General features: G+C 38.0%; 1 protein-coding gene across 4 annotated transcripts; it reads left to right on the top strand.

The window, feature by feature from the left end:
• Window positions 1–3,370: 3,370 nt before the first annotated feature.
• On the top strand, window positions 3,371–51,895 carry OPA1 (OPA1 mitochondrial dynamin like GTPase). 4 transcript variants are annotated; one of them, XM_059855459.1, is made up of 31 exons: window positions 3,371–3,520; window positions 6,197–6,515; window positions 6,822–6,918; window positions 8,180–8,287; window positions 9,484–9,537; window positions 10,399–10,466; window positions 15,116–15,214; window positions 19,248–19,301; window positions 19,677–19,781; window positions 20,705–20,791; window positions 21,656–21,769; window positions 22,088–22,168; window positions 22,572–22,646; window positions 22,982–23,053; window positions 23,193–23,292; window positions 23,819–23,949; window positions 24,478–24,550; window positions 24,642–24,714; window positions 25,466–25,581; window positions 26,196–26,260; window positions 26,853–26,929; window positions 27,162–27,327; window positions 27,849–28,001; window positions 28,596–28,704; window positions 29,329–29,408; window positions 30,544–30,684; window positions 32,012–32,128; window positions 33,392–33,485; window positions 33,804–33,914; window positions 49,403–49,480; window positions 49,997–51,895. In XM_059855459.1, exons 1-30 carry the CDS (start codon window positions 3,492–3,494, stop codon window positions 49,465–49,467), a joined length of 3,033 nt encoding a protein of 1,010 aa, XP_059711442.1. In that variant the 5' UTR covers window positions 3,371–3,491; the 3' UTR covers window positions 49,468–49,480; window positions 49,997–51,895. The 4 variants fall into 4 exon arrangements, with proteins under 4 accessions (XP_059711442.1, XP_059711443.1, XP_059711444.1 ...); XM_059855460.1 differs by lacking the exon at window positions 9,484–9,537; XM_059855461.1 differs by lacking the exon at window positions 15,116–15,214.
• The last annotated feature ends 10,624 nt before the right edge of the window (window positions 51,896–62,519 follow it).

Here is a 62,519-nt window from a genome sequence, read left to right as displayed (position 1 = left end):
GAGTATTTTTCTTCAAGAGATTATGGAATCACTGGAGACCAGGAGTGTGTCCAAATAAGAAACAAAATAGCCATTGCTGTTGTTAACACTCTTAGCAACCAGTCTGAGCTAAGTGTCCAGCAGCGATCTCCACATAAACCATAGAAAATAAATCAAGCTCTGGCACTGTAAAAAGGGGCACCAGTTTGTGCAGGTGGATTTGTACACTGACTGTGTGTCAGGATTCAGCCAGGTAGGATCTCTAACCAGGAGCTTTATTCAATATTGAGAATATCCTCATTGAATATCTTCTGAACTTGCCATATAGCTTTGGGAGACACCACTGAGGTTATTTACTCACACATGGGGAAAACTGGAGTTTCCCACTGATGTCAGTAAGCTGGATAAGATGTCTCTGACCTTTAAATCAGAGCCAAAAGGAAGCTGGCAGGAAAACAACACTGAGAGTTTTGCCACCTCTTTTTTTTTTTTTTTTTTTTTTTTTTTTTTTTTTTTTTTTTTTTGGGCTGCATTTGCTGATTAGTCTTGTGATTCATTCCCATTCCACTACTATTTCCTTGCACTTTGCTACTTTTTAAGAAGTTACACAAATATTTTAGGAGTGAGGTCAGGAAAGACAAACCTGTTCTTCCAGTAAGTATGTTAAGAAAACTAAAACATTACTTATAGGGCGACTGAAACAGATCAAGAGGTATCAAGTTAGTTCCTATTCCTCAGCATTTTGCTGCCATGACTTGTACATGGACTTGTACAAGTCCATATCTCAAGCAACAGGAAAGAGCACTGTCTATCCTCCAGTGGGCAGGCTCAGAGGATCTGAAATGGAGAAATGCAGGAAACAAAAAGAAAATGAATGAATTAGGTCAGTTAATACAAACAGATGTGCACCCCTGCCCAGCACAGGGACAGATGTGTTTGTAATTGCTGGTGATAGGCACTGGAGGCAAGTTGCTCTGCCTTGAAACCTACCACACTTCCAAAAGGAGCCCAGGCCAGAGGCTGGACTGACAAAGATATATCTGTACTAAGCTGTGTAAAGGTGATTTATTGCACAAGATCAAGTGGGAAGAAGGTTCTCTCCAGACCCAACTTCAGTGTTACTCTCTCTTTCCTCCCACTGCAACTTGCTCTGAGCCTCTCAACTTGCCATTTTATTCTTCTGAGACCAAGCAAAGGGAACTCCAGTTGTCACAGTATAAACTAAAAAAGAACATATTAAATTCCATTTCTGACAAACCTGATTACATGGGGAAAATGAGCCTCGCTATCTAGAAGCTGTAACAGACAGGGAACAACTGCAAAGGTACCTTTTCTAAGGCAGGCTGATGATTTTGGGAAATGACTCATTATTTTGGGAGGTGCCAGGTGTGGAAAACAGGATGGTCACCCACGCTTTTTCTGCCTGGTCAGCTTTTGCTGCTTTCCCAAACATCACCCTTGCTCTTTCTAGTGCCTGTAGCAGATTAGGGTGCAGCAGGGGTCCTTGGTTGCTCTGGCACAGAGATGAGAGATGCAAAGTTCCCACCAAAGCATGGTCTCCAGGGAAGAATAAAGGCTCATACAATCTCTTCACTATTCATAGTTTTATTCCAGCTCCAAGGTGTCCTGCACTCCTAGAGAACACCCTAGTAGGAGTATTTATACCTTCACAACTGAAAATGAAGAAAAAACAGGTCAAAGGTGCAAAACATTCATAATTTCCAAAGTCTGACAATCTGTTATAATAATTCATCAAATTGTTAATCTAGAACCAAAGAAAATGGTGACATTTGTTCATTTTCTTAAGCATGGTCACATTGCCTGGAGAGAAAGCAGCCTGAATTGGAACCTTTAGTAATATGATGCTCTCTACTGTTTGGAGTAAGAATTACATAGTATTTATTAATAAAAAGTTATTTGTTAGCATGTCCTATGGAGTATCATCATTCATATTTTTAAACTGAAATATGTCTTAAAAAAGCATACATAAACCTCAAAAACAACTGGCCAAGCTAAAATATAAAAGCAGTCTTTAAAATATAGTCCCTTAAACTTATAAATAGCCACAAAGTAGGCAAGCAAGAGAAAAAAACACATGCCTCACCTCAACCCAACTTTTATCCCAGTCCTGAAAATACATGTATGTATGTCATCCTTCTGCAATTTATTTTGCTCTGAAAAATCTCACAGTATAAACAGAAGCCTGACCTCTAAAGCACCCCAAATCTCATTTTCTGTTTCTCAGCATGGGACACCCAGTTCTGGCCGCATTACAGAAAGGAAGCTGTGAACCAGCTGGTGACATTCCACAGAAGAGCACCGAAAAGAATGACAAAGGAGTCATAAAATATGGAAGAGGTACTTAGTGTTGGTCTATCTAAGGAAAAGGAGACTGAGAAGAGTCATGGCAACAATCTTCAAACAGGTAACTGGAGAATGTAACATTATCCCTGTCCACTGTGGACATGTTAGAAGAAAGATTCAGATCAGGCACAAGGGAATACTTCCTATTAAAGTCAGCAAGCACTGGCATTGCCAGGTGAACATTCCAATGTCTGTGGTCTTTAGGGACAGGTGTGGCATGCACTGCTCAGAAATGACCTAACCAGAGGTGGTGCTGTGTGAGGGCAGACAGACAGAGCTGATGAACTCTTCTGATGTTGCCTTTGCCTCCTGCTTCATTGCGGCCAGAAAAAAAATCCCAAAGCCCGCAGAAGCCCACGGGGAAACACCTTGCGTTTTCCAGCTTTCAAGGCAGCGCTGCCACACGTCATGCACTCCCCAGCCACAGCAACAGCTGGGGACTCATCAGAACCTTGTCTGTAACAGCGTGAGAGCCCCTGGTACCACCATCCGGGCTGGGATGCCCCTCAGCACCCTCTCCAGGCCTGACCTGCCGGACCGGGCCGCGCTGGGGTGCCCGAGAGCAGCCAGGGGCACAGGGACGAGGCCCCGATCATGGGGGTGGTGGGGGGGATCCAGAACCCCAGTGTGAGGGATCCATGACCCCGATGTGAGGGAACCATGATCCCAGTGCGGGGATCCACGACCCAAGTGTGACTAATCCAGGTCCGCGGTGCGAGGGGTCCATGATCCCGGAGCGGGGATTTGTGATCCGAGTGTGAAGGACCCCTGATCCCGGTGCGGGGATCCCTGATCCAAGTGTGAGAGCTCCATGATCCCGGTCCGGGGACCCGTGATCCATGTGTGAGGGATCCCGGATCCCGGTGCGAGGATCCCTGATCCAAGCATTACAGATCCAGCACTCCCCGACTCCCCGCTCCCGGCCGACCAGCCCCCGCGGTGCTCCCTCTAAACCTTCCCTCCTTCTCCGCAGCCGAGCTCGGAACCTTCGCGCGCTGAGGCGAGGTTTCCGGCGGGGCGGGCCGTGCGGACCGCGGTGCCCGGAAGCGGCTGCCGCTGCCCTTGCCCTCAGCGCGGCCGCGCTCCTGCGGCTCCCGGGCCGCTCCCGCTCCCTCCCGGGCCGCTCCCGCTCCCTCCCGGCCCTTACGATGTGGCGGACGCGGGCGGCGGCGGCTTGGTAAGCGGGACGGGCCCCGGCGTGCTGCAGGCGGCGCAGCATAGCGGGTTGGGGTGCGAAGTGCGGGTGTGAGTGGCGCAGGGCTGGGCCTGAGGCTGCTGCGGGCGACAGCCTGGTAGCCCCGGGCTGGGCTCTTTCCCACCCTCCGGCTCCCCTGGGACCTGGGGGAGGCGGTGCATGTAGGAGGGGGCTGCTTGTCCCGCATTCTCGGCCGAGGGAGCTCGGGCCGCTTTCGTGTCCAGGCGTTGTCCCTGCCAGCAGCTGCCTTGCGTCCCGCTTGTTTCCCACCGTTCTTCTGCAGCGTTCCCGGCTGGAGCAGTGACAGTGACTGGTGGATGAGACCACGATGTTCCTTGGCAAATTTTATAGAGTCATGGAATAGTTTGGGTTGGAAGGGGAACGTGAAGATCGTCTAGTTCCAGCCCCTTTTTGGGAGAAGCAGTAGGAAAATAAGCGTTGTCTTGTGCTGAGGGAGAAAGAAAACGCCACTGGGTGTTTTTTGGGTTACGTTTGCTTTGTTGTCACAGGCATAGCCGGCCACTTACTTTGTGTTTTATAAGACATTTATAATCTCAGTGCAGTGTTGCAGGTTGCAGGCGTGTAATCGGGCAGAACCACTCTGGAAGGATAGTTTTTGTTACTGTTAAAACCAATGTAGCTGAGGCTTGAAATTTGGAACGCATTAAGTGGTCATTTAATAGCATTGTTCTGCCATGCTTTTCAATCTGGCTGTACTTTTCATTGGAGATCTCAGGGTGATTTTTTTGTTCAGTATTCATCAGGAGACTTAGTAGCAGGAGGAAGAAGGAAATAGAATATGGATGTTTTTGTGTAATGGAGAAGTAGTGGGGGTTTTAATGAATTATAAGATTTCAGATGTGGAAGTAAAGCAGCCGAATTTGAAATATGCAATAACACTCAAAAGGAAGTTGTGGATTGAGGTTTTGCCAGATAACTTTAATGGAATTCAATTTTCCTTTCAGTTTAAGCACACAGACAATGCTATACAACACAATGTGTTCTAAAAGAAAAATGACAGAGAAAAAAGTTACATAATATTACACAAAATGCCTTTAGCCCAGGTGAAGATTAATAACGAGGAGTGACTGCTGTAGTATGTGCTACCACATGGTCTCTGCTGAAAATAATAAATATCTGTGAAAAATTCATGACTGCAAAACAAAATAATGAACAGCCCAGTCACTGGCATGCTTCATACAGGATTAGGACAGCCTGATTTAAAAACCTGGCTTCAAAACTGGGAAATTAAACATTTCATGTGTGGAGGCACTTTTTAGTTGGTTCTCTTTGTAGTTAATTTCTGAGCCTTTTGTAATTGCATGTCCAACAGGAGAAATGCTTTACTGGTTTCGGAATTGTTCTGTTCCTGCTTATTAATCTCTTTCTCGGTTCTAAGTTTCATATTGCTAAAGCCCAGCCTTGCAGAGATGGTTTAGCATAGCAGCAAAGGGAGTCCTTCTCAGCCATAATGACTTAGGAGCAAGGACTGGCAGAGCAGACCCTGGAGTTCCTTTACTGAGCTTTCCACTGCACTAAAGGAAATTTCTAAACTTAGATCATTGGCAGAATTGGTCTTCAAGAGAGAAAATTGTCTGAATTCTGATTTTTAATTTATTTTCCAAAAGCTCAATTTCTGCATTAAAAGTCTTTTTTATGACAAAGTGTTTCACTTCTTTGGACATTAAAAATGAGCCTGTCGTCTCTAGTACATTGAAAATCTTGATGCAAAGAACTGTATAGATCATAAAGCATGTTATTAGAAAGTGCTGTAATATTTTCCACTAAGTATGATTCACTTGTTCTTGTTAAAATCTGGTAATTTTAAATGTTTTAGGATTAGGGGATTAGTAATTTGCCATTTCAATTATATGAAGCACTTCTTTTTTTTATTTGTCCCATTTGGGAGTAAATGCACTTGATAATATTGAAAACCCTGAAAAAAGCATCAAAGAACAAGATTGCATTTCAACTTTCAAAATTTCAAGCCTGTAATTTCACACATAGTACACAATTTTTATTCCAGACCATATGTTTGCATAACATAGGCAGGATTGATTAGGCTCCTGTGTTTTCACATGTGCTTTTCATGTCTGAGCTCTGCTTTCAGAGTCAAATCTTCCAGACTTTTCCCTCTTAAATCTGAATTCCTACATAATGCCATTAAGAACTTGCTTGGCCTAAATAGTGCAAATGTATTCTACAAAGAATTTTTTTCTGTGTATTGGGTTTTTTTAAGGTTTGGAAATCCTGTGCTAACTTAATGTTCTCTAAAAGTTCATTTAGAGAATAAGACAGGCCAAACTGTTTTCTTGTATATTGGAAGTGTTTTGTGGACTCTTTAGCCCAAACAATGCTTTACCACATGTTAATTGCCCTATTGCAGTGTGAAAGTTAAATGTAATCCATAACAGACTTCAGAATTTGTAGTTAAGGTTTTGTGTCTGTAGCCACTAGAAATACTATACCCATTAACAATGTTTGCAGCTTTTTATTTTCCTCATAAGCATAGCAGTAGTAGCTAGAAATTGTGGATTCAAGGTGATGTAATAAGATTATCTGTAACCAGCTGGAATATAATGTGGATTGCTTCTAAAGAGGTCTTTGAATTAATGGTGTGTTGAAGAAATCAGTTGAAGTTTTTATTTCTTTTTTTAGTGTCATCTGTCGGAGTCTAGCAAACAGCAGCTATGGAATAAAGAGAAAATCACCGCTTCAAAACCTGCATCTTGTTTCCCGAAGTATACATCATCCCTACTATCCAAGTGCAAAGTTCCAGAGACCTCCCTTAAGGATATCCATTCAGCAGTTCTCTTCTCTGAATCGTCTTCCCCTTCACAAAACAAAACTTTTAAATGTAAAACATGGATACCAGTCCCACAGGAACTTTTGGCTGGCCAGATTAGCCTCTAGGCTTCTCAGAGTTCGCTATCTCATCTTAGGATCTGCGGTAGGAGGTGGCTACACAGCTAAGAAGGTATTTATCTCTGGAAGCTACTTCATGCATTTTGTCTTTGCTATTACATACTTCAGAACAGAAGTTCTTGTTATAGCCACAAGAATACGGGATGCCATTGCTTGGTTAACTGATGATAATAAAGATGAGTGAATATGGAAAACATTGTTTAGGAAACTGCTATAGATCTTAAAAGATCAAAGTGCTACTCATAGCTAAAGATGGTGGGTTAGTATGTTTTATGTGTAGGTAGTAGTTGCTCATACACTTCTCTATGTACGTTTCTCTTTCTATTTCTACCATGATTTTTTTTCCTTTCTCTGTTAGACATATGAGCAGTGGAAGGACATGATACCAGATCTCGAGGATTATAAGTGGATTGTTCCTGACTTCATCTGGGAGCTTGATGAACTTGTTGACATTGGTATCACAAAGCCATGATGTTACTCTGTCTAAGGACTGGCATGTGTAAAACTTAACATAGGAGTGTAGGTCCTCAGGGCCTCACTCCAGGAGTAGCTTTTCAGATGTAATTTGAGTGGACTTTTATTTTTGGAGTTTGATGTGTGTTTCACCAAAGAATTTGTATCACTGTGTTTGTAAGAAGAAATTAAGCTCTGTTTAGCATGGATATTCCCTAATACATCCTTTCATTTGAGAATGTTCTTGGTCCTTTCATAAAGCCATATAGTCCCATTAGTCTCCCAGAAAGGAGAGCTGCAGCGTGATCTAAGAGACTCACACAGGTTTTGGTAGTATTATGCAGAAAGTTTTTTCTTTCTATATGATTGACTTAAAAGTGAAGATATTAATAGGTAGTAAACAATATGTGTGAGTAAAAGATCAGTTGAAAATGCAGAATAGTGAACCTGCCTATCCACAAAATTATCTTGAAGATACAGAAGAAAAGAAAGCAAAAAATATAGACTTGCTTTCCTGAGCCTTCAGGTTGCAGTAGAGTCTTTTGTGTATTTTTAGATGAAAGACAGAAATTTGAAAATCAAGTGCTGACTTATATTTTGTATGCAGGGTAGAAATGTGATGATATTTAAAAAAAAAAAAAAAGATTTTACTGCATAGAATGGTAGAATGCTTTGGATTGGGAGGGACCTTATAGATGTTTACTTCCAGCCTTGATGCCATGTGTGAGAATTGAATAGGTAAATGCAGAGATTGAAAACTGATACAAGTTTTTCTTGTTCTTACTGCAAATAAACACTGCTTTTTTATAGTGCTTTAAAGCTAATGATTTTTACTCTTAAGGATCACAAAATTGGCTTGTTTATGAAATTGAAAACTAAGCTTTTCTTAAAAAGATTAAAGACATGAGCATAGTTACAGTTTCATGTAATTTTAAAACATCCTCTACAAAGTATGTGAAAGGATAATGTATGAAATGTGGTAAAATGCAGCAATAAGTTTTCGGCAATTATAGAGTACCTGAGGCAGCCAACTTATCAGGAAGTTCAAAGTCTAAAAAAGCAAGTGGTTTTTCAGACCTGATAGTCTTTCCCAACAGTAGTGGGGGGAGGTGCAGGTAGAAAGAAACTTCTTGATACTTGTTTAAAAAAATTTTTAAAAGCCATATCCTGAAGCAGTTACTAGGTTTTATAGCCTAAGCCTTTTTTTCCCCCAGAAATAATAGAAAAAAGCCCCACTCACTAACTGTTGTACTGTTTTCCTAGAAAAACTTCTCAAAGCCCTCCCTGATGCAGATGACCTTGCCAAACTTATGCCTGACTTTGACAAGATTGGAGAGAGCCTCGCTTCACTGAAAGGATTTCTTTCTCCTGGTGAGAGCAAATTTTCAGCTTAGTTTTAATTTCAAAAGCTGAACCTATTTGATGATGAGGGTGTAGGTATGTCCTTAGACGCTAGAACAGAGCAGATCCTGAAAATGTTTGTGTTTGCATTGACTATCTCTTCTGAAAGAGTTGTGGACACAGGTAAGTGTAATGTATTTTTAAAAGCGAGAATTCTAGTAGCAAGTGCAGAGCACTGTAATGTGAAATTGAATAGAAGACTTCTATTCAGCTTCAGCTTCTTCTTCAGCTTGAAAGCTCAATTCTTCAGTGAGTCAGAGAAGCTGGATGTGTCCAGCTAGAACTTGGTGAGAGCGTCACTGGACAGCAGCAATATCACAGCTGTTAGAGGAGAAAAGAGTTGGATCATTAACAGCAAAGGTTCTTAATGTTGCAAGTGTGTGAAATAGGGGATTTGTAACAAAGGTATTCTGGGTTGAATGATGTTTTCCATCTGGTCATGGACTCAGGGAAACTTTCTTGGAGATTTAGGTTAGGTGGAGCAGTGTTTCAAAGGAGCGGTTAAGAGTTCTAAATCCTTCAGAAAAGACACTGGAATGGTTTGTCTATTCAGTGTATCCAGGCAGTAGGAGGCTAAATGGTTTTTAGGTTTTAGCAGACTTCAATGAGACATTTCTATCACTGGGCTTTTTAAAACTGAGAACAATTAGATTTGATCATTGTATCTGACTTGTTATTGAGCACAACTCAAAACTTATTCTTTCTTATAATAAGCTGAAGATTATTCGTATTATATACCCTAGTAATTAAGCCTGCACTCATGAAAGATTCTATCTGTGAGGGGTTATATCATTGTTCTAAGTGTGTTTGAAAATATTTTCATATCAGTGTGTGTAAGAAGTGTGGTTTTGTTTCTTTGAAATACTGTCAATGGCAGAAGTAATTTACTAGTCTTACAAATGCAGCGAGAATCTAAGTAGAGGCCAAGGTCAGCAGAGTGACAAGTAGATTACAATCTCCTATGTATTCTGGCTGTTTAAAATTTTAACAGTTTAAAATTGTGTTGTTATTGACCAATAGTGAGATGTCACCTATTACTCACACTGGCATTGTGGCCATTTATGATTATGTGGACCTCCAAATGAAACAAATATCCCTCATCTTTATCTTGCATTTTGTTTTGTGTTTATAATTTCTATTTCCCCTCTTCTGCTGATTTTTCACAGGTTACAATTTGGTTAGTGAAGTCATAGGAGCTTCTGATCTACTTCTGTTGTTAGGTGTGTAAAAGCCCTTTTTCCTGCCCTTAACCTGCCTTTTTACAGCAAACTGTTAAAGCACTACTATACTAAGAGGAGTGAATATCACTATAAATACAACTATTTACAGCAACTCAATATGGATTTATAAATATTTTCCAGCTATGTTTTTAAAATACTTCATAGAATCACAGAATCACTGAATGTGCTGAGTTGGAAGGGCCCCATCTGGATCATTGAGTCCAACTCCTGGCCCTTTTCAGAGATATCTTAAAAATCCCACCATGTGCCTGAGAGATATCCAAAAGCTTCTTGAGCTCTGCCAGGGTTCGTGCTTTGACCACTTCCCTGGGGAGCCTGTTCTAGTGCCCTGGCACCCACTGGGGGCAGAACCTTTTCCTCACTTAGGTCCTCCTCTGTGAGAATGAATAGGTGAATGATTGATGTATCTCTGCCACAGTCCTTAGCAGATGCTTTTATTTCAGGCTTGCTCCAGAAGCTTCTTTTGAAAACCTGTCATTACAATAGGAAAGGTTTTTTTTTTTTTCTCATTACAGTAACATCAGTGGATTTTGTATTATCCTTCTGTCTTTCGCAAAAACTAATTCTACAATATTTTTAGAACTTTTAATAGTCTAACTGAAGCACCCTGCTCTCTTGTGATATGATTAATCTGAGTCGTAAACTAGATATAAAATTTTAAGATGTGTTTTAAACTGATTTTATTCTTCAGTTTCTTAAGATGAATTTTTTTTATAGGAACTTCAAAGATTATTGAATTACTAACTCATAGGGTTGAAGCTTTAATTTTCTTGTAACCATAGTTTGAGAATTTTTAAGTGCCTTTCCATCTTATTATTAGTTTCTGTAATTGTGTCTTAGGTTCTCCAGGAGAAACAGCATTCCGGGCTACTGACCAGGGATACGACAACGACAAACAGTTCAAGAAGGTAATTAATTGCAAACCTGAAAATGTCTCTATAAACGGATATTTGTTGTTTAAAAGTGCATCAGTAGCCATTGCAGAAGTTGATTTGAAGCAGCTTGAAAAGAATTTATTGTTGAATATTAGTTCAGTATGCATTACTGCTTGTTGTATATAAAGGTATTGCAGGGATAATAAACATTTAGGTGTAAGGAAATACAAGGCAGACATGAAAACCTTTAGTAATTGCATTATTAAGAAAATTGGTCTGCAATAAGAATGTGATTTTAAGTATTGTATGTGCATTTGTAGTTTTTCAGGGCATTGTCTCCATGGCACTTGAGTTTATAACTTATTAATGGAGTTGGTTTAGGTGTTTATTTTTTAGCATTTCTGCTTCAAACTCATTTCTGTTGACATTTTCACAGTTTTCATTCTTACTTAAGAATTTCTGACTTAAAGAATTTCCATTTCTTAAAGTAGTCTGTTTCTTAATTTTTTTATCTAGATAAAGCATACATCATATTTTTGTTACTATTTTCTGGAAAATAATGTTACTGTATTTTGATAACCTAAAGTTTTAGCACTTTTTTCCTTGAAGTCAAGAAGGTGAAATTTATTTTTTTGTTTTCATGAACATTTCTGTTAAATTCCTAAATTGTCATATTGCTCATCCTTTAAAGGCTTTTTATTTTTCTTGTGTGTGTGTTTTTAAAAATTGTTTTACAAAAATGGTAGGAAAACAATATATATCAGGGAATTTGTAAATTATCATATAATTATTTTTGAACTGAAATTTTCTCAACTATTACTGGGGCTTTTCCATAAACAACTTTTCTGTATATGCAGGCATGTATACATTTATTCTGCATTAATTCTGCATGGTAACATAGTGAAACATGTACAAAGCTCAGATCTTACAACCATTTTTCCCCCTGTAGACTCTCATGGATTTTTACACAAGAATTAACCTAGCTTCTTATTTCCCCTTTGTCTGTAAACTGTCTGTATTTTTCTCCAGGATGATTGCTTTGCACAGGTTTCACTGTATAAAACATAAAGAGCACTTTAATATTGATATGTGAAGAAGTGGCCATCTTAGTTTATTGTCTCTGAAGATTGAAATAACTGATACTTTTATTGAATACTAGTAATACCATTAAAACTTGTTATGATCCTGTGGTTGTTTCGGGTGCAGTGATATCTGCATTTTAACGTTGACTGTGGTGTGGAAAATATCACCAGATTAAATTAATATGATTAAGAAAATTTTGTCTGGTCTAATGATTATATCTGATAAGAAACTGTTAATTTGCTAATTAATATGATCAGTTTGGACAGAATATTTCAAGCTAGGAATATATGAACCCCTGGCATAATTATCAAGTTTGTTGGCAGGCAAAATTATTACTTTCTCAAGACAATGAGTAAGATGGCCTTTTTGCATTTAATGCTTACCACTGCCGACCAATGCTAGTTTAAGAACTGTGATTGTATGGGTTCATAAAGTGATTGTATGGGTGCTGTAGTATGATACTCAATGTGCCTGATGAGGGATGGTTTTCTTTGTTTCGTTGTGGAGAGATTAGGAACTGATAAATCTAGAAATTATTTGTTTGGAGGAATTTTCTGGAGAATTGTTACAGGATGTGATCCTCAGACAGGTCTCTAAAAGCTTCCAGTAGACTGAGTGAGAAACCAGTTGTTTTGCAAAGTAACTTTAAGAGAGTGAAAAATGTCCTAAACACCAAATCAGGCTGTACTGCTTCTTGTCAGCTAATGTGTTTTTCTCATAATCTCTCCTTTAATCCAAAAAGTACAATATTTTTAAAAGAGAATTAAACTAAAATTACTGGAGTGTTCAAATAAGTAGTTTAAATATGTGGCATCTAAATCTCTTTTTACCTGGATTAAATAAGAAATTTTGTTCTGGGAGAAAGAAGAGGGAAGTTATAAAAACTATAGTGAAGTACAAGTACTGTATTGTAAGTGAGGAACTAGTTGAGTCTTCTACTTCTAACAGCTCTGTTACCTTCTTAGGTTATCATGCACTATTGTCTGTCTCCACAAAAATTTTCTTAAAGAAATAGTTTCCTCTTAAAGCAGACAAATTCCAAAGCGTAGCCTTTACTATTAAAGAAAACATATAGTGATTATAGCTGTGATGGAGTTGGATTGAAAACTGTGGCTCAGGTCTTGGTGTGGGGCTTAGAGTCCTTTCTCTGCTCTGGTTCTTTGGTACCATGTCATGCTGTGGAGACCCTGCTGCTCCCAGGAGCAGTTGCAGTGTGTGATTGTCTCACTCAGCCTGCACAGGGTCACCTTCAGTTGGTGTAAGAAGCTGCACAGTATCCCACAGCCCTTGACTACAGCTGCTGCTGGAGAATGAGAGAGACTTGAGTAAGGACTGTCACTGACTTGAATTTGTTTTTAAACATTTGTTTTTTTGTTTTGTTCTTCCTTGCAACTTGTGCAATAAAGTTTCCATCATTTTCTCTGTTTTATTAAGAGTGCTATTATATTCCCAACTTAATTTCCAGTTTCATGTTATAGATGTTCTGGATAAAATTGTTACATTTATTCAAATTCTTAAAAATTGATCCCTTTACCTGTCTTGTAATTTTCACTCCTTTGTATTCTTTTTAAAATAAAGAGAGTCATACTCAGCTATAGTGCAGTATATTAACTTTTAATACAAGGTAAGAGGGGATGGGAGAAGTTTAAAGAATGCCCGGTAACAATGTCAGGGTTTGTCCCAATATGTCAACTACTGTAGTCTTTTAACTTCTGTTATTCCCTACCCTTTACATTGTTTCTTTGACAATGAAAAGAATAATGTAATGGTTGTAAAGAACTTGATTTTCGAAATCGCATTAATTGATTTGTGTTGATTTTTCTAGGAAAAATTCTTTAAAGGACAGTTTGATTTTGGTGGAGGGGACATGCAGTGATAATGTCCAATGACAGATATCAATATTTTTGTTTGTGTCTTGGTTTATGCCAGCTGGGGTACTTTGTGTATAGTTCTGTGCTATTTAAGGTTCTTAATTTTTTAATATTATTTTATTTTTTAATCTAAAACTGTAAATTAAGATCTAAAATATAAATGAAATAATAATGGGATTATTGATTGTAACATTATCTTCTTTGTATCTATCAGAGAAGTTTTTTAAATGACATAATTTTTTTATTTGAAATTTAATAAAATGGTGTGACTGTAGTTGCAAATTATTCTTGTCATACTTTATTTTGGAATAGGAGTCACATGTACCAGATGTCTTTGAAAGGAATTGCTGATTAAATAATTTGATTTGGTGACTTCAAACTTCTGTTACTTCCTGTTTAAATGCTGAAAGGCCTTCATGGCAGATTTTGTTCAGTGTTTTTTCTTGTGTTTTTGGACCCATAGCATAATGTTTAAAGGGAATGTGTTGGGTCATACTGAGAGTTTCCTTGTCTGCAAAATATAATTATTGTTCTTCTAATACTAAATGTAGCCATGAGGCTTCCTCTCCTTGCTGCTGCATAGGAATGAAATCTTTTGCCTGAGTTCCTGGCTCAGTTTTAGTGCATTTGCTAGTCTGGCATTAGAGGCATTTATTAAATCTGAAAGTGGTTCAGTAAAATGCAAGAAGATTTTTTTGTGCTTCAGATTGTACAAATCACTGTTTAACAAATGTTTATATTTGGTCATTTGATTGTGTCTCTCCTTTTATCCATTCTCTTGTGTTGTTTATCCTTATGTGTACATGCCTGTGTATTTCATGCAACAAATGTATACCTTGATGATGGATGTCTTGAATTCTTACACCAAACTTCTGTTTCAGAGCTTGTTTTGATTCCTGAAGTACATTTTTGAAACATTTCATTTCACTGAATGTTTTCTTAGAAGATGTAATATTTTTAAAAGCGATTTATTGAAATATTTCATTAATATTCTTCTCTGAATTCTCTGAAATAAACAGTTCATGAGCTTCTGGTAGAGGCTGGCATGGTATTTCTCAGCCTATTTTGAAAGACAGCTCACCATTATAGGATTGTTTGATGTGGAGGGAGAAGAGAACTAAGCTTTGTGGAAATGCTGAATGAGTAAAAGAATAATCATGAAGTTTTAGGGATTTTTGGAATGATCAGGAAGAGTTATGACAGCTTGAATTTAAATTGCAGTGTGTTACGGAAGTGGAGAGGGAGCTTTTTCTTTTTTTTATGCTCAAGAAACTATTTTTCTTCTGCTAGCTTTAGAAAGTTAAGTACCAGCCAAAAATCATCTTTTTATAAACTGTCTGTATTTTGCTAGGAATAAAAACAAAGCAAAAATACCCTAAAGAACTTTTAGTGACAAAACTGAGCTGAACAATTTGATAATATTTTAAAGCTGAGATAGTTATAGGCGGAGTTTTTAAAATATTTAGATGCTTAGTTAAAGTTGAATATAACTGTAAAATGTAGCTAAATGTTGGTTGCTTTGTTCTGCCTGGATTTGCAAAATGCATGGTTTTGCTGACTCTATCCACTCCAGCTAGCAAGAGATCTTGCCAATGAAATTCCACTTGCATTTGAATTGACCCGTTCATACCTGTTTTTCATCTGTCTTTGTGTCATGCCTTTTGGTTTAACTTTGTTCTCCTTACACCCCAAATTTTTCCTCTCCTCTTTATTATAAACTCACGGCAGGGCCTGCTTGGGGAGCTCATTCTGTTACAACAGCAAATCCAGCAGCACGAAGAGGAAGCTCGCAGAGCCGCTGGCTTCTCTTCCCAGCAGAAGCGCAAGGTGATGCCTTAAGGGACGATATGTTCTGCATTCACTCTAATCCAATACTTCAGCTCTGTTCATTTGAGCTAGAAAAATCTAACTAATTAAATCATGGATGCAAGTAATTAGCCAACTTCACTACAGATGGGTAGTCCTGTTTCAGTTTAACCAACTTGCATTTAAACATGATGTTAAAAGCAAACCAGGTACTTTGTGTTGCTTTGAAATGTTATTATTTCTGCCTCTATAAAAAGTGTTATTTAAAGTTCAAACATTAAAAATGCATTTAAGGAAAGTACATGAATCAATGTCAAACCTGTTTACTGTTGCTTGTTTCTGGTAGCTCTGTCTTGTAAGAGTGTAGCTGTTTACAGGGACTGTATCTCTGGGAGTTTTTCTCCTCTGCTTTATTGCCAATCTGAAAATGACAGCAGCTCCTTAGTAATGATTTTGCACAGACAATTGAATGCTGCTGATAATAACAGTATCTACTGTATATTCATCAGTGGTAGTCCCTTGTCTGTTCTCCATCCTAAAGCAGAAATTTTACTGATTTGTTGCGCTTGTTGAACATCTGTACTGCTCTTATTTAATTTAAGCTCTGATCATTTTGTTAATTATTATATGGCTGATTGGAAATCCCTCTTAAATTGGGATGTTTTAGTTGTCTGATCTGTTGCAGTCTGTAATTCTTGACCACGTTGCTTTGTTGGCTGCTTTTGTGTCTCCTTAAAAACTTTCTGATTAGTCATACTTTTCAGCAGCTTTGGAATTGAGCACTGAATATAGAACTTGATCATCTGTTCATCTGAAGATAAATCCCACAGAAAGAGAAATGCACTAAATATGAATTAAACTTTTAGACATATTTGCATAGCTGTAATTGTCTTGCTTTTGCATACATCAGCTTTCTCAGAAAGTATAGTAGTACTTCAGTGTTTTACTTTCTTGCCATATTATTTTATATGGTTTAGAGTTACAAGCTCCCTTGTCAGATTGTATACAGTTTATTGAGAGAGCTAGAGTATGGAATAATAGATTGAAGTAATAATAAAATGTATGAACTTGTAAAATTGCTGGAAATCCCACACAATATTTGATATATAAAAATTTGTCAGCCTAATAAATATATTCAGGGAAGAAAATGAGCTTGATACTATATTTGTTTATGATTGAGATTCTACTTTTTAGTACTTTGTTGCAACTAATTCTACAATTCCTAAGCTATGAAGAAACTGCAAGGGCTGTCTTTGTAAATGTTATCTTCCCTTCCATGGCAAGTATTGTGTTTTCATAGGATTGAAGGTCTTCCTTCCTTTGCATATGGAAAATTTTCACTTAGCATTCAATGTGCTGTTTGGCATACATGCCTTAAGACAATGAGTCTTGTTTGTTACACTAACTTTTATGTTTGAATCAATTTGAAAGAGATGGTAAACTATTTTCTTTAATACCTTTATATGAAGATATGGGTCAAAGAATCCAATTATTGATGCACAGTCTCTTTTGGAAGAACAAATTGTGACTGTCAATGAAATAAGTCATTGCAGGCCCTTCTGACTGGGCATAAACTAACCCTTTTTATTTTTTAACTGAGTTGTCTTGCTTGCATGTCTATAATAAAACATGGTATTTTTATTTCAGTTCTTGAAAGTTTTGTTGCCCAATTTACTTGTATATTTTTCCATTTTAATTTATTTACTCGGTATTGAATCTACTGCAGTTGTAAATTAAGTAACCGTACAAACCATCTCACAATCAGGAGAAGATACTAAAACCAAAAATTTAATCTTCTCTTGTTGATTTTTTTTTTTTTTGGGGCAGCCTGTTAAATATTTAGCAGTAAAATTGTTTACAGCTGCACTGTGCATGGCTGCTTGAATGCATTTTGTCTGGGCCTTAATATTTTCATTTAAATTACTGGAAATTGTTGTAGTTCTGCACATAATCAGCTTAAAATTATTTGCAGTGAACAGATATCTGTGTGCAAGGGCCCTTGATTAAAAATAAGTCTCCAGCATTTTTTTCTCATAATTCTTTATGGTGGCAATGGGGAAAGAGGGAGTAATCTTGAGTTACAAACCATATTGAAATGGATTAAACAAATACTCATGTACCTATATAAACATACTTTAATAGCTGATTTTTTTGGGGGGGAGGATAGAAATCAGAAATCAGTCTTACGTGACTGTTAGTACTTCAAATTGATACTTTAGCTTTTATGGCAACTTTAAAATTTCTAGCAATATTATAGACCACATGTTCAAAATACTATGTGTACTAACATTGAAATCACACCTGCACCAAGCACTGAGGCAAAGGCATCATTCTAGAGCTGCTTGTTGGTTTTGACATAACTTACCTAAAGTCCTTGTGCTAGATGATTCTTTGCTTCAGATCTCTAGCGCTAGATCATCTAGTGCTAGATGATTCTTTGCTTCAGATCTCGCAGCGCAAGGCTGTGTAGTATTTTGGCTTTCTGCATTGGACAGAAGCATCAGCCCACACAGGCAGTGCCCATGGTTGGAGGGGTCTGTAGGGAAGCACTTCAGAGGTGCATCATGGCCCCACAAGTCCTCTGAGAGCAGCAGAGAGCAGGAAAATGTTACCTCCTTTGAAAGTCTGCAGCGCATGTAAACACTTTGTTTTCCTTTTCTTTCTTAAATTTTCTTGCTTCTTTTGGCTCGGCACATCACTCTTTGCCTCCTGTTTTTATTTTCCCCTTATATCTCTGAGGTGTTGAAGGTGTGTGTATATGTAAATGTTTATTTACATATAGCAGCTTGTAGTCCTCTGTTCAACTAACCCTGTTTCTGATGTACTTTTGCTACCACTGAACTAATTAACAGCAGTGAAAAGTTAATTTACCTCATTTTGTCTTTGCTCTTTGTGAAAGAAAATAATGGCAATAAGATGGAAGTGTCAGCTTGGATTTCTGTCTATAAAGTGCAGACACAATTCTTCAGGGTTAACAGCTAAATGATACTGAGCACTATGAATACTTGTGGATTATAATTCTTGTTTAGACTGTAACAACTCTTGTAAAGTTTTAGTAATGGAATTAATTTATGTCTAAATAACAGCTGTCCTCTGCATATTTGATAATATGCTCTTTCTCATTTGAAGCCAACTTGTAAATGTCACATGGGCTTTATCACATGAGCTTTATTTAAATATTGACACACTCAATAATTATTTAGGTTACCATTTTTTCTAAATTGAATATTTCATCAGTCAACCATTAGATTTTGTTGTTTGTAAATATTTATGTCATAAGAATTTGTATTCCATCATTAATGCTTTTTGCCTTTGTGTTACTAAAAGGAGATTGTTTAAAACAACTGTTCACTGCATCTTGATGAACACATTTTAGGAACATTTGGCTTAGAATGTTTCTTAGTGCTTGATCTTACTACATTAATTCCTTGAATCTCAAGATGTTTTGTAGTGTAATATCCCAATTTTTCTAGTTTAAATGTAATTTAAATAATTTTAAAATAACCCTTCAAGACTGTCCTGTCTATCTAAAATGTATGAAGTTGTGTAGCATGTTTAGAATTCTGACAAACAAATATGAAATAAGAATGCTTATAAATATTCATAAATGGTAAATACTCATCTGAAAGTATTTTCTGTAGCAAGCAGGTGTTCAGTGATTTTATCACATTAAGATGGTACTAATTCAGAAAATGGATATACAAGGTCCTGATTGTTTGACCACTAAAACTACATTTAGTTCAGTGGCCAGAAATCTCAGCACCCTATGAAGCTGCTTTTCCTTAAGCGCACTTTCCCAGTATTAAGTCTTGAAGGGTTAATTTTTACATTTGCATGTACTGAAATTCAGACAATTCTTTGATTTAAAGCTCTTGTTGCAGATGGGGCTTTTCATCAGCTTTAAAATTCAATGCTAATTGTAGAACTTTACTTGCTGTGAAATGCATGTCAAGTCACTTTTCTTATGTGCAATGAAACTTTCAGTTCGTAATTTGGTTACTTATAGTGCTTAAACTAAACAAGTGATGGTAGCCATGATTATTTTTCTTTGTAGGTTTCTGACAAAGAGAAGATTGATCAACTTCAAGAAGAACTACTACGCACTCAGGTGAGTTTTCTGAGTTATTGATGCCTTTAGTAGTGATTTGTGTGCAGCAGATTTACTAGACAGAAGCACACCCAAAGTATATTTGGTAAAAATGCAGTGCTTTTTTCCATCTCTGAATGTATGAATGCAGAGTCCCCTGTGTTCGCACAGAGCAAAGGTCAGAACAAAAAGTCTGTTCTTCTCTGACAATGACTTACAGAAAGCAAGACCTTATTCCAAGTTTTAATCTCGCCTTGATTAGCAAGACAGAACTAGTTATTTATAGGCTAGATTTCTTCAGGAATGATGCACATATGTTTTTCATAGCTAAAACTTTGCTCATGTGAATCTCTTATGTCCATAATTACACAAATATGTTTGTACTGCTTTTTATAGCTCAAATACCAAAGAATGCTTGAGCGATTAGAGAAGGAGAACAAAGAATTGAGAAAATTGGTACTGCAAAGAGATGACAAGGGAATTCATCAGAGGAAGTTAAAGGTAAGTGTTGCAAAACCACATGGAAATATAATTACACCATATTTTCCATTATGCTATTCTTAATTGCATTTGTTAATTCATATATAAACTTCTAACATTTGTTTTAGGATACCTCTGTTAATTTTTTGAGTCATCAGGATTTTCATACATCCTTTATTTTTTAACTATATAACTTTTGGAAGCGGCTTCAATTGAAAACCACAGAGGGGTTACCGTGTCTAATTAAGTAACTTACCTAACAGATTGGGAAGTGTGGCTTGGTTTTTCATGTAGCTTCACTGTATTTTCAGATAATCTTGCTTCCAACTCTTTTTGCACACACAGTCTGATACCTTTGTGCTTTGTCATGGGTCTCATTGAGTTTGGTAGGAGTAAGTTATGGAATCAGGGAACATCATTTAATGACTGTATAAATCCAGTGAGACCGGCTTTTGTTTTTGTCTGCCAGCATCCTGAACATTTTAAAAATAGATGTTTTCTTCTTCTCTGTGTGATTTGTTAACCAGTATGTATTTTGTTCTTTCCTTTGGGAAAGAACAAGAACAAGAAAGATGAATCTTACTTGTGCATAATAAGTTTGATAACTCTGTATCCTTGTTAATGTTTATTGTTCATCAAACTAAATAATTCTAGATGTTTAATGGAAGAAACTCAATTTAGCTTAACCTAAAAGCTGTTAAATTTGCACTCTGTTGTTCTCTTATGCTGTACGTAGGAGCTTTCATTTTCCACCTTCATCCACAGGAGTCAAGGAGTGTCTTGGTATTGTATTTCATAGAACAAAGGCAGCTGCAGTATAGACAGCTGTGGTTTCAAACCATCAGGAGAAAGTAAAAACATTTTTGCACAAATTTACAGAAGTAGTAGTCTGAAACTTCTTTTCTCTTATTTGGCTGTGTTTTCTCTGTGTACTTTTTTTGTAGAAGTCCTTGATTGATATGTATTCTGAAGTACTTGACATCCTGTCTGATTATGATGCCAGTTATAACACTCAAGATCACCTACCTCGAGTAAGTAGATAACAAGTTCAATGATTTCTACTGAAACACCAGTTTTGCAGTTAAATAGAGCATTTCATTGTATTCCAGAATAATCCAGAGTTAGTGCTAGGCTATTTTCTTGTAACTCCACCTTTTTGCTTAAGACATGTCTTTCATTTTAAAAGCAATAAGATAATTTTGAAAATAACAAATTTAACCATGCTAAGCCTGTTTTGGCTCTTAGATAAACCCTGTCTAGATTCAGTTACTGCTGCTGTGGTCAGCTTTCCATTTCAAATGGTTTCAGTCCATGCACCCCATCCTTGTCAGCTTTGTAAAATGTCTGTTGTCTCCCATTGTGTGTGAGTGCTGCTGAGTGAGTAAGGTGCCCTGTCCATCTCCCCACAGCATGCTGCTGTTTGGGAGGAGATTAGCCTGACTGCTGGTGTAGGAGAGAGCCAGGAATGCTTCCAGCTTGCGCAACCACCTGTAGCATTGGTAGCTTCTATGGGAAGCCACTAAGATGGAGAAACTCAGGATTCAGCTCTTTGCAGGCAGAAGCAGCACCTACCAGATGAGTAGCATTTTGCTTGCAGAAAGGATTTTGTAGAAGAAGAGGAGAGCTGCCTGCCATGAGAGAAACAAGCCCTCCCTTTTTTCAGTAGATGCCCTGGCAGGGTGCTTTGTGGACTGTGCTGTCTTAAGCACAAGTCAATTTTTTTACTTGACTACAAGTTAGTATTTCTTCAAAGATTCCATCTTTAAACCCATGCATTTATTATCAAGCAGAATACAGCTGATGTTGATAAAGATGCATGTCTTCCTAGTCAGCTTTTGTCTAAACTTCCAAAATATCCTTCCAAAAGCCAATGGCTGTTTAAACTTTCACTTAAGGTGGTGGTGGTTGGAGACCAAAGTGCAGGAAAAACCAGCGTGTTGGAAATGATCGCCCAGGCCCGCATATTCCCTCGAGGGTCTGGGGAGATGATGACACGTTCCCCCGTCAAGGTAAGAAACATCCTCAGCTCTGAATCAGCATTTGCTGTATTGTTCTCCCTCTGATTATGACATTGATTGAAGCATACCTGTACGTAGGTTTATAAAATGGCCTGTAAGCAAGGGAGTTGTTTCAGCCAATGACAAAAGCTCTGCAGGTCTGTATTGATCCGTGTCTGACTAGTAGCAGTACCATTTAGTAACTTTGTGCTAAATGATCATTACATATAACTGTGTTTCTACAGAGGGAAGTGTACATATGTCAAGTACTTCTCATGTTTCTCTCTGTTAGATTTGCTATACTTTCTCATTAAAGCTTTTAACATTTAGGTGACCCTTAGTGAAGGTCCCCACCATGTGGCTTTATTCAAAGACAGCTCTCGGGAGTTTGATCTGACCAAAGAGGAGGATGTAAGTATAATAAAGTGACTGGAAGTTAATGAGACTTCTGTTGTTTCTCTGAATAATTTTGTATCTCTGTGATCTCTAAGCCCCTGTTTAATTAGAGTGAAAGATGTTTAGTGGGGCAAGGCATTGTATTAGCTATTAAATTATCTCTTTGGCTGGCACTGAAGTGGATAAAAAGTTGAGTTCTCCTTGTGCCAAGACACTTGCTGAAGCATGAAGGGATCTGCAGGTAATGTGTCATTTAGTGCCCTCCCCATTTATCAGACTTACTAAAGATGCATTTGAAATAATACTTACAAACTGAGATCTTCATCCCTAACTAAAAGTGTTTTTCTGTGTAGGTAATTTTTCTTTTATCACAGGTATAAATAGTTTTCTGTTTGATATTTTGCTTTTCTTGTAACAGCTTGCAGCTTTGAGAAATGAAATAGAAATCAGAATGAGAAATAGTGTGAAAGAAGGGTGCACTGTTAGCACTGAGGTAAGACTTTTCAAATATGTCATGGTAAATATATGTATGTAAATATGTTTTGGAAGTATTCTTCAGCTGGGGGACTGTGATGAATCCAGTCTGCATATACTTTGTATTTTGCAGTATACAAGGTGTATTTGGACTGTTAAAATCAGTTTCATACAACAATGCTGCATTTATACTTGCATTAAAAGTTGTACTTCCTATTTAAAACAATGAGTTGTTGCTGAATAAAACATATGCGTGTAAATATGTGTTCATACAGTTTTATATATGTGTTTATTTATGTAACTATATTCAAAGTAGATGGTGTATAAACTTTTAATTTCAATTTTATTTCACAGACCATCTCCTTAAGTGTGAAAGGTCCTGGTTTGCAGAGAATGGTATTGGTTGATTTACCTGGAGTCATTAGTGTGAGTATGCAATAATTTAAAAAATGAAGACATGTAAATAAAGTAGTGTTATTGATGAGAACATTAGCTGTTGGGGATTTTTAACATGTTTTTTTTCTTTGTTTTTCTTTAAATAATTGTATCCATATGCATATTAAAGACTGTGACATCAGGTATGGCTCCAGATACAAAAGAAACTATCTTTAGCATCAGCAAAGCCTACATGCAGAATCCTAATGCCATCATCCTCTGTATTCAAGGTACTAAGAGTCTAAATAATTATCCACTTGTATTTTTAATCATGGTTCATATGTTACTCTGTAGTCTGTTCTAATGGTATTCTTCCTTTTGTGATAATTTGTGTAGTGTACAAAACAGCACGCTGTGGAATGTCTGTTTATAAATTTAGGCAATCTCTGCAAAATTTGTGGCAAAAGCAACTTTTTGCTAAGAGTTTTTGTAGCATTAAAGAAAAATGGTGATAATAAAATTCAAATTTTTCACAGAATTGTTTTTGGAAGTAGCATGCAATAATATTGAATATAATATAATGTTGACTATTTTGACTAAGATGGTACTTGTTGAAAAGTTACAGAACTGCAACAAACTGCTTTGTTTTGATTCTGGGAACAAAGCAATTTTTCCACTATGTGTATCCAAAAATAGAACATAAGTCTACTTTTACTGGATTAAATTTGTAACATGAAACTTACTTGATGATGGCTACTGTGTTTTCTGTACTGTTAGATTACATAGTCCCTAAAATAAACTTTGTATTTATTTCAGATGGGTCAGTGGATGCAGAACGCAGTATTGTCACAGACTTAGTCAGCCAAATGGATCCCCAAGGAAAGAGGACAATATTTGTGTTGACTAAGGTTGATCTTGCAGAGAAAAATGTGGCTAGTCCAAACAGGGTGAGTCCAAACAGGTGAAACTCTTTTTCTCATATTGTGCTGGCTGAAGTCACAAATGGTAAAATACTTGTGATGCTGGCAGAGATATTGGACCTCACCTGCCTGTTCTAGATGGTTTTGAGTGCTTATTTCTGTATTCAGTATGATGATTTTTTGGTAGTTGTTGTTTTAATCTCTCTCAGGCCTTGCTTTTAGTGATCAGCTATGGAACTTCAGTCTCAGCTTGCTATAATACTGATTCCTTTCATGAAGGTGACCTGAGCAAGTTTCATTTCCCAAAAAGGCTAAGGATATTCTGATATAGGCATTTTTGTTGTGTTTTGTGTTCTGCTGTGTTATGCCTTATTAGATTTATGCCTTTATTTTTTTTATTTTGTTTTGTTTCCAGTCTCAGTAGAGCTCATAGTCCCATGACAAACTGCTTCCTGCTGTAGTCTATGCGTAGCCATGACTAGATCTGGCCTTAAAACTGTGGAATGTCTCTGTGCAAAGTTAATGATAGGTTATTTTAATCCTTCCATTTCATAGATCCAGCAAATCATTGAAGGCAAACTCTTCCCAATGAAAGCTTTGGGTTATTTTGCAGTTGTTACTGGAAAAGGTAAAGAGAGCTCTAGCTCTGCTTATTTTGTCCTTGGAAGCCCAGAAAGCTGTCTGAATGGAACTGTTGCCGCACTCTTTTCTTTTTTCAGGAAACAGCAGTGAAAGCATTGAATCCATTAAAGAATATGAAGAGGAATTTTTTCAAAATTCAAAGCTTTTAAAGTATGTTGCTATTTTATCCTTTCTGTTAAAATGAGCCTGTCTTGATAAATGCTAGCATCAGTTTTTCTTGTGGAATTTAAAAGGATTGCAATGTGGGAAGACTAATTGAGATCTAATATGCTTAAATCAAGTATCATGTTGAGGTGACCAATTTATCCTGGTTTCCTAATGCTTGCTGTAAGTCAGTGGATACACACAGGCATCTTCAGGCAGCTGCTGATTTCACTGCAGTTCTGGGCCACTCTCCCAAGGTTTGTGTGTCTCTCCATCAGCTCTACAAGAAATAAGTTTCAGCCTGTCTAAGCACTTAGAGCTGAGAGGAGTGAATCCAGCCCAAAAGTGAGTTTTAGTGCCTCTCAACATCAGTTGTCTTGGTGTGACCATGTTGTATTCAAAGGGTTGGTTTGTGTGTTCTGAGGGAGGCTCACTGTGTGGAGTTTTGATTTCACAGGCTGGGTATTCCTCAGGAAAGTACAGTACGTGGTCTTTGGGACTGTAGTACCTGCGCTACAACCTCTAGAATAAAAACTTAGGGTGGGGCTTTTTGCTCCTATGTTTTGGGGCTTTCCCCCCTTGCCTTGGTGATGATCTGCACTGAGTATTTTAGAGGAAGAGACTGGAATTTGGGTTAGGTACACAGTAACATGTTATTTTCTGCTCTGAGAAGCAAAGCTTTATTCTAGAGAGCAGAAACTGGGGGCCTGAAATCATGGGTATGCAGAGAACTTCCTCTGGCTGTCTTTCTTTACAGGACAAGTATGCTGAAAGCACATCAGGTAACAACCAAGAACTTAAGTCTTGCTGTGTCAGACTGCTTTTGGAAAATGGTGAGAGAGTCTGTGGAGCAGCAAGCAGATGCTTTTAAAGGTAAACATGTTTGGAAAACAAAGGGAAATAGCAACTTGCTATTAAACAATTATTTCTTCCATATGCATATAATGTTTTGCCAACATACTTGGGAATTGTTTCATATGTTTTATATGATCAGCATTTCCCATTGATAATTGATAATTGCCCTAGGTAATGTCTAGAAAAAAACTAAAAAAATAATTTATGTTGCAAAGTACCACTTACTCTAAAAACCAAAGGAGTAAAAAACTATGAAGAACAAAAATCAAGTCGGGTTTTTTTTTCCACTGGATTAAGATGTTTAAAATGTTCTTCCACTGGATTAAGATGTTTAAAATGGCTTCCTATATAAAGGTAGCATCTGGTCAGCCAGGGCAGGGCTGATGTGTGCAGAGCTGGAAGCTGAATGACTCCACTGTGCTTTTCTAATGCATGAATTCTGCAATTTGTAGACAGAGTATCTTGGCATAGACAGAAAAAAATTCTGCTCATTTGCAGACACACTTCAAGTTCTTGGAGAGTTTTCCATAAGCAACATTTATGGCAGTTTTAAGACCTGCTGAACTTCTAAGGTAGTCATGAAGTGCCTATGGACAATTAAAAAAACAAGGCCCTGTTTCTGATTTTTGCAGCCACACGTTTCAATCTTGAGACAGAATGGAAGAACAATTACCCCCGGCTGCGAGAGCTTGACAGGGTAAATTACACTACTGCTATTACTGTGTGCTACAAAGGGTTGAAGACTATGAATCTAAATTTATGCCTTTTAATTTCACTTGTAAAGGTTTCTTAAAGTTAACATAAAGTACTGACATTTCAAAATGTTAGGACAGGGTGAATTATTGTAGGGGAAGGAAATACTGTTCTTCAAAATTGTGGTGCTTCAGCACTTAAGGCCTTCACTCTTCTAGTATACAGTTACCTGACTTAACTTGCCCCCAGGGATAGGTCAGTGTTTTTTGTGATCATGACAGAACTGGAAAGAGAAGTTATATTCCCTGGTCTTTCAGACAGACTGAGTAAGAAAACAATTGGAATCTCATTTTGTAATTCTTTTATAGAGATCCTGAATATTGAAATGCCATGCCTGGACAAAGGCATGCAAGAGATGGGGGGGCAAATGTATGGCAAACCAGGTAGCTGATGATATGGACACACATTGTTCAGAACATGACCAGGAGGCATCATTTGGTACTTAAAGACCTTAAGGAAAAGGTTTTGAATTTTTTTACCTTTTGTATGGAGACATGATCAAACTACACTTAATCTTATTATTTCCTTTTGCACAGAATGAACTGTTTGAGAAAGCAAAGAATGAGATTCTTGATGAAGTCATAAGTTTGACTCAGGTCACCCCAAAGCACTGGTACAGTAATTTTTTCCTTTTATTTTTTTTCTCCATAATTTACTAGGAGAAGTTTGCCTTTAACATAGAGTTCTAGAAAACAGCATTATCAATTATAAGTAAGAGACTGTTTTTCTTGGACAATGTGTTGTGTTCCTGTGATCTGTAATCTTGTTTTCTGTGTTCCTAACAAGTTGAATGCACACCTATTAGTCACTTGTGTACTGGAAACCATCAATAATTCTTATTTTAGGGAGGAGATGCTTGAGAAAACTTTATGGGAAAGGGTATCTACTCATGTGATTGAGAATATATACCTGCCAGCAGCACAGACTGCAAACTCAGGGACATTTAACACCACTGTGGACATCAAACTGAAGCAGTGGACTGACAAGCAACTGCCTAATAAAGCAGTAGAGGTGAGAATTTAGTTATTTAAATTTTTAAAAATTAAAATTTAATTAAATTGTAAAATGAAAGCATAACTCCAGAGAAGTAAGATTATGTTTGAATGGCTGAACTGCAGTTCTTTTAACTAGCTTGCATGTCAGAAAAGGCTGGGAAGAACTTGATATCCCAGAACCATTCAGAGCAAAAACATTGTATTTTGCTCTTCTGGTGAATTTTGTCTATTAAAGAAAAAACGCCAAACCTATTTTTGCAAGGTTAACAAACCCCTCAAGTAGGTGTACTCACATTTAATAGATTTATGCAAGTTTAACAGAACTCTGCTTGCTAAAATTACAGTGAAGCAAAGTTTAATGTTGCTTTTATTAGCAGTGGATAAAGCAGCAAAAGAAAGTCAGTGATGTATGTTTATGTGGTTTTTTTGGAAAGTCTCCAGATTTTCATACTTGAAAGAATTATAGTAAATGTCCTTTATCAGCTGGTGTGTGGTGTAATGGTCCATTTCAGGAGAAATTGTTTGCTAACTTTCCAGGTGGCATGGGAGACTTTGCAAGAAGAATTTTCCCGTTTCATGACAGAAAAAAAAGGAAAAGAGCACGATGATATCTTTGATAAACTGAAGCAAGCTGTCAAAGAAGAAACTATTAAGCGACATAAATGGAATGAGAGAGCAGAGGATAGCCTGGTATAATGTAGTGGGATTTTTTGCCTTGAAATGTTTTTATTAGAGTTGAATAATCAGTATTTTTGCATTATTTCGCTGTAATCATACAATGATTATTGTTGTTTCCATCTCACCTTTTCTATATAATGTTTTAATTCAATGTTTCTCATTTCATTATAATCTTTTAGTAGTTATTGCCCTAAATAGTATCTAATAAAACTGTTTTGGTTGGTTCATGAATGTCCTCCATAACCCACTGGCTGCACATGGGCAGCCTGGTGAAAATTGTTTGGCATCAGCTTATTTGTTCTATTCAGTGCAGCCCTATAAAATAACATAATTTCATTTCCATCTTTATAGATTCTGTAATCCAGAGCGATTTCATATATTTTGCTTTATTTTTTCCATTATTTATGCAGGCTGTAGAAAATAATTAGAGGAACACAAAAATAATTTGGGCAGTGCTTTGAAAGGTGCCTCTTGAATCTCTTGTGCGTGCCCAATAGAATCTGTTTTAGCAGACATTAAAAAATGAAAAGAATACTAGAAATGGGTTATTTACTAAATCCTGAATAAATGATTTGCTGTGTGCTAAAGTGACATTGTGCATTGCAGCGGGTGATCCAGCACAATGCTTTAGAAGATCGGTCAATATCTGACAAGCAGCAGTGGGATGCAGCCATTCATTTCATGGAAGAGACGCTCCAAAGTCGGCTCAAAGACAGTGAGTGGTGTCATGTATTCCACTCTCCTTCCCTTTTTAATCTGAGCCAGTCTTGAGCTAGCTCACTTCACTGAAAGGCAGCCTTCGTATCAGCCCAGCTGACACAGTGGAGACTGCTTGCTGTGGTACTGATACTGATAGAAATATTTAGCAAAATACAGCCTCAAAAGCTCTCATGCTCTTGCTCTTAAAATGAGGCAACTGAATAAGAAGCAGTAGAGATCTATAGAGTCAAAAAGTTATCTAAATGCACATGTAGGAGAACAGGGTAAATTCAGGGAAAATAGTTGGTCTCTTCATGGTTTCTAACATAATCAGTTTTGATGCAAGTTGCAGCCAAGGTAAGATTTGAGGGTTTTTTAATGCATGATTTGGAACCAGGAGGGTGATCTCAGTAGAGCTATATACTTCTTGAAGTATCTACTGGTTGGAAGTAATTAAATTTTAGTAAAATACATCAACCATTGCTTGAAGTAAAATACACCTGACTTAACTCAGTGTGGTGTATTTTATGTTCTTCAACATTAAATGTTCATTCTTGTTCACGTACCTAATTTTGAAAGTTTAAATTTGGCTGGTTACATGTATTTTGTTTGATAGTTAATATCATACCTCCTTTTTCAGCTGAATCTGTTATTGAAGATATGGTGGGTCCAGACTGGAAAAAAAGATGGTGGCACTGGGTAGGCCGCACCAAAGAACAGGTAAAAGGAAAAAAATTAGAAAGAATTTGCAGTTCACGACTTCTAGAAAACCTTGATTATTACTCAATAAATTTTCAAAACTACCAATTCTCTTCACACTATTTAGATGACTACAAAAAAAACCTCACTTGTCATTGTTTTAAATAGCGTGGAGAATTTAGTATACTTTTCCGTGCTCCATCTACAAAGTGACTTGTAAACTGTTTTCCATTTTTCAGCTGAATTACATCTTTGCTATTATGCCATTGACCTGTGTATTGAAGTTGTTGCAGTAGAAAGAAATCAATGTAAGCAGGTGGAAACTGGGCTGTTCTCTTCTATACTTTTCATGCCTGCCTTCTAAACAGAAGTCAGATAGTTTCCTGTCACACTCTGTTTGGATTTAATTAGTATGTGATAGCATTATCATTTGTATTGTAATCATAGTTGTATCTTCTGATTGGCCCTATTCATCATAACATCTCCTCTCATTTGCTCATAGCTTTTGGAAATTTCCTTTGAATTTTAATTGCACCTTTTGTTCAATGCCCAGAGATGATAGGCTTTTTATATTACTTTTCCTAGATGTTTCTCAAACTGATTCATACTTTAAAGAAGTAAGCAGAATTTAAAAGGATAGAGTAGGAAGTAATTGTTTTGGAGAAAGGAGTTTTACAGTCAGCTATATGCAGCCAGCTATTGGAGCATGGTAGTGACTTCAGCCTATATTAGTTGACTTTTATGAACAGCAGCTTAAAGGTATGAACCCATGGAGAGTTCCTGCTAGCTAATAGTCAAAAATTACAATTTTAATCAGTGTCACAAGTCGTAGATGAATGTGAAACCTGCTAGCAGATATTCATCCAGGGGAAAGTGGGCTAACACCAATGATTTTTTCCCACCCTTCTATTCTTGTTCTGCATTTCTGTGTATAATGAAAAGGGAAAAAAATTAAATTGACAGTGAATTATCCATTAAAAATGCTAGATTTGATGTGTCTTTGCGCAAATTCTTTTTGAAGTAACTTAAAACTAAGTTAATAGTGTCAGAGGTTTTTTCTGCCCTTGCTTATTAAGCAAATAGAGTGTTTATTGAGGAGGTGCTGATGATCTCTGTGTCACTAATAATAAATTCCAACTAATCATTCCTATCCTAGAATATTCGTAATGAAACAAAAAATGAACTTGAGAAATTAATCAAGTGCAATGAAGATCATCCAGCTTATCTAGCAAATGATGAAGTAACGACTGTCAGAAAGAATCTGGAAGCAAGAGGAGTAGCAGTGGATCCGTGTCTGGTGAGATGCAGAATTGTAACAAGACACATGGAAGCCCCCTGTGAACATCTGAATGTTTTCTAGATGCCAAAGAAAAGACTCCATGTGAATACTGAGTTTGTAATGCAGATGTTTCCAGACAAATCACTAAGTGACTGCTTGCACGCAATTCACACACTTCTGCTGGCTGGCAGACAAAGTCTGTGCAGCACTTTGGCATCTGTCCCTTTAGACTGGAATCAGAATCTGCTGAGCAGACTTTCTTGCCTACATTGTAACAAAGCTTGTTAGAAATTATTGTTCAGATGTAATCAAGGCCTTTGTGAGCAAGTTACAGTAAAAACATACTGTGTATCCTAAAGCTTTCAGTGTGGTTGTATGTGAAGTTTACATTTCATTGGTACAATGAAGAGAGAGAATTTTTTTAAAAAAATACTTAGAAAAAGGCAGGATTCTTTTAGAGTATCCCAAGGGATTGTATTGTACATCTGAAATGTTCTGGAAAATTTCATATCTCATTGCAATGAAAAGCCCCTAAGGGTAGTGGGACCTCTCATCTAATTAAATGTGAGATTTTAAGTAAATGAGAATTCAGACATTAATAAGTAATAGATGTAGATTTTCTATAGCAGTAATTTATTTTCTCCAATAACTTTGGCTACCTTTGCACCATTAATACATGCACTTCTAGGAAGAAGAATTGTTGTAATATCTGCTACTCCTTTCCTATACAGCACTTAACATTTTTTATAAAGGTCGTAGTAGCGATCCACATCCTCTGCATGAGGAGGCTGAGTGCAAATTGAGGTTTTTTCTAGCTAAGCAACTGATTTTCTTAATTATGTTTTATGGGTTTTCCAGGAAGGCATCTTGATACACATGTTTAATTTTGAATAATTGAAACATAATAAGCCTAATCAAGAAAAGTTATAAATGTTTGTTTACGTAAGACCCATTAAATATTTCTCTAAGCTTTAATCTGGTTTAATTGGTAAATTAATGGGTACAACTCAAAAATGTGTTATCAGTGTTAATGTAAAGAATGTTTTCTAGTATATAATTTAAACGTGTTTTGGCCACAAACAGTACTTCTAAGCATTCAGTTATGTTCTTGGAAGAGTAGGTTTTTAAATTGACAAGTCATCTGTAGTGTTTGCCAAGTGTAACTAACACATTAATCATATCCCAGTTGCAGACAAATTGCTGAGAAATATTTAGATGTATGTTACGTGATAGGTACAGTGGAATTAGGAGTTACATTTTAAAATTAAATGCAATCATTAATCTAAGCACGATAGTTAGTGTATGTATTTATTTATTTAGTCAAATTTAAATACTCTTTTCCTAGATTAAAGACACATGGCACCAAATTTATAGAAGATATTTCCTGAAGTCTGCTTTGAACCACTGCAATCTATGTCGAAGAGGCTTCTATTATTATCAGAGGCATTTTGTGGACTCAGAGGTAAATTAAAGAACAGATGTTCTTCATCTACACTGGTGTTTTGCCTTAATATTTCTATTTCAGTTGAAAAAAGAATCTAAAAGTACTTCAAAGTAGCCTGACCAGATAGCTGGTGATCTCAGATGCGTTTTACATAAGGCTTGTAATGAATAAAATGCCATCCTGGTGGTAATTATGTAAAATGACCACTAGGTATCAGCCATGACCTAAGCATCTGTTTCTAATCCATGTGCATTGAAAATGCGTGGTTAAAACCAGTAGTGTACAGCTGTTATGTTTTTGATAGCCATTTGTCCTGCTTTTCCGTTGATAGTTATATGTTTTACTTATACAAAAAAATTTAGAAAACATCCCTATGGATTTACAGGAAAACTATGGTCAGTAAATGTTTATAGTTAATGCTTCAAAGCATGTGTGATCAATGGGGAAAAAAAAATGAACAGCTATGAAGTTTCCAAACAGGTCTTTATAAATAACTTTCCTAGTTTTGTGAACCCAAGCTTGTGCAATAAAGGACAGTATGGATCAAATCACTCAAAGAATACACTATTTTCTTACCATTATATTTTAAATCAAAGAGAAATTGCTGGAAAGGTAGAGCTCCTCACCTTTTTCTCTTAATGAGCCATGAAGCCAGAAATCTTTGTAACTTTAGAAACATCTTTGTCTGTAAGAGACAAGAGCGAAGGAGATCACAATATGGAGAGCTGCCTCTTCATGACACTTAAACTCCTAATCATGTTGCTGTCTTTTCTAAGGTGCCCTTATGTGAACTTAATGCTCCCTCCTGCAGGTGTAGAAACTGTCTCTTCTGTTGTTAACAAAGACAGCCCTTGGCCTGGCCCTGTCTTCAGTAGCATTTGTCATGCAGGGAGGCACAGCCTGGAGCTCAGCTGCTGTCTCTCAGCATATTTGCTACCAGCAGTGGTGTGCCAGTGAGCATTAGGTTACACTACCCAGCCTGCATAAAGTGTGTGCAAATTGTTTTTTCATGGTTTCCCATGATACAGCTCTTTCTGTTGAAAATAGCAGACATAAAGGTGATGGAGTGCATTAAATAAGGCTGATGTGGTTCTTGTGAAGTATTTTTAATGTGCTTCCTTGTTACCTACTACCCACAGTAATTCTGTGGGATTTTTGTGCAAGGTCTAGATATATATACATGAGGTTATAGTTGCTGCTAAAAATGTCAAGAGATTCTTGTTGTGTGTAGGATGTTCACTGGACATCAGGGGTCTGACCCCACAAGTTCTGTCATTCCAGCTTGAATGTAATGACATCGTCCTCTTCTGGCGAATACAGCGAATGCTGGCCATTACAGCAAATACCCTGAGGCAGCAGCTCACCAACACTGAAGGTAAGGCTCACTCAGTTGAAGGGCTTGAAACAAAAAATTATCTCCTTCCAAAAAAGTCATCCAGTAATAATTTTGCTTAGAGGGGAAATACCCTTTGAAATTTAAAAATCTTTCTCAAAGAATTTCCATTCTTAATGACCCAAAGAAAGGGCTTCTGTGTTCAGAAGTTTGCTTTTTCTCCTATCAGATTAATAAGTGTGGTAATATATATTGTATCTCCAAAAGACCTTCCCAAAGTTGTGTCCTTAGGTCATTGGAGTTGCAAAAGTATTCCCACTCACTTTTTTTTGGTTGCTTTGTTGTTTTGCTCTTTTACAGTAAGGCGCTTGGAGAAGAATGTAAAGGAAGTGCTTGAAGATTTTGCTGAAGACAATGAAAAGAAGGTGAAGCTCCTAACTGGCAAGAGAGTCCAGCTGGCAGAAGATCTCAGTGAGTACCCACTCTACAGTGTTTTGGAATGAGCTTGAAATGAAGTAAATTCTGCTGCTGTTCTTGAGAATATTCAGTGTGATATGGGTTGTTTATGTGCTGGCATTTATTTAATATCATACAGATTTTTTCTTAAATATGGTCAGATTTTACTGATTCTATAGTGAACATAGGTAGTGTAGTGTGATAGTATAACTTACACTTGATGAAACTTCACTTATATAAATATATTGAAAAAATGTAGCTAAAACAGTAATATTTAAAGGGAGATTCCTCTTCCAGAGGGATTACAGTAGTTTAATGCTCTGGGTAACTCAAAAACTATGAGGGTTTTATGATTAATATAATAAAATTTTAAATAGTAAAAGTTTTTAAGGTGACAGTCCAGGTTGAGGTTGTCTCCTGTTGTCTGCCTGCACACCCAGTTGGGTTTAGACTGACTTTTAGCTGATAGACTTTGTCTTGCACACATACCATTGTTTTTTTGGCAGCATTCTGCCATTCTGTGAGACTTTCACTTAAACACCAGCTGTGCACCAGGTCTGGGAGGGGAAAAAACAGTGCTGTGCAAAAGGGAAAAGAAAAAAAACCTAGTGATAAATGAAGTTCCTGTAGTTACATAAATACCTGCATTTTCACATCACAGGTGACCATTCTTCTTAGATCTCTATTTTGTGTTTGATGTAGAGACTAATTTTTGTCTTAAAATATGACTTGAGATATTTAATTCAGAATAAATGAGTATTGGGATCAGTGGTTTTTTTTTTTTTTTTCAATTAGCAAAGTAATTAGGAAAGTTCTTATATCTGGGGTTCAGTAGGACAGAGAAGTCTTCAATAGCTGTTAGTTACCTAAGTAGGAATCATATTTTTCATATTTTACATCCAAAATGTAATATAAAGGAAATGTTTTGTTTAAAATAAACTCAAAATCTAAGTATTTCTTTTTAATAGTGCTGGTTTGGCTACACTGAAAATACTTATTGGAAGTATTGGTACTGAAATCCCAGTGAATTGTGTTTGTTTTCCTTTAGAAAATGTAATATTTTGGAATTGTGAATAGGAGTTTTGGTGGTCTAGGGCAAATTGCCTAGGTTTTCTTGACTGATCTCTGAAACAGGTGCTGTGACTGTATAATTTTCATGATAGTACATCATTTTTCCAAACATCCTGTGTGGCTTTTGAAATCCTGTATCAACCTTTATGTAAACAGTCTTTCAGAGTAGGTAGAATGTGTTTTACAGCATAAGAGGGTTTCCTCCTCTCTATGTATGTTGAGGTAAAACGAGTGGTAGCTACATAGTAGGATGCAGACTCTTTGAAGGAAAAATGGAGGAAGTTCTCTATTTCAAGCAGTGCTGCTTGCTTTATTGCTTTGATGCTGGATGCTGATTTTTTGGGCTTTCTTCTTGCGCAGACACTGGTATAGAGGGAACCTTGGCAGTTTTGATTTATCCTCAAGCTTTCAGTGTTTTAAAACAAAATTTGAAAACTGTAACATGCCCATGATGTTTAAATTAACGTGCCTTTATTTTGCCCTGAAATTGAATTAGAATTTTTGTATTGTCAACTTTGCTTTTCCCCAGCCTCAGTAATAGGCTCCTATTTCAAAGCAGTGGCAGCTGAGGTCATTATTTTGTAAACTAAGACTAGACCTGTAGGAGCAGCCTGTGTGTGTTCATAACCTGAGGTGTCAGTATGCTGGTATAAATGCCTGAAGTGTGTAGTTTGCATTTCATAAATTACTGTGTAGCAAAAACATGTCACTGCACTGTATTTCTTTAAATTCAGGAGGTCACAGATCCCCCACACATTATTCTAAAGAAATAATTGTTACTCAGTGCAAAACAATGTATGATGACACGTTCTGCTTTATTGTACCTGTGGGAAGGTTTTAACTACCACTGCTTAGCTCTGTACTCAGATCAGCTGTGTTCTTTCTGCATGCTTTTATTGCTAAGTGATTTTTATGGGAGTATGACTGGAAAAGGGGGGTTCTTTGCATTTCCCTTGGTGAATAGAATGCTTTTCTATGGTGCAAAGGATTTTTTTTATACCCCTGAGATAGATTTTGATGGCATGAGCATTGAACTCTCAGATGGCTGTAATTTCATTCTAGTAGCACTTAGTAAAGTTCAGGACTCTCCTAAAGGAAAAAAAATCCTGACTTCATAAAGTATTTTGGTATTTTAATTAGGAAGGGCAGTGATCTCCTGAATCACAAAATCCAGTCTCTCTGTTCCATGCAGCTGTGTTTATATAACCCAGCTGATTGGAATATCTTGAGCTCTGTCTTCAAATCAGTTACTTGTTGGGGCTCACTATTGACACTGAAAACATGTTCCAGGATGTCATTCTTCTGGTGGTTACAAATAGACTTCTAATTTCCAGTCTGAATTTGTAAATATGGGGCTGGGATTCACTTCCTGATTAGAAACTCTACTTGCAAATGTAAATTATTTATATACCTCGGGTTGGGATGACTCCTCTTGATGTTGATTATATGGGAACACTGTCTCACTGTTGCTTTATCAGTCTTTTAGTGCTGATGCACTGAAAGTGTTTTATTGTTTATTCAGGATACTGGTTAATGGCTATTACTCACATGGGTGACCAAGACTCATGATGAGAGCTCACATAGGACTCAAAACTTAGTTGAGCAGGTTTTGTTGTCTGTGTTCTACAACCTTAACTGGTACTTTAGTCCTATATAAGAATATTCCTTATATGACATTTATGCCCTGAATCTTGCTGCTTGTCACTGTTCATATCTCAGGTTTTATTCTAGGTATTTTAAAGAGTGTAAACAGATCTGAAATAAATTGTTAATTTTTTATATACTGAAGGATGCCTTTCTTCAAAAATATGCTTTAAATGTAACATAAATGTACTCCTTAACATAAATATTGTTATGATGCTTGTACCAGTGAATGGTTACTAAGTTTATGGAAATAAAGAAGCCCTAGGATTAGAGTCCTTTGGGAAGAAAGGATCATGAGGTGCAAAAAGGGGCAAAGGAAAGTATGAATAGCTGAATTGGGAGAATTGAATTCAAAAATGTCCTGAAATGCAATCACTCTATAAGAATGCTTGTACTGAAAGATACACCTGTGGTTGATGTATCCCAGAGTCCTGGGCCTGGCAGTGAGCAGGCGTGGGAACAGCATAAGCGTACAGTAGTACTTGCCTGTTGTGCTCTCACAGCAGCCCTGTCTGTGGTTCCAAGATTTCCTAATCCTGAGGTAATATCTTTGTGATTAATAGGCATTCATGGAGGTTTTTTTTTTCCTCCTGTGAATTTCTCTAATTGCTTTTTGAACTCATGTAAACTTTGGCATCTGCAACATCCTGTGGCAATTAGTTCCAGGGTTCAACTACACATTGTGAGAAAAAGTACTTCCTTTTGTTTGTTTCTGAGCCACCTGCCAGTTTCATTTGGTTCTCCTTAATTCTTGCACTGTGAAAAACATTCAGTAATCTTTTTCTTTTCATTTTTTTGCCATTCATGACTTCACAGACATGTATGCTACCTGCACTTGATGTTCTTTTTTCTGACTTGAAAAGTTCTCATGGTGTAGCTGCTCTTTGCATGGACATTTTTCCTGGCTTCAATCAGCCTTGCCACTCTTCTCCTCTTTCTTAGTTCCACTAAACCCTTTTTGAGGTGAAAGAGCAGACCTTGCACAAAATATTTGAAATGTGTCTACGTTATGGATTTATACACCTGTGTTATGATGCTTTCTGGGTTTTATTCTGGTTTTTTTACAGTAATTCCTCTTTTGCCATGTAAGAGACAGATAGCAAATTACTTTTGTTTATGAATCCTCATAATAAAAAACCAATAAACATATCTCAACTGTACCTACAGTTTTAAAACATGACAAGAAAAGGAAAATATCATGGCTGTTACTTTTCACACAAGAACTTGGGAGTTGTAGCTCACTGATTGCAGGATGTCTCTGTGCCGGCCGTGCTGTGTTTCCCCGCGGGGCCGGAGCCGCCGGGGCGAGCTCCGGCAGTGCCGGTGCGGAGCGCGCGGTGGCGCTGGGCGGCCGCGGAGGGAGCGCGGGGCTCCCCTCCCGGGGGCTCCCCTCCCGGGGGCTCCCCTCCCGGGGGCTCCCCTCCCGGGGCTCCCCTCCCGGGGCTCCCCTCCCGGGGCTCCCCTCCCGCCGCCGGCAGGAAGATGCGCTTGCCTGTCCCTGTTCTCCACTTCCCCTCGGGGTTTTCTGGTTTGTTTGTGTGAGATGTAATTTATGAAGATTGTAAAGGACGGTCATTTTTTTTTTCTCAGCTGCACTTTTCTCGTTAGGAACTGCATGGAAAGTACTAGTTTAGTAAGCTTTATTAAGAAAAGACTGTTAGGATTTGAATCCTTTAATCATTTCAGAAAGGAAGTGGATCTTCCAGTGTCTTACCCTACAGCTAAGTGCCATCTCTCCCTATTGCAGTAGCACCTAAAGCCTGCTAGGTGGTGCACATAGATGTTGAATGCTTCAGGTGAATCCATGCTTCAGGCAGGCAGCAGGAGCTGTGCCATTCACTTCACTAGAGTTGAAATCTCACAGACTCAAACGAAACACATATGTCCTATCTTCTTTTATTTCTTCTCCTTTTAGTCCTTTTGGACAGCAAAACTATGAATGTTGCAAAGCCACAGGTTAAACAAAATATAGTACATACAAAGCATCTTTCCTAGGTCAGCATACTACTCATCCAGTATCCCGTGTCCTCACAAGCTGGAAAAGAAAACCCAGTTCTTCACCAAATTATAAGTAAAACCATGTGCTTGGGAGGGTCATTGGCAGGAGTGGGAATGCCTGTGGAAACTTGATTCTGAAATTGCTAGGAATGAATTTGAATGGAACAGCCTCCAAGTTCATTTGTCAGTAATGTTGACACCTGTACAGGTGTCGTGGGCTAGCTGAGACTTTGTTCTGAACAAAAGCTTTTTGAAACATTTGAGTAGTAAGCCCTCACATGAAGAAAATACAGCTTAGGGCCATTTGTTTCAATTCTGTCATACGTTTGTAAGCTATGAAATTTAATAGTTTGCAGAACTTAATTATTTTCTTGTAAAGACTAAAACATATAAAAACTAAGCAAACCAGAGTTACAGTGAAATACTTTCAAGTTTTATATCTAAAGTCATTGCTTTGCAGTCACAGCATTAAATTTTTTATTTACTTTTTCTCTTGTTGAATGTAAGCCATTTGCCAACTTGGAGCATGAATGATTTAATATCATATAGTCGTATAATAAACTTGCCATTTTAATGGAGTTAGAAAGCTAAGGCTGGCACTTCCATATGCACGTTGCTGACTCAAGGCCTGAAGTTCCTGTGATTTGGCTAAGCTGAGTGGGTTTTGTTGTGTCTGTTCTGTGTAACAAACTGTTTTTAATCCAAGTGAGTCCCCTTTTTTGTTATGCATTTATTCAAAGTTGGGGATAAAGTCTGTGAAGAGTACTTTGCATATAATTAATTGCTCCATGGTTACATTTTTTCTTTCATTGCTGTTAGCTGTAGAACAAAAATGTTATGTGAAAGTAATCCTATACTGTGGTCATTACTGTAGCCTAATTAAATTTTAGTTCCTTCAGATGACTGCCAATCGTGTTTTGATTTGACCTCCATCCTTCATGACATTGTTGATTACATGTGCTCCTTAAAATCAGGCTTTGACTTGGCTTTCTAAAGCCTTTGCTTCCATTTGCTCTATTATGAGCTTTAACTTTTTTTAAAAAGGTCACAGTGTTTCATAGGGGCAAAGTTCAACTGTAGGGGGAAAGATCTCTCAAATAAGCAGATCATAGGTAGTTTTCCTGTAGAAACTAGAAGCAGACAAAACAGCTCAAAGGACAGTGGTTAGTAGTTCTTAAATCAGAACCAGTGTGGTTTTCATTGTTTACAAGATACAGAAAAATGGTATCATTCTCAAGATATTTGAAGGTAGTGCCCAAATGTTACCCTTGCTGCCCAGAGACAGATAGAGGAAAGAGGAAAGCGTCTTAGGAAATGCAAATGGAGGAGTAATTTTATTAGAATCTGATTAATTAGGGTTATTTTGTGCTCTTATTTTTTCCACAGTGCCTAAATATTGGAGTTTTAGAAGCTACTTAAGTAAAAATCTGGTTACTTCGTAGTTGTAAGACAATTCCAGAGGTGTCAGCAGTCTTGTTTTGATCTCATTCTCCTTTCCCCTGGTCATAGCAGTGAGGAGCACTCACTCATCTCATCCTGGGCTGGCAGAACATTACACCAGGAAGATGGTGTGGCTTTCTACACAGAGAGATGCACAGCAGCCATTTCCCTCTGGAATCCCCAAACAGATCTCCAACTTCTGTTAAGCATGTGCAGGGAGCTGCTCTCTTCACAGTCCCCTGCCAGCAGCTTCCCTGAGGATGCTGGTATGGCCTGTGTCTTATCAGGGGCTGTTTGTCATTTAGAGCACATTCGTTTCTGCCCAAATCTCAATCAGTCACAGTGTGGGCTGTCTGTTTCTTAACGAGTCCAGGCTTATTCTGGTGTCACCAGTGTGCTGGTGGCAGCATGATTCCTGTGCTCCCTTTGAGCTCTGTAGAGGTCCTGGTGCTCCATGATGGAGGACCTTGGGGGACGGTGTGCTTGGAATCAGTCTGTATGGTCGTGTATTCGATTTCCCCTAAGTTTGAACCCAAGCAATATCTCACAGTAGCCTTGCAAACTTCCTGTTAGAATGTAAATTAATTATTTTTGTATGACTATCATGTTTTTAACTCCCTGTAGATAATTTAAGAAATCGACCCAAGCAAGTGTATTTTGATGTGAAAGACACTGGCTAAATGTTCAAGTTCTTTTTTTTTTTCTCTTGAGTTTTGGGGCAGCAGCATGAAACTAATGAATTAAAACCAGAAGAATGTGTAGGATGGTCTGTGTGTCAAAGTGCAGATAAGGTAGTTCCTGCTTTGTGTCATGGCAGAAAGTGCTTTAGAAAGCTGCATCTTCTCACAGAGGGAAGTAATCCTCAAGGGAGAGCATACATCACTTGCAGACATCCTGTGATGGAGTGATGGTTTACTTAACTTAAGAATCCCAGATGACCAAAGCCTGTCTGCTGTGATTTCTTAGTTATTGATGAAGAGTTAGGCACTGATGTCCAGGTCCTAAAACGGATCCTTACAAAGTTCACCACATTTGTCAGTGACTAAAAGAAGCCTATCACTTAAAGTTGACTTTAAAAAATAGTGATAAACTGCTACATGAATAATGACATGTTTAATGCCTATTAATCTTTCTCTAGACCCATGTCTCTTGTACTAGAGGGTCACTGTGGTGTTGTCTGCTGAATTTATTTTTTTCCTAAAATTTTCTGAATGATGCAAGGATCAAAATATCTCATTGGATGCTATTTTCTCTTTAGTACTGGTTCCTTGTGAGGGTACTTATTAATCAAAATTTAAGTACTTATCATGGAGAGATTTACTTATCATGGAGAGATTTACTATTGGTATAAATTACAGACTTGTAAATGGACCAATATATGCTTTTGTTCTAAAGCAGTATGGAGCTGTGGAATGTAACATTCCCATTCCAAAAGCTGGAGAGGTCAGTGTCATGTATATTGCACATTGTCAATTGTAGTAGACTCCACTTTGCCCATAGGAATGATAGCAAAGAAAAAAATAATAGAACCATTTGGATAAGGTGACTTAAATTTCTGACTATTAAACATTGTTATGATCTAAAAATTCATCTAATCGCCATTTCATTTTCTGCCATATTCTAGAGACGCTTTTACTTAAATAGTCCTGATGGCATATTACTTAATTATCTAACTAATTACTGAGTATGCTTTCTTTTGGGTGAAGAAACAGCCAAAAATATACCATTTATTTTCTGTGTTACAGTCTTTACAGTTTTATAGCCTTAAGGTTACAGTAGCCTTTACATAAGTAGTTTATGTTCATCACTGTGTATATCCTTTCTGCATATGGAAAAATTTACCTTTTGTTACATCACTGGATGAATCGTTGGGTAGTATTTCTGATTTGCCTCTATGCTTTTCACTATTTGCACACTAAATAATGAGCATCACCACCTTCTGATTCATTCTAGTTTAACAGTTTTGATTTGGAAGTTCAATCTTCCTGTATCTATAAGTCTGATTCAAAGTATGAGATTGTTTTATAAGGTTGCCTTGTCATTCTGCTGCTATGCTCTTTCCAGCTGTCCAGTAAGCAACACAGCTAAGTTCTGTTGAAAGACTGAGTTATTAGAGCAGTTTTAATTAAAACATCTGAGATGGAGACAGAGGACTGAAAGATGCCCAAGTCCTACCTTGATATCGCAGACCTTGTGACTCTCATAAACTTGCAACTTATTACAGGGTAATGTTCCCTGGTACATTAGGCTAACCTCAGTGACAGTGTAGAAATAGTTTGTGACCTCACATCACAGTTTGGTAATATTTTGTTTCCTTCTGTAGACAAGCAGGATTTCCATGAGCATGAATAGCTCATGGAAATGTCTGTTGTATGAAGTCAGTAGTCTACATAATTGTCAGTTTTGCTTTAGCCCCATGGCTCAGTTCTCAAATGCTCTGTCAGAGACAGGATTTCATGCTTACCAGCCTGAGGAGCCCCAGGGATTGCTGCAAGAAGCTCAGCCAGCTTCTGTTCTGTTCCACCAAAGAGGGGGAAAACATGTGGCCAAAACTGTTTTGTTAAACTGAGAGCTCTGGCCAGTGAATCTGGAGCAGGTATAGATCAAGACCATTGATTATTAATCTACTATTTCAACAGCACAATACACAGTTCCCATTTCTGGGACTGAAGATCATTGTTAGTAATGCTAAAATACTGTTGCAGTGCTCAGTAGCTTGCAAAAATAGCTGAAATGTTTTCAGACAAGCTGCTTCTGTTGCTGCCTCGTTATCTTTAGTGTGAAATAAAGGTAATGCTCTTTCATACAGGCAGCTGACAGCTTTGTTCAGGTGTGCTATGAAGGGATTAATAATTCATGTGATAGTAATACTTGCAACAAAGTAACTTCAGTGATGGCAGCTGTGACTTGGGGTTTTTTTCTAAGATTTTTTTTTTCTTGCTTTTATTATATTTTTAAATCAGGCTAAATATACAGTTTGGAGGGGATCCTGCTTTAAGAGGTGGATTTGCCTACAAGAGGGAAAACAAAACCGTATCTTTGTAGGAAACAGGCTCCTTGATGTTTTTCTCCTGTTATGGCCATGCAAAAGGAGATCAAACTGGATGCAAATTCAGATATCCTGATAGATTGCAACACATATAAAAAACATAACATTAAAGGACAGGTACTACCATGTAGCATCAGTTGGCATCTTCATTCAGTCTAACTACTGGTAACTAATGACCATGCCAGCTACATTCTGCAAGCTTGCATTTTAAAGGTTGTATATTCTTAATGATTCATGGATTTACTATATGAACTATTATAAATTCCATTTAAACTTTTCAGGATTCTGCAGTGCTTTTATTACACTAATGAGCTAATTGTTTAAGAATCATTCACATAATTCATCCTTCTGCTCAGCCTTTTTAAAAAAAAACTTTTAGCTGCTGAAACTCTCTTGACAAACAATATTTATAGCGGTTTGACAGCAGGATGAAGAACAGCATTTGTCTTTGTAACAGCTTAAAGAAAAGACCTTTCCAGCACCCAGCCATGCAGTTACAATCTTGACCTCTTTCTTTTGCTGGGAACATACATACAGCATACAAGCAGCACCTCCCATGTGTTTTCTTGACCCTTTGACTGTCCATTCACTTCCCATCTGTTTTGCAGCCTTAAAGGAACAGAGGGGGCCCTCTACTTATAAATCTGTCTTTGCAGCTGACAAATTATGTTCTGTCTCTTTAAGGGCAGCCTGGGTGGTTTTGCCTTTTTTTTCCTTCTTCCCCCTTAAAACTTTAGCTTTCCTCTCAGTCTTATCCAGAGGAAAATATGGTATTTGAACAAGAGGAAACTGGCAAAATATGTGATAGGTAGTTTCAAAGGATTTTCTAAAATTCAGCAGGACATGACCTTGCAGTGATCAGGGAATTATGGCTGTGTTTGCACGAAGCAGGAGTAAGCATGTTGCTGCAGGTAGCTGTGCCTGGGAAGTCTGCTTTCTGAGGCATTATTTGGAGTGCCTGGGAGTGTGCTGTCTCATACCATTTTAACAAGAACTAAAGCTTGCACATGGCCCTTAGAAAATCAAGGAATGTGGCACAAAAGGCTGAACTCCAAAGAGATGATTCCTCCCTCCCCCCTTCTCCACCTGACTGTTCATAAGGGTTTATACAACTATGGAGTTTGTGTTTTAGATAGCCCTAAGGTAAAAATCAGCTTTCTATAGAAAACTTTGGATTGACATCTCTAGTTTTAATGGTGTTTTTTTGGGCATTGTGATGAATTCTGACTGACAGGGCTTTCCTTTTTACTAGAGGAAAGATGTTGCATTCACAGCAGTAAATTCCGAATTTCTGCCTCTGTGGTTAACTAACCATAACATAGAAGTAGCACAGCAAGCAGTGAGAATGTTTATAGGCAAGGAAGGGATTAAGAAAGGAAGGAAGATGAAAAAAAAAAAAAGGGAAGGGGAGAACTCCCACGTCTAAACACAATCCAGGGCAAAAGGAGCAACAACCATGAGTTTTCAAATATCAAAGCCATGTAAACATGAGCTGGAGATAGAAATCACATTAATGTAGAACAGGAGGATTTATTATAAGATACTAACACATTTTTGTGGTCATTTCATACTGTAGGTTTCATCAAACTACAAAATAAAAATGGATTTGTGTCCAGAAAGATCTTAGAATTTGTTTTGTTGCTGCAGTTGAAATTTGATATCATATGTGCACATTTGGAATTGGGAAGGGAAAGCTTTTTGATTTGCCCAAAGTACTCATGTACTCCGGCACAGACAGATGTGAACATTTTTTAAATTCTGTGCTAAAATTATTGATTGGTTCTTTACAGATGAGTATGTATTTAAATGTCTCAAAATAAATTTATCTTCAGAACCATAAGCAAGACAGGTTTTGTGGACAGAGGCCACATGTCTTAGTAAACCAATTAACACAGCTGGAAAATACAAGAAAACCTTTTCTTGCCTGTAGGAGTGTGTTTGAAATAAATCGGTAATATACTTTGCTTTTGTAATTTGTGTTTCTTATTTGGGATTATTTGGCCTTACATCAGGAGATTTGCTTGATAACTTGTTTCAGCTGATTCATTTTAGCACTGTTTATTGCTAGCTAGCTAAGCTTGGGTGTCTCAGGCAGCAATCAGAAAGCAAACCTTCCTTGTAAGACTGAATATTTCAAGGGGGTTCCCTTCTGGTCAGGTCATGATAGCAGGAAAAGCAAACTCTGTCTGTGCCTGTGTCTTTCTGCATTCACGGTGTATTCCAAACCCTCATTACAGTTCAATTAGTCTGGTTTTGAGCCTTTTAGATTTGGGATCACAGGATTAATGAAAAGAAAATGAGCAGGTAGCAATATCATTTCATATGGAGATAAGGAGAGACTGAGCATGAATGAGGATCTCAAGACATCTGAATAAAGAATTTCCTCATTCTGTCAGTGAAGTTTTATGGGATATGGAGGGAGGATTATGGGAATATTCATGACCAGATCAAGAGGCATAATGAGTTGATGTATGAACCAGCTTATCTTTTAGGTAAACATGGGATAAATGGGAAATAGAATAACCATTCATGGTGCCTAGGCCTGTGAATTTTACTGTTCTAAGATGGAAACAAGGGTTTAGTTACTGTTATTCTTCATTGATTTAATTTGATTTTTGATCAGTGTTTAACAGGTGGTGGAAGAATTGCTTATGTGTAACTTCAGGTCTGCATTAGAGTTAGCAAAGAGCACATCGTCTTTCTAGAATCCAGTGTAAGCAATGTGTGTATTAAAACTAACACAGTACCTTGTAATAAGTGTAGCACTTTTGTTAAAGTCCCTTTTGTGACATGGGAGCATTGTGTAAAAGAGCTTGGGTAGTTCAACCAGTTACAGAACTAATTTGCTAGCAAGCTGAATGCTTTTAATCTGTAGTTTACTTACCCTTGGAAAAACAGTATCACAAGACATAGAGCAGCAGGTCTCTAAGTCTACCCCTAAATTTACTTCTGCAATAAGTATTCTTACCTGAAATGCAGATGCTTTTCTGTGTTTGGCATGCTGATCAACTTCCCTCAAAACAGAATGTACTGTAATTTACAAGTGTAAATGACTAATAGCTTTATCTAAGTGTCAGTCAAAACCCTACAGCTGTGGGTAGAGAGCTTGTGCATTTCACTTTGCCTAAAGTTGGGTAAAGTCTGATTCTTGAATTGTGGGAATGAATAGTTGTTCCACATAAAAAGTCACATGGTGCTGATGAAACTGTAGACAGTTACCCCAGAACTGCAGGGCCTGCACTTGCACTCCTCTGTTAGAATTCTATCCAAGCACTTATATTTACTAGTTTATTAAGATGAGGGTTGTGTAAATGCATAACTCTGCCCTCAACCTATTTCAAAAGTGAACCAGGGCAACAGACTGCTTCTCTGAGTTACAGAATGGACTTGCAGAAGAGTGTTACAGGTTGCCTGGGATCTGCTGCTGCAAAAGGCTTTACCATGGCTAAAAATACAGGGCATAGCATGAATAATTGCAGCTATTTGGCACTCATTGTAGCTGTTCTTTTCTAAGAATAGCCAGCATATTATTTCAAAGTATTAAATTACCTCAAGACCTCATAATTACTACAGTTAGTAATCATTTCAATTCAGTCCAAGTATAAAAACTAATAAAGTGGTCATAGTATGCAGTCAATTTTAGTATACATGCTCTCTGAGCAAACACAGCTGATTCAGTATATTCTGGTGGAATACATATTTGCTATCCTGTTATTTTAATATGCCTTAATCAGAAAATTAGAATAGATTTGTTGGCACAGACCTTTTTTTAAGGGTGAAATAATAATTACAGGGTTTTGCTGATGCTATTAATTTTCAGAGCTGGAATATTTCATTAGCAAGAGGTTGAGAAAGGAAAATACTTGCATTTAATCCTGCTAAATCTGCCTGCTTTCACTGGGTCTAATGGCTTGATCAATACAAAGAACACACTTGGGAAAACATGTTGCAATTGGGAAAAAAAGTGCCACAGAAAACCACTGAAAGCACAACATAAAGAGGTCTTCTAAGTCGTGAGATCTCATTCCCAGTTATCACAGGCAGCTGCTGTTCATTTTGGAGAGCAGGTCCAGGATTAATAATTTGTAAACCCAGAATCATTATAGAATATTTGGGGTTGGGACAGTAAAGATCATCTCGTTCCAACTTCCCTACCATGGTTGGGGCACCTTCCAGTTTGGTCAAAGCACCATGCAGCATAGTGTGGTCAAAAAATAAGTTATTTCTGTCCAAAATAGTAGAATGTTATTTCAAAGGCTGGTTTTGTAAACATTAATAGAGCAACAGTATTGGAAGCTGAGCTAATTAAGTTAATTAAGTTGCCTGAATTAATGTCATAGAGATAATATTTTCTATAAACTAGAGGTTTATATACTGGCATGTAATGCATATTCTTTTTTTTATTTAAAAATATAGTAGTGGAAACACTTTGAATGTGCTCAGTAAGGAGAAGTGATCATAGGACTACCCTTTTTTTTCACTGATGGCTTTCAAAGGTTCTGCTGAATTGAATCAGAATTCTTTTTTTTTTTTTAACCTGGTAAAAATCAGCTAATGCTGTTTCTTAATTGCCAAGGTACAGCTTTTGCCGTCACACTGACTGTAATCTTCATTTTATATCAAAGTACCTTAAGAGAAAAAAAAATCAGCTGAAATTTAATAAGCTTCTTTGGTGTTTTCTCTAGGACTTGAGTATGATTCAGCTTCACTGTACTTGTGTTTGTAGATAAGCACCACTGGGGAGGGCACGCTGAAGTGTTGAAAGTGTCAGAGGCTTACCCTTCATCACCTCAGAGTTGCAAGATAAAGAGAGAAGTTTGAGGTTTCTTCATACTCATGCAGGCTGTTTTCCATACTTTATTTCAAATGCTCACTGAAATTCTCTACTTCTGTTAGAACAGGACTGAAGGGGTTTGTTACGTTGTTGTTATTATTATTACTATGACTCTAAAATGGATTTTATGTGTATGTTTGGGTTTCCTGTTTGTTTGTGGGGTTGTCATTTTGTTAGATCAAACTTTCAGTTCCCGTACCTAAATTAGTGTTCTCTTTACAGGTCATTATGTTCTACTTTTTCTTACATATCCCATTTAAAGCTGATTGGTTTATCTTTCTTTTGGTTTTGCTGTTACTTCAGCTCAGCAAAGTTGATAACATGTGGTATTGATAAAGAGAAGAAAAATTTTTTTTTTTTAAAAAGCTCAAACCCTGTATCTCAGACAAGGGAACATAAGGCTTTAATCCAATAGTATTTTTAGCTTGGAAAAAAATATTTGTCTGTGTTTATGCTCATGTAACTTATTTTCGTCTGTCCTATTGCTCTCTCCCCATTCCTTCATATTTCTGAAGTGTGTGTTTTTCATGCCTATAATCACACACAGAAGGAGCTTCAAATGAGGATGTGGTGAGATAGAATCAGGAAATCTCTCAGGGTTTGGATTCCAGCTGTGTTCCAATTCTTGCTTCATAAGCAATTTAATAAATCAAATAGGTTATATGATGACAAATGTTGTATGGAATTGAGAAAAGAGTGGAAGAATGCCTAAACCCCTGGATTTTTTGCAATCTATTTTGCCTTTTCATTCCTACTATTTATAGTTGTGGTCAATTTTTGTTTTGGTGAGGAAGTAAACTCCCAGATTTAGTTTTTGTATAAAATGAGATTCTACCCACATCCATCTGGTTACTACTGAAATGCAAGAAAATAAAATGCAAGTTTAAACATTCTTAACATTGTGTGTGCCCTTTGGAGGAGGTGTCTTGAATACCGACATGTGGTTCCCTGAAATTCTCTTGGGTGAAAGGGCATGAGCTTTCAACTGTATTTAGAATGATTAGTGGTGTTTGTTACACTTGCTGTGGAGAATGAGGACATTGATTAAAGAAGAAAGGGGCTAGTGGGCATTATTTAAACCAAACAGCTCCCTGCGTGTAACAAGTGTACAGTAATTCTGCTGTGCATGATCTGATGGAAATTTCAGGGTTTTAAAATACATTTCTAGTATTGGATTCCTTCAGGAAATTTTTGAATTACTAAATTAGCAGGATAATCATAAAATGTTTCTGTAGGAGTTCTTCGAACAGAACAGGGTTTCCTTTTTCCTGATGCAGAAAAATGTTGTAAACCTCTGTAACTGAGAAACAAAATGCTTAGGGTAATATCGATGACAGCATTAATTTTTGTTTGTGTTTTCATGGTTTTGTTCATGGTTTTTGTGGGGGTTTTCTTTTCTTTTGGTACCTGTCCTCAGGTACTTAATAGTAATAGGTATTTGAACAGAGATCTTTTTATTTCCACCAGAAAAAGTTCGGGAAATCCAGGAGAAGCTTGAAGCCTTCATAGAAGCCCTCCATCAAGAAAAGTAGATTGTTCAAGCAGGTAATCATGTTTTGATCATAAAGAGATTGCTATAGTTATCTCATTGCTCTATATAAAATTATCCATCTCATTTAAATGCATGTTTTCATACAGACTTGGTGAAAATTCCTGTTTGTTTTATTCCATTCTCTGGCTGCAGCTTCTTGTTTCTAATCTGCAGAATGATACTTGCTGCTTTTACACTACAAGCAGATATGAAACTTAGTAAAAATACAATTACTGACCAGTTATTTAAGTATTGTGAATCATTGTAGGCTATTTGGTTACTCTCAGTTCAATATTTTTATTTATTACGAGAAGAAAGCATACCTAGCTGGAATCAAAATTAATGGAACACTTTTCTATGGAAGCATTTTGGTTCTTTTGTTTTTTTTAAAGACACTGTATATCGCTAGCAAAAATATTTGCATGCAGGTAATTTCCAAATCTCATTTCTACTAATTCTCAAATCTATAAGCTCAAGTGCTGTCATACATTTGTACATATTTTAAAATAATTGTCATTATGTTTCAACAGCAACTTTACACAAGACTGCAACCTTCTCCAGGATACCTTGCACAAAGACTGAATTGAAATGGCTTTTGTGTCCCATTCTCTTTCCTATCTTTTGGGGAGCATCCTGAAATGTTGAAGGAGAAAGAAAATAATGTCTCGTGAGAATGAGAAGTTCAGTTAAAATCCATCTGCTCATTTAATTTTTGAAGCTACATGCACAGAAGAATCTGATTTGTGTATTAATGAGATAGCTTGCTGAAGTTGTACATTTAAAGGGTTTTTTTCCTGAAAGGGGAAGAAAGCTTGTTATTTTTAGTATGTGTCTTGTATGGTAGAGCTGGATCAGATTCATAAAATGATTTTATCTGTTGTCATTTTCTTGCCTGCAGATGATGCTGGGAGTTTGACATAAGATTTTAGTATTTGTATGTACATTAAAATGCCCTTCTAAGTAATGCCATTTGTATCTGTTATGCTCTGTGTTGAAGCATTTGCTGATCACTGTGGTACAGATTTAAAAGCATTGTATTGACATCTGAGAGGAAGTGGTGGATTTTGTTAAACTCCTAAACTATTTAGAGATGTCAGCCAAGCAATTCTTGTAGTTCTTTCACCTGAAAGCACAGACAGCTATTCAATGACACCTTAAAAGGTTTAGGCTCAGGAAATAATGTCAGCAGCTGGTCCTTTTACCTGTTCTTTCCTGATATATGTTGTTACTCTTGAATGTCAGCCGATTACATTTCATTTCTGGGATTGCAGAGACTCAGATTTCCTTGTTAACTCCTCCCTTCACCATAGGTACAGCGTAACCTGATGGAATAGGTGTGAAGTGTAAAAAGAATGTACAATTCCAACTTCTCCAACTACCTAACTTTAAAAAAAAAAGGAAAAATTTCATTAATTTAATTTTTGCTAATAGCTACTGTAAGACCAAAATCACTTCTATAAGAATGTTATGCACAAGGTCCTTCCACACCCACTTGATGTCTATCATTCAGTAAAATTAGTAAGGCACTGAAAACTGCCTTTCTGTTTTGCCATAGAAATGTTACTTCAGGCAAATTTAAGCATGCTATAAGCTCTCTATAGTAGGTGCCTGGTGGTTAATCACCACCATATTTCTCTGCCCACATTTGCCACAAATGATCTGGATACACTTCTGAATATTTGTGTGGAAGAAGGTGTTCGGCCTGAAATAGTTTGTGTTGCAGTTGTCTGATTATGTACATTGAAAAACTGACCTGGATTTATTTTCCCTTTTGAAAAGACAATTGCTTTTGATATGTAGAAATGAAAAGAGAGGAGTCTGAATGTTTTCCAACAGATATTCTTTTGGTTTGCTCTGAGAGAAAACAATACAAAGTTTGGAAAGATGTTCCCCAAATGTTTGGACAAAATATTCAGCCATGTGGACAAAAAGCTAACATAGAGCTTAAAATTATGTTGAAAGGTTAAATATTTCAGGGTGATCTAACTGAATGTTTGGACATTTTCTGTTTAAAATTAATTCCTGAAAATGAGTGTTTAAGAACTGAAAAATGAAAAAATGGCTTTTGTCATGACCATCCTCTGAAGATAACTTCAGAAATGTAAGTTTGCCCAACTTTGAAGGCAGACACCTTTGTGTATAGCAAGTGAAAGAAGTCTGTACTTTGTAAAAAAAACCAAACGAAGAAACAAACAAAAACTTTTGCATTTACCTAGAGATCACTGTTTCAAACTTCTGTGTAATGTAAATGTTGCAAAATATTGCATCCAGTGGCCCAACGCTCATTTCTTTTAGTGTGATGTTCCTATGGGTTTAGTTCCAACTTCTCTGTGCTGCTCATCTAAGACTTAGCATGATGTATTCCATGGAAACTAGGTATTTATTGAATAAAAATGTAACTGAAGGAATAATAAAATGTGGGTTTTGAACATGGTGTTATTGCACCTAACTAAGAAGTCACTTTGACCTTCTTTTTCTTGTTTGTTAAGTTGTGAACAAGTGTACATTAATGATATCAAAATGTCTGATTGAGAAGAGCTGGGTCAGCACCAGGTCAGTGGTGACTGTACCAGCTGTTATCTTTACTATATAAATTAATGTTCCATTTATGTAATACATTTAGACAAAGATTGTATATCAAGCAGCGTAAGAAGGATTTGCTGAATATTACAACAGTATTGAGACAGAAAACACAATTATTTGAAGTGCCTAAAATTCATTTGGTACTGAAGAGTATATTATTCCAAACTGGTTTGCACAGTTCACAATATTTTTCTGTATTTCATAGGCTACCTTTAGATTCTGAAAACAGCAGTTCATTGTAAGGAGCAATGACTAATCTGAAATTTCTGTCTGTGTAGATACCTCTGTGTTCTTGCAGAGTTGCAGCATGGAATGTTTTGTGACTGTTTGGAATGTGTCTCTGGGTCCTGAGGTGCTTTAGGGAAATCTTCCAGCAATGCTTCCTTGCACGGATGGGATGTTCAGTGGTAAAGTTTACTCATTCTGGGAATACCCTCACAAGAACTTAACATTAATGGCTATCTGAAAAAACTTACCATCTTAGTGATTTACCATATCCAAGGAACCTTTTTCTTTTCAAATGTCAGTTAAAAGTTCTTGGATCCTGTTCTATTTTTTAATTAGTCCAGTAATCCATCTTCTCTTGCAGTAATCTTTATAGACCATGATCAATCACTTGCTAGTTTTTATTCAGTAAGATAAATTAAATGCGTTATAAAACCCTTGCAAGATAGGTAACTCCTAAAGCTGTAGTTTCACAAGTGCTGTGAGTTCTAGATGGCTGTTATCACAGAGCTTTCACAGCATATAGCTGTTGCCAGGAATTTTTTAGTATAAAAAGTACTATATAGAAAGGATGGGAAGAAGCTGAAATGGTACAGAGATTGTAATGGTTGTTTATACTGTGGTGCTGGAATGGAAACCCATGCCTATTTCTGTGTATACAAAGCTTCCTTGCATCTGCCATCACCTCAGTGCTTCAGCACATCAGAAGGTGAAATTATCCAGGCTGTTGTTCTGAAATGCTGTTCTGAAAGAAATGCTGAAAGTCAGAGGCATGATTTTAGTTTTGACTAGTAGTGATTGAGGAAGTAGTTCTGAAGGTACTGATGAAGCAGTCCTAGAGCCAACCTCACAAATTGGTCTGGAAACATTTCTGAAATTGACTCAAGTTTCTTGGGACTGGCTTTAGGTGCTGTTCCAGTGCCAATTACAGAAATATTTCTAGTCCTATCTGCTGAAAAGCAGTTCATTGCACATAGCTGCAAATGCTTGTGTGTTTGTGTTGCATAACACTGATAGAAGACTGTTTATTTGCAGCTCTTGGAAGTCTGTAGGCTCCAAGGGGACTTCCAGAGCAGTGGTGATTGCCCAATATGACTTTAATACAGCTTTCTAAACTATCCTTGGTAGTGGCAACCAGCAAAGTGAGCTTTGTTCAGGTTTTTCACCCAAAGGACAACAACAAACTTTTTGAAGGTTAGTCAGTGTGGTGCAATAACACCTTGCCTTGTACCATTACTAATATAGGGGAAGATGTGAAGTTTGAATTAAAAGGGTCTTTTATAATAAAGTTTTAGAATAGGAGCTTGAGTGTTACATCCATTTTAGAGACTTTTTCAGGAAACACCTGACTAACTAAGTGAGCATTACTGGACAGGACTGACAGCTGCTACATCCTTAGAACTGCAAAGGACAAGCATGTTTGTGCTCTATTACTACCAACCTTACAATTTGGAAGTGACAGAAGCTCTACCTTAGACTGAATCTGCACACTCATGTTTCATAAAGGATCATCTCTTCCAGATTGCTGGAAAATAATAAATTACTCAACAAAAGCCTCTTTAGATCTAGATATTATTTCACTACAGAAATCATAACTGAAAACCATTTTCACTTCTGTTTCAAGCAACTGCCCTCTCTTTGCCAGCCTCATGAAATAGGTATTAAGGTAACAGTGTGCCCCCTATATTTAGGAACATTGGAAGCAGTGTTTGCCTCATATCCACAAGCCAATTGCCTGTAGCTTTTGATGTTTAGAGATGGAACATTCATTGCAGCCTTCTTTACAATGAGTCTGTTCTGGTTCATGTGAAAATCAACATCCTTTTTTGTGTTGCTGCCTGACAGGATGCTACAATACTATTAGCATTTGCAAAGGGTTTGCTCCGTCTAATAGTGCATCCCCCAGATCACAGGCTGCTCAGTTTGTGTTTCTCTATTATGTGAAAGACACAAAGAAGCTGAAGGCTGGCAAAGGCCTGTCAAATCTTGTAATGTAGCGAGCGACCCCAGAGCTTCATTCCGCTTTATATCATTCCTTGTTCCCCATCCCACCCCTCTCCTTGAATGGGCTCTGAGGTAGGTAAATGAATTCAGGGGTATGGTAGGCGGATGATTCCTTTCTGACCTTGTTCCTGTACCATTTGTTTCCAGGCTTGTTGGAGGGAAAAGGACATATCTGAACCTTTTGTTTCAAATAATTTTCTCGCAGGTTGGGGAGTTAATGCAGACCTTGTCTGAACTCACCCGAGCGGAAAGTGCTCTGGGTACAAGTCTTGACACGCTTGGTCCCTTGGAATTGCCAGATTAAAGGAGAAGGCAGTGAATTGGAATTCTTTCACATTTGGCATTGCTTAAACACCTGGACACCTTTTTTTCCCCTCAGTATGCACGTGTTTATATCCTGTGTCGTGCCTTGGAACATCTGTCTTAAGAGCAGTCAAGAAGCAAACAAAGAATGACCTTTGAACAGCCCAGTGTTAAGGTTTAGCTGGGCAGGAGGCGAGGCTGAGGCAAAAGCTGACTACAGCACACACCAAACACCAGTGGCTTTCAAAGGAGTATTTCAGACTGATGTCTGAAATTGGCACAGCACCTCTTGAAGAGCATCAGGTTTGTTTTAGGGATTGATCTTGGATCATGTCTTTGATGATAAGGAAGGCAAAGCTTTCCTGCATGCCAGGACTGAATCTTGGGAGCAATGACACTTTTTATACCAGAGTTGTCTGAGCTCTGAATCCTTGAAGATACTTTTGTAAAAAGAAGACCAGAGGAATGTGACCAGTAGCAAAACATAAGGTGGGAATACCACTACAGCTGTCCTGCAGAATCATAAATGTGCCCTCTGCACTGTCAGGGCCATGAGGACTCTTCATACCTCCAGAGTAATGGATTCCAAAGGTCTCAAACAGAGTACAAATTACAGAATCATAGTCTTTCCTGAGTTGGAAGGCACCCACAAGAATCATTGAGGCACAGCTTCTGGCCCTGCAAAAATACTGCTCTCTCCAAGTCTTCATTGTAAACACAGTAAGTTTGCCATGCCTGAAGTGTCCAGTTCAAGTCCCCGTCTGCCCAGGCCAGCACAAAGCTGGTGAGAGGCCTGTTTGTCATTTGAGCCCATCACTTTGTGGGGCAGGTATCCTTTCCTGAAGGCTCCACAAGCCAAAACACACATTGGGACAAATCTGTAAAAGCATCAGGCCTCAGAGCTGATACAAAAGACACAGGCATAAAGGAGATGAATGAGGACAGTCATACCCCATCTTGCCTTTAAAAATGTAGATACTAATGATTTTCTGTTGGTGGACTCTAACCTGAAAGTGCAAGCATGAGGGATGTTACCTATCACGTCGATGCCTATGCATATTAACATATTTTCTGCATACAGTTATAGACTAATCATAATGACATGTTATGGAGTAAGTAATATTAAGTTTGAAAAGCAAACTTCCACATCCTGCACAGATTTGTGGCATCCCCAAAACATACTCTGCTCATGCTGAATTTGTGATTCCTCTGTGCTATGTCTGTATAGCTCAGGGGGATGATGAGTTCATCCAACAGTTGTAATCTCAAACCCACTTAAACTGAATAGTTTGCATGTGCAAACTATTTTGTAATTTGGGACTAATTATGAACTATATTTTTTATCCAAATGGATAAAAGCTTTGCTGCCCCACTTCCTGGATTCCTTGCTAAAACACTTAATGCTTTCACAAGATTCCAGTATTGCAGATGTGTAGCTTTGTGTAGGCCATCCTTATGATCTCACAAGCAAGACCAGCAGCAATATTATCTGTATAAGGCCCTTCAAGAATACATAAAAATATCTAAATTTTTTTTAATCTTCTAACAATAACTAAGAAGACAATGTTATCCCTTTTGTTCTTATTGTAACTCTGCTCTCACCAATGGTCAGAAGATTAGTTTTTATCTGGAAGTTCTGATCAATTAGATCTTTTTGCAAGACAGCAGTTTTTAAGCTGTTAAATGTTTCTTTTATGACCCAAGACTCGTTACCACTGGAAACTATTGCTATAAGGAGAATAAGAGCTTCCCTTTTAAAAAGTCCTTTTTTCCCTCCTATCAGTTTATGCAAAGTCCTTCCCTTCAGCTGGAGGAAATAACACATCCCTTGTCAGAAAAAGAAAATCATTTTCCACTGCCTAGTGCCTGAAAATTGGAATTCCATAAAGCTTATGGAAGTACAGCTAGCCAGAGGTTATCTGGTGAGGTTCATTTCTGGACTCTGCTTTGTTGGATGTATTTGCACACCCTGTTTGCTTTCCTTGCCAGCACAACCTCCTTCCCTGTCCTCCTCTGCCCTATGGGCATGAAAATTACACCCTCACCAGGTGACATTCTCTGGCCTGTGAAGTGCTGAACGTCTGATCAGAAGCTTGCAATAATCTGTCTTGAAAATATATGGTAAAATGTCTCTGTCTACTACTGCTCATGTCCCTTTTCAGTTTTATTTTTAATGTCTTGGTTTTAGCTACAGATGTGTATCACATTTTATAAATATACCTGTAACTCAACATTTATATTACATATGCAAAATTATGCAAGAAAAAAACATGCTGAGTGCCTCAGAAATCGTGACTTGCTGACTGATCCCTGCCTAGCCCAAACCAGAATTTATCTAATCCAGTCTGAAAGACAAATGCCACTAGTAGATAAGTAACAGAGAAGAAATACTGGAGAGTGGTTCATGGCAAGGGGCTGTTTTCATGTGGAAACAAGGGAATATTATAGCACTTGCTGGAGCTTAGAGCAACTCCCAGATCCTCACTGAAATCAAGCTCTGTGATGAAAAGGCCTGTAGCCTGTTGGGCCAAGAGATGGGGATTATGAGAATATTCATGACTCCTGAGAATCAGCAGGTGAGACCTAATGCACACTATTGCCCCTCACCCCTTTCCCCAGCTCATCCTTTTGGTAAACAGTACATAAAGGCTGAGTTCCCAGAGTGACTGAACTCAGTTCCTGATCCTTTTTTTTCCTCCTCTTTTTTTCACCTCCATTCTTTATAAAATAGATTGCAGTGGTTTTGCCACTTGTCCCGAGCAGAAGCACGGAATCTCCTTTTGATTTCTAAAAAGCAACTGTGTGGCCAAACCAGAAGTCTTGTGACATTACTTAAGAAATCAGAATGGTATCTTAGCATCCAAGGCCTCTTTTAAAACTTAGTGAAAAGCCTTTCTGAGAGCTTGGATAAGCTGGAGAGGAATCTCTGTGACATATGTGCATTGTCTCAGAAGAGCATGGGTTGGAGCCAACTGTGGGCCTCTGCCTCTAAAATACTGGGTATTTGTCATGCCTGTTTTGGTGTGCTTGCTAGTCAGTAAACACCCTCGTGTGGAGTCCATGCAGTTGGAAGAAGCTGCAGGATTGATGCAGGATGCTGATCCAGGCCAGTGAGTGGCAGGGGATGCTCTGTGAAAGGGAGATTCCTTAGGGAAGATGGGCAAAAGTGTTTTGCCAGCTTTTCTCCAATGCAGCACAAGGGCATATTCTGTAGCAGATTACATCAATGAAGGTTTTGTAAAATTGTCTCACTGTAGGTGAAGAGGGATTCTCACAAATGCTGATCCTGTCCTGATTCTGACAGCTTTTACCTGCAGGCACGAAGTTGCATGTTCAGCCTGGTGGGGTAGGGATGATTGTCAGGTCTTTAGCTGTAGTCTAAGTGTTGTCATCCCTTTGAAGCCTGAAACAGTGCCTGCAGTAAACAGAGGAGACCATGCTAGATCTTTGCTCCAACTAAGAGTTGTTGCTTGCTTTTTCTCTGGAGGAATGTGTCAGCCCATTCTGCTGGTTTGTGACTCTCTTGTACATGGATTGCAGCTACAGATCAGTGATTTGGCAGTGGGAGGTGTTGCAGTCAATGCAAGCACAGGACATTTAGGCTGCTGTCAGCCTCAGGCCTGTGCCACTTTTCCAGGACTGGGTGAAACTGGAGTACTAATCCTCCCTATATGTGCTCTGATATATGACAAGGGCAGGCACTTTTCCAGGCCCATCAGCCTTCCCAGCAGGGATAGGTAGTCAGCTCAAGCCTTTCTGGCTGTGCTGAGGCAGGTGATTGCAGAATTATGGTTTGGTAAAAATGTACCCTCATGCCAACATTTGCTGTAGCCTAATGCTTGCAGGACATCTGTCTATGAAGCCGGAGTGATTATTCTGCAGTAAGGCAAAAGAACATCTTTTTAAAGGTTTTTAGCCTTTCCAGGAAGGATGGTTACATCATTTTAAATCCCTCTTGGAATTTCAGTCTGCAGGAGCTGTAGTGCCTGGCTCTGACAAAAGTGTTGTTGCAAACTTGCTTTCAAAGTGTCTCAGCATAAGGGTGTTTGTTTGTTGTGTCCCTGTGACAGCATCCAAACAATACTTCAACAGTTCTTTCTGTTAATCTGAATGTAACTAATAGCACTTAATTCCATGGCTGGAATTTGGTCCCCAACAATTGAAACTGAACTGCTGTCTGCTCAATATAGTTTTTCTAGTAACTGATGCATCTAGGTCAACACACTGACAGGCGTTGCTCATTTTACTGCTTGGCAAATATTGAACTAAAGTCTTCAGCACTGTAACACTGTTGACAATTGCAGGATAAAAGCATTGTCCTCCTTTGTTACCATGAAGTGCATCTTCACATCTGATTCTGGCATAACACACTTGGTAAACAACACGGGATGTTGTGTTCTGGAGTCCCAAGTGTTTGCTCTGACAATATAAACTTACTGCCTGCTCTCTAAAACCAAACATCTGTCTCTGCCATGGTTACTTCAAACTGATATTGAAACAATCCACTCTCTTCCTGAAAACACTGGAGGATGACAGCATGACTGCTGTTGAAGGAGCTCTTTTTTCTTTTTGAAAGCTATCTGTACCACCCTCCTTTATTATGTTGCAGGTCCATGTTGAGGAGCCCAGACTAGGCTTCAAGAGTCTGAAAAATAATGCCTGACAGAAAAAATCACTCTGGATTGGTACAGTTAAGACTAATCCCACTGGAAAGGAAATGCTATGCTGCAAGTCTGCTGTCAATTCTTTCTTTTCCAGACGAGCATGTCAGGAGAGACAAAAGACTAATGAGCCAAAATGGAGTTGAAAAAATTCCATCACAAACATCCTGTTACCTGAGCTGAGCACTGCTCCTTGCCTCTCCCTTCTCCTTTCCAAAACTAAACCTCCCCATGACTACTGTGAAGGTCCAGGGTCATTTGTGTCCCAGCACCCAGAGCATCAATCCAAGTCCTTTCCCTCTGCTTTGCCAGGATCTGGGGCTCACTCCTTTGCTGCTGTGAGTGACCCAGTGGATCAGACTGGGGCCATTCAGCTGGGTGTGATCCAGTAGGACGTGCCCCATAACAATGGTGTCATTCACAATGGTTTTCTTCCCTGCTACCTCTGGTCTCTTTTCACTACAGCTTTGTTATTTGTTTCATATTTAGGTCAAGGGTGAAAATTAAAACAGATCTGCCCTTCCTTTGCCTCACACCTTCACTTTCACCTAGTTTGTTTTGCATGTAAAGTGCATGGAATCTTTATTTAGAGCAGCTTGCAAGCTACTGGTAACCTATATCCCACTGAAACTGTTTGAAAAGTGTGTAGCTGCACACCTGTAGTTACAATTTAACATATGAAACATTAGCCCAGACAGTCATTGGAGGTGAATCTGCAAGAAAGAGAATTTACATCCATTTGGATCCTGCTGCTCTAGACTGGTGCCCACCAGCTTGGAGGATTGGTCCCCTCCACAGAAATATTAAAAAATTAATCCACAGCTTTTTATATCCTTGATAGAGACACAGATAGCAGCAGCATATGCTGTTTGTTGCTTTTTTGGGTTGAACTACAGGTGCTTCCTTTTCCTTTCTGCCTCAGAGAAAAAAACCAACAGCTTTGCCTTTGAGGTTAATGCAGTCACATGCTAAAAAGGAATTTAAGGCCCTAGAAAAAAGAAAGAGGCCAGCATGGATTTCAGTACCAGGTGCTGAGACAGGACAAGTCCTGTGACCATTTTGCATTTCAGACTCGTCTTGGGTCACTCAGAGCTGAAGGGAATGAGAGATGGGATTGTGATTGTGCTCCCAGCAAAAGGGAGAGACAAAGCTGCACGCTCCAGGAAAATGCCATCGTAATTCTTCCCATATTAGTTCAGAGGTTCGCTGGTCATGAGGCTGGAAGCTTTTGTGGCTGATGTCAAGTGACTGCTTTTGGGTATGATTCACCTATTGTCTATAAGGCTCCTTTTACCAAAAAGCAGCTGGTGAAGCCTCTATTTCCCTTAAACAAAACTGTCTTGAACTTTCAGGGGAGAACAAGGCATTCACTGTGCTGCCTTTACTGAAATCCCAGCCAGGAGGGAGAAGTCAGACCTGTTTCTTGCTTTTGCAAAAGCAAGTACTTTTTTTTCCCCCAGCAATAGCTGTGAAGTAGACAAAGAAAGCAGCCATCAGCCCTATGAGAGAGATGAGCCTGACCATCCATAAAGCTGCAGTATTTTTGTGTCACCTGCAAGTGTGGATGGCAGAAGTGGCTGCTGTTCTGGCTGAGCCAGCCAAAGCTTGGTACAGCAGTTAGTGATTTCCCAGCTGCTACCCAGTTCTGGTGTCAGAGTTTTTCACATGATTAAAGCTCATGTTTATACAATGCACTCAGCTCATGTGATTTGTCCTTTTAGATGGCATTCATCTATATGCACTCTATGCTAGGAATGAGACAACTAACTTGCAGAGCCTGGCTTCCCTTCTGAAGGAAGCAGCTCCCAGAACGGCTCAGACAGAACTTGTGGGCTGTTTGGGTGAAGGAAGCAGAGGGGGATAGCACAGCCTGGTACTTCAGTAAAAACAGTAGTGAGTTCATGTGGGAAGAGGAATGGCAGCCTTCAGATGAATAAGTTGGATTCTGTGTGAGGCAGCATCCTCCAGCTTCCCTCCCAGCAGGAGCTCATCAGGCCAAATACAGCTGGCAGCAGCTCTCCACCCTGCTGAGGCTGTGGAGTTGGACTTATAACATGGTAACAAACTCCCATTCCTCTACAGATGGACAGCTGGCTCTGTACTAAACAAAGGCATGAACATTTTATATTGCCATTTAAAATACTTGTCTATTTATTTCACAGGTTTGGTTGTGCCTGCCTTGAAAACTGCATTAAATGTGTATGACAGCCTGGGAGTTCCCAATGCACTGGTGTCAGTTTAACTCTGTTCCTGCAGAGACTGTTGTCTTCAAATGCAGTCTTCAAAATTATCCAAAACTGTGTCTTAACCCCCAAAAGGCAAATTTTTACTTAAGAAGATATTTGAGATCTAGACAAGTCCAGTTCCTAAGTAAAGAAGCTCCAGAGATTCTCAGCCTTTCTACTCTATATTCAACAGCAACAAAGAAATCAACTGGAACCAACCAACCAGCAGAAGAAATTTTATAGTGAACACTTACATGTTGGTAATGGTTCCTTCAGCCACTGCTAATCAGAATCTGTAACAGAAAAGAGCCAAACAATCTTTAAGTAGCCTCCACCAACTCCACCTCAGAAAAAGTGGAAATATGCATTAAGCCATATTCAGAGTGTATAGTAAGCATTGAGCTTGGAACTTTTGGCTGCACTGGTTTTTACCTGCACTGTTGATTTTCGGATGAAAATAATCCCTGAATAAGATCTTTTATCTCTCAAAATGTTCATTCACGTATGGTAGGAGAGTTTTCCCAGAATTTGTCAGGTTCATTGGACCTGATAATTTTAGAATAAATGCTAATGTGAAAATTGCATTCTGGTTTAAGGAAATACTCACTTGAACAAAGACTTTACTGTGAGCTGAACTGAGTATTTCCTGGAGTTTACTAACACCTGATCCTAAACATTATCAGAAACACTGCTCAAACTCAGCAAACTACAACTCCATTCCAACATTTAGGGAGAAATAGGTTAACATGGAGCAGAGGAACTGCCTTGGGCAGACAAACCTGCAGAGAGAGGAGAATGGGCAGGGTATGCCACACTGCACACTCACATAGGGCTATTCCAGGCTCAACAAAGCCCTGGAAGAAACTATTGTGTTTTAATTGTGCAAACCCACGTGGCTGACGAGAAGTACAAGAGTGGCTTTTTTGCTTGTTAGAGTTCTTAAACTAGGGCTTTGCTACAGCCTTTTTTCCCCTGGAAATGCCTCATGGTTGAAATATGCTGTGCCTGAAATCCCCTGTTTCCAAGTCCTTCTGGAAACAGCTTTCCTCTAT

The sequence above is a fragment of the Haemorhous mexicanus genome, chromosome 10 (genome assembly GCF_027477595.1).
Source record: "Haemorhous mexicanus isolate bHaeMex1 chromosome 10, bHaeMex1.pri, whole genome shotgun sequence".
In the NCBI taxonomy this organism is placed as follows: Eukaryota; Metazoa; Chordata; class Aves; order Passeriformes; family Fringillidae; genus Haemorhous; species Haemorhous mexicanus.
This window is presented reverse-complemented; position numbering and strand designations above follow the sequence as displayed.

Bases quoted from the DNA above. Each gene is read 5' to 3' on its own strand.
- OPA1 (XM_059855459.1), top strand. From the start codon at position 3,492: ATGTGGCGGACGCGGGCGGCGGCGGCTTG. The intron at 21,770-22,087 runs GTAAGAAACATC...TTTAACATTTAG, and splicing joins TGACACGTTCCCCCGTCAAG to GTGACCCTTAGTGAAGGTCC. The intron at 23,950-24,477 runs GTGAGTCCAAAC...TCCATTTCATAG, and splicing joins ATGTGGCTAGTCCAAACAGG to ATCCAGCAAATCATTGAAGG.